Source organism: Haliaeetus leucocephalus, unplaced genomic scaffold (genome assembly GCF_000737465.1).
Source record: "Haliaeetus leucocephalus isolate CR32 unplaced genomic scaffold, Haliaeetus_leucocephalus-4.0 Scaffold184, whole genome shotgun sequence".
NCBI classification, from domain to species: Eukaryota; Metazoa; Chordata; class Aves; order Accipitriformes; family Accipitridae; genus Haliaeetus; species Haliaeetus leucocephalus.
Window position 1 is genome coordinate 6,451,661 of NW_010972620.1, and position 71,646 is coordinate 6,523,306.

The following is a 71,646-nucleotide window of genomic DNA, read 5'->3' on the forward strand; positions in this document are numbered from 1 at the left end:
CTTCTTAAATATTTTTAAGTAACTGTGAAAATATTGCCATACCATTTTCCAGAGATCAATAACAATTGTAGATCAAATCTGCAAAGGATATGTAATTGATATGATGAACGTAGTAAAAAATTGTTATTTGAGTCCTCACACCAGCGTGGACTTAAACTGGAAAATTACAGCTAAGTATCCTGGAAAATTTAATTCAAAATTGACTGCTTTAAAACATTTCAATTTCTTACAAAAGCCAGCTATCACCACTCTTTACACATAATCTGACCGAAAGATGAGACAAGCTGAAGGATCAGCTCTTGCAGCAGAGTGAACCCACCATTACAAAGGTCTTTGGAAATGGGTATGTTTTAGCGGTCTCTCACCTAACTTGTAGTTAGGTCTTTCATTTCTGAATAAGCATCTGAAGAATTGTCTTTTTCACTTCTGTTCTAAAAAAAAGGTTGTGTTTTTCCTAAATCCCAAGTCTGCACAGAGAAAACTCAAAATGAATAGAGGTATTTTCAAGGTCTTATAAAAAGAAGCATGAAAAATAGCTATTTTTCCAACTCTTTGTTAGGAGAGGATTGTTATTTACATATCTCATCTGAATGGTTTAAGTAAGATTATTTATTTTAACTTAAGAATTCATTTAATTCATTGTAACAGTACTACTATTAAAAAAAAAAATTCAAAATCAAACTCCTGCACTTTTGAGCCCTTAACACATGTAGTACAGACAGAAGAATTAACTGTTTGGGTATCCCAGAAAGTTCAATTTATGTCTCTATCACAGTTCACAGTTCCAGCTTTTATACCCTTATCCAGGCATAATGCCACTCTCTTTTGCAGTAAAGTGACACGAAAGCAGCTGTTAGCATTACAACCACATGTGACAATTTCCAATAAATTTCAAAATCAAATAAGCCTCCTTCCAGTGATTCTTTGATGTCATCTAATTTTCTGCCAGTTGGTAAAGTCAGAGAGACAGAAGTCTCAAAGTAATCCAAATTTTATGGTTCCAAACTTTTCTTCCTTATAAGGAACAAACCGTTTTCTGCTTCAGTCTTTGAGGGATTATTAAGACAGAGGAACTATTATAACAACAATGAAGGGAATGTTTGATTTTCATATCAAGTCATAAGCCCATCTCTGTTCTTGAAACTGAGATTCCTTATGCTGTGGTATATACTGAGAACTGATCAAAAGTTGCCCAATCTCAAAGGCTCATTATCACTTCAAGACTAATAAAAGCATCAGGAAAGCAGTCGCATTAAACTTTTTATTAGTCACCCCACTACCAAGTCCCATTTTCCTCAGACTGAGTTTAGATGCAGTCTATTCATTTTCTCTTCCTTTAGGTCACTCCATAATAAGTCAACCCAGTAAAGTCACAAAGAGAGAGGCTTAAGGGTTTTTTAAGCTAAATCCCAGCAGGAAAAATGGAGGCTATGTCTGTGCTGCCTCCGATGGGAGGGCCAAGGCTCCCTCACAGCAGATCTACTCATTCTCTACACTGTGGTCCTGCAAGTGCCTGTTAATGTACACCCTGGACCACAGGTGGAAGGGGGTAGCACAGCATTCAACTCGGTGTAGCCGCTTTGTATGCCAAGGTGGGCAAGCATGGAGACTCACATACCTGTGACCACTCTAAGACCTACTTTTTGGTGCAGGATAGCAGGACCTAATCTCAGAGCAGCAATCTCATCTGTTAATAGACAACCACAGTTGAGGCTAGGCAGGCTCTGATCTTTAAAAGAGGGTGGACTTTTCTCAAGGGATAGAGCAGCTATTTGTATTGCAGTTATCATCCTTCAGCATCAACCTCTTCAGCTGCTTCATGTCCAGACAGGACTGCTTGGACCCACAAGACAAACCTCTGAACACTGCAGCCAAAACAGGTGCAAAAACATGTACTTGAAATTAGCCAAGTGAAAAAAAAAGTGCTGAAGACTAACAGCCCCTTGGAGTTGTTGGGCTAAATAATATTGTGCATAGAATTTGCATAGCACTACTCATAATTTTTCCTTGTCAGAGGTAATACTGATTTAGAATCACAAAAGAGTTACTCTTTTCCAGGTATCCTACATCTGCTCTGTCATCAGAAGTTGTGTTTTGACTACTTTCCATGTGTAGGAATTTCCCCTTCTTTCTCATTGTGGGTCAACTCCATTAAATCTCATTCCATCATTCCCTCCACTAGCTCAGTATCACATCTTCCAAAGACATTAATGCAAATATCATGATACTCTCTACCATCTTTTAGCCCTATGTGATTGTCCTGGTTTTGGCTCCGATAGAGTTAATTTTCTTCATAGCAGCTAGTATGGGGCTATGTTTTAGATTTGTGCTGAAAACAGTGTCAATAATTCAGGGATGTTTCAGTTATTGCTGAGCGGTGCTTACACAGCATCAAGGCCTTTTCTGCTCCTCACCCCACCAGTGAGGAGTCTGGGGGTGCCCAAAAAGTTGGGAGGGGACACAGCTGGGACAGCTGACCCCAACTGACCAAAGGGATATCCCAGACCATATGATGTCATGCTCAGCATATAAAGCTCAGGGAAGAAGGAAGGCAGGGATGTCTGGAGTGGTGGTGTTTGTCTTCCCAAGTCACCGTTATGCATGATGGAGCCCTGCTTTCCTGGAGATGGCTGAACACCTGCCTGCCGATGGGAAGTGGTGAATGAATTCCTTGTTTTGCTTTGCTTGTGCACGCGGCTTTTGCTTTACCTATTAAACTGTCTTTATCTCAACCCACAAGTTTTCTCACTTTTACTGTTCTGATTCTCTCCCCCATTCCACCCAGGGGGAGTGAGCAAGCAGCTGTGTGGGGCTTAGTTGCTGGCTGGGGTTAAACCACAACAGTGATGGAGTCATATCACTGCATGGAAATTTCAGGTTTCAATTAAAAAGAAATTCTTGGCCTTCCTGGGGACACACAAGTGCTTTGAAGTATTGTTTGCATGCACGTTTAACAGCCAAAAGGAAAGCATCAAACAAAAAGAACCTACTGCCTTCTATTTAAAAACAAACAAATCTCCATGATTTCCATGCCCCCCCCCCCCCCTTTTTTTTTTTTATAGTCGACTCATAATTTTGTAACACCACTGGCAATACTGCAAAAGTCCCTTCCCTGCATTGCTGCACAGGCACTCATATATCCCTATGATGACTGCCAACAGAAGTAAATAAGCCTTCCAGTCTTACACTCATGCTAAAGATCTAGCTGTTTACAGAAAAGCTTCCCAAAGATTCCCTAAGTGCTTGCAGAGATCTTTACCACTGCAAGCTGTTACGTAAAGTCTTTTGTACCTACGCACTTAATCCAAAGCCCAACAAACTCAGTAGAAAAATTCCCATTAATCTCAGAAATCTTTGGACCTTCTACAGTTACTAATACTACCTTGGTTTATAGGGGTAAACCTTCATATCTGTTTGGCTGCTGATACTTATGTCACTATCATATATTTTTCTTTCAGGCAAGGAGCAAAATGGAATGAGCCAAGACAAATTTACCTGACTTACTATTTCTGTTTTGTCAAAGCTTCCATCTGTCTCAGTGATGTCTAAGTGTGTCTACATTTAACATTTTTAGACCTATGTTCAATTGATTTGATTTCAAGTGTCCTCTGCCATTTTTGGTGCCAATCAGGAAGTGTTCCATTTGTGTTTTGAAAAACTAGCCCACTTGTTAACTTTAGGCTAAATAAAAGTACTCTTCGAGTATTAGCTACATGCATGAAGGAAGTTCCTATTATCGCATTCTTAATGTTACTGTAAACAAATCCCTCCTCCTTGCATGGCATCTCAGACCTGTGGGTGCATAACATACTGGAGAATTACCCTAGGAAACTGAGGACTGAGACATTGTGGTCTCAGCAGTGAAGGTCACAGACCCAGGCTCCAGACCTTGACCTTGGCTGACTGTGTGACAGTGCCAACATACCAGGAAAGAAGAGAGCGGGGGAAGGGTCAGCAGACATGGGAGACAGATGGCCTAATTCATCATCCACCAGAAATAAAATAAAAAAAAAAAGCTGTTCCAAGCATTACACACACAGCGATGATTGTAAATTCCACAACTGTGGAGACCTGCCAAGCCATTATACACACACCCATACTGCAGTCACTGTGCACAGCTCCTGAAAGGTGAAGCCAGGAGAAACTACAAAGCATAAAGGGTGCTCAGCTCTCAGGAAATTGGTTCATAAAATGATTATCCAAGCCCTGGTGGAATGAAAAGTATGTAGAAGTTAGGGACTGATGGGATATTACAGTTTATTCATAAACAATGCATTTATGCAATGCATAACTAAGTTATCCATGGATGTGATTCTAGATATGTACCTAATTAGCTTCTTTCAACACTTTTTTTTTTATTTTGCTCTTAATAGTTTCCCAATTGGAGCTGCTTAATTGCGTGTCCTGCTAAATAAAGTTCTCTAGTCACCAAGCAGAGTACCTTATAGGAGCTGGCAATGCTGGTGACGCTGCTCAGGAGGGATGGCATGCAGACCAAATGGAGTTTTCCCCAGACCATGTTCTTTGGTTTCTCTGCAAAGAGAATGAAGGAGCATCTTGGACCCTGCCTTGGATTTTTTGGCACCTAGATATTCACAGAGAGCAAGGAAACAGAGTGGCATTAGTAATGCTGTTTGTAGCACAGGCTGAGTGTTCCAAGTGGTTTTGTGAGCACAGCTTCCCTACAGACAAAGACAACAGCAGCCATTGAGTTGCTGAATGTCACAAAGCAAGTGCCAGAGAGCTTGATCACAGCCTTTGCCCAGCCCTTTAGCTCTCTTTCTACACAGGCCAACATCTATGTGCTTACACAACAAAGAGTTATTAACACAACCTCCACAATCAGCCAGTGTAAAAACCCACACGTAGATCCCAGGGCTCCATTCAGGGATTCCTTAGGAGCGCATGGTATGAATAACTCTGCAAATTCTTGTCACCAATCTGAAACTGCAACCCACTGAGCAGTCCCTCCTTTTATTGCCAGGTGACCTCGGAAGGATCAGATGGGAGTAGGGACTTGTTCTGTACAAGCAGGTTCAATAAGCAAACACACTTACAATCCAAAAGTCCTTATCTGACTGCCAGTCTCCAAGTTTGTGATTCTGGGTTGCTCTCCTAGAAGCTGGTGGTATGCCAGAGAACCAGAACAACACGCCCTTCTGCTACCTTAGAGCCCCCATGGGCTCCCATAGTGAAGCCACTTCTCTTGAACTCTTATATAGTCACGATAAAAACAAGACCGAGAGCCTGTCCTGGGAACCTCCTCTCCAGTTTTATCGTGCCAGCTGTATCCATCCATGCCTTCCCCTCGTCTCGCTGCACATTCCAGAAATCAGCCCAAGCTGCCTCACTCAGCAACTCAAAAACAAGGAGGAATTAGACAACAAAGCAGAAGTGTACTGTGCTGAATATTGTTAGCTGATCCCCATTCTGACAGAGAACATTTTACTCACTGTTTGAAGAAATACTCTACGTCCAGAGAGTGCCCCAGCCTCCTGAGGAAGGGGGAGAAGAGGAGGAACTAAAAAGCAGAAAGCAAACAAGCATTCTCCAGTTTCTCCTACTTACTCCAGCTACCCACCAGACTATTCATGAAAACAAAGTCCTCCTCCATCCAGTTTGTGGTCTCCCTGCTTTACCTTCGTGCTGGACACTGAGGCAATATTTATATGACCTACCTTGAACATCTAATCTAGGTGTGATTCTCTTACAGCTTGGACTCTTGATGTCTTATATAGCAGATGGAGATGTCTACCCCAGGAGACAACTCCAAATGGTCATTAGGGATTCAGGCGACTCACACTAGTACAACGCCAGTTACTTTACTTCCCCACCTCTTTTGAAGGAGCACAACTGTGGGTTCCCTTCTCTTATTTACCTTGAAATTTGCAAGAGACCTTTTACAGACTTTATCTAGATACACAGACCACCGCGCACAAAGCTTTTACATATATTCTATAAATACAGTTGTGAACACACCTTTTAGAGTGTCCCTTATTAAAGAAGGGATTTTAATGTTGCCATGCTTCCAAGTTGTGCATCCATCTACCTACCTAGGTATTCATCTGAATCTTGTTCTTTAGCATCAGAGCCATCTTACACACTTCAGCGAAATTATCTTTGTAGGGTAAGAAAGGATTCATGAAGGCAAAGAGAGGCTAAGTGATTTAAAACCTGGGCTCAGGAGCACTGCCTGCTCCATCAAAACATTTTTCTGTTGGAAATCTGTTCCCTGAATGAACCAGAGAACAAACCCAATAATGCCCAGGATCTGGCACCAATCAAGGAAGATCAGCTTGAACCTTACCTTCAAGTCTGTGTCACCTCCAGTAAGGCCCATGGAAAATCCTGGGGACCGAAAATATGGGGCACTGACTGAAAAGTGGTCAAAAAATTGTCATGCATAAAACAGATGCGTGGCAAAAGACTGGTTTTCTGAAAGTGGTTGTAACCATAATAGTGATGGGTGACTTGGTATCTTTTCAAGCTAAATAATCAACACCGTAACCCATCAAATACCCCAAACCTCTTATCTACTGGCAAATCTACATGGTAGTATTGTAGGCAAGCGCAACTGCGGAAAAAAATGTTAGGACTCCAAAAGTGCCCTGGACCATGTTTTTTGAGCCTTTTTAAAAAATTAAAAAAACGTAAAATGGTGTTTTTTAAAACGGGTGTTAGATACCACCACCGTGCATTCTAAGAACTGTGTGCAAATACCTCAACTACATTACAGTGCTTTTATCATCTAAGCAAGCAAAACCCAGACAAAATATTGAATATAGTGCTAGGCTAACGTAGAAAAGAGTATTTCCTTAATATATGTCTTTATATATTCTAAACAAATATAAAAATATGTAAATAAAATATATATAAAATTTTATATATAAAACTTCTAGATAAATATATTTATATAAATTATGTATTGTATATTATAATAATATATTTTAATGTATAACATTATATATAATATACATATATATTCTAAAATTTATAAATTCCTCCCAGCTGTTATGGCAGCTACATAGAGGAACCCTAGCACAGTGTTGGTTTCTGCAGTATCTGTCAGTCTGTAGGTAGTCACAAAACAGTGGGAATGCAATTTATTCCCAAGTAGCCAGTGTTGTGAACTACAGCTGTACTTGAGAGATTCCAGCTACTCAGTATTTACAATTCTGAATTCTAAAACTGACCAGAAGTTAATTTACAAGCTCAGACTTCCCCCCAGTTTAAGCAAGGGGGTGAAGTGTTTTCCCCCTGCACTATGAGGGCCTGCATCCAGCTGGCTAGATGCTGTTTGGGTGATCTGAATACTCAAGGTCATGGATGCATTTTTATCCTTAAACTTTTAAGTAGAAAAACTTGAGCTCTTCTGGAAAGAGACAGATTTTCATTATGCTCAAAGCTCCAGCAGCATCTGCCTACAAGCTTTAGTGATATCAACAGCAATTAGATGTTGTACTTCTGACTCAAATACATGCCCTGTCTGGAATGCCTCCTATTTAAAGCATAGTATATGCAGATGCTATGTCATTGAGGTCCTGTAACCCAACAAATATCTTACCGATACATCCTCTCGGGCATGGCTGCAGAATTGGATTCTAAATGCTGATCCTACCCGATGTAAATCTCATTTCTAGAATGGTGGGAACTGTCAGGCATCAGAACCTGAGAACGTGCATGTCATTTCTCATCTTTACATTGCCACACAGAAGAATAAAGCTATTCCAAATCCAAGCCATGAATACAGTAAGAAACTGCAAGTTCTTCTTTGCCTTAGCAAATGTAAGTTTGGAGGTATTTCAGAAGAATAATGCAATTCTAGAAGTTAAGTGCAACATGAAGTGGCTGCTGATTCAGTAGCACTGAAAACTGACACTGGGCTCAGCGTTGTTACAAAAATCTTAGGCTAAATGTATCCTCTTTGAACACAGTTAACACTTGGCTCAAACTGCAGCAACAGAGAAATCCAAGGACTACTGAACAATGATTTTGTCCATCATCATTGCTGCATTATATAAGAAACATTTGTTCGAAAAAAAAATATATCGGCAGAAAACCCAAATTAAGCAGCTGAACTTGAGGCAATCAAGGTTAACGAAAACAAGAGATGCCCCCTCGTGGTTACAGTCAAAGGTAGCGAATGAAAGACGAACGGAGATGGAAAGAGTAAAAAAAACTACACTAAAGCAAGAGCAAGGCAAGACTAACTAAAAATAAGGATCTCAGCCTAACTGGTTTCTCTCTGCACTTCAGCTGACTGTAAGAGGGAGAAGAGACACATCATGCCAGGACCGAGGTGAAAAATGCCTCCAATTAAAATAATCCCCAAGTATGCTTATAATCACACTAAAAGGAAATGTTATGCATTTGCTTTTCTGTAAAACCAAATCCACTCTTTTATAACCTTCTTTGAAAAATAAGACAGTATCACTAGTGAATGAACTTAAGTGCACATGTGAAAAGATTTAGCTTTTGTTACTGGGAATGCTTTTATTGTCTATTAGGGAGATAGTAAAAGCATCCATTATGTCAAATGAGGAATGAAAGCAGATGCTAGAAATAAAGACCTTCCAGGGTCTAAGGTTACCTTTCCCTAGGAAAATACTTTATCACAGAATGATACAATCATTTAGGTTGGAAAGAACTTTTAAGATCATTGAGTCCAACTGTTAAAAAAATCCTTAAAAACATTACTGTTTTGAAACAATATCTGAAGACTCTCAGCTTGTAAATCAGCAGGGCTCCACTAAGAGTCAGTATAAAAGTGCCATTCCTCCCCCAGGTGAAGAGCTGTTACCTATTAGAACCTGGTGCTCCAAAAGCAGAGCAGCTGTTCTTCCGAAGTACTCTTGTGTGCCTGCGGGTAAATACACTCAGATGGGAGCAGCCAGGAGGATCCCAGCCGTTGCCAACTTCAGCAGTCAGGGTCACTCACATCATACCTCCAATTTGAGGGATGAAATTTAACAGCAGAAGCTCATCCCCTCTGTTCATCCCTGCCTTTGGAATCATCACCTCCCACACCCACAGATTCAGCTGCAAGGTGAGAACGATGAGTTCATTCACTAGACAGAATTATTAGTCGTTTCTCATAGAGGAACCAGATTTGTGATAATTTTTCAGTTTTTTTTGTTGTTGTTGTTTGTGGTTTTTTTTTTTACTTTACCTGTACAATGCTTGTTTTTACAAATTTATGCATACATTTTTCTGGAATGGCACAGTTCTACTCAATAAGAACATTTTAGCAAATTATTAAAATCTTAAAGGCTTTTATAATTTTTTTAAGCAAAAAAGTGTAATTTATTCCCAGTTACTTACATTCTTGTCCATGTAAAACTATTTATAATTTGTATTTCTCTATTTGTTCAGGACCCTCGTGACCAGTGTAACAGTCTCTGGAGTTCCAAAAACCTCATAGAAAAGCTTTGATTTTACCCTCAACAATAAAGCAAATTTCCTTTTTGCATTTAGTCCAGTTTGGCTCCATCTCCTGCCCAAAGTTACAAACTACATCTTGTAACATTTACGTAAGACTAAAAATACAAAACTCGAAGGTGTTAATCTTACGAAGTACTTGAAGAATGTTTGCGAGAGATTAAAACTATCTTAAGGTATCAGAAATGATCAGCAATTCAGCTGATAAGTTTCACATATTAATAATTAAGAAAATGAACAGTTGAACACCTATACTGGAGACTTTCAGCAGTTACATTACATTGGTATTTCCCAGGTGACCTTCAAGCTTGCAGTAGGAAACACAGCCCCAGGTGAACATCCAGAAAACAACAGTTGTTTTTACTGGAAGTACAAGTATAACCAGAAAAAAGACAATAAAATGGTAACATTCTCAAAGTTTCATGCGTCTGGATCATACCACCAGTGATTTTTTTTCTAGGGCAACAGAAGCTGTACTCCCGATACCGACCCAGAATACAAACCACCAACCCCATGTTGCCATGTTTCCGAGAAGCACAAAAAGTAGGCGCACCATGGGGCACCCAGGATTTCTACTATTTCTGGGATGTCCTACAGTTCAGAGCAAGCATGTAGTTTCACTGAATTCTGCCTTAAACTTCCAGGTGGAAAAAACAGGACACCCGTGAAGAAACTCAAGGGCACAGCAACTCTCAAAGCAGCTTATTTTTAAGACTTTAGGAAGAATTTAAAGCACTGGCAGACAGAAAAGGCAACTTGTAAACTACAAAACTACCAGATATGAACCATCACAAACAGAACACATCAAAACACATACTCCTTGGAAACCTATCACACCCATCACTGCCTTTTGCAATACCTGTGTCACATCTTCAGATTTGCAGTGATCTGAAGGAAATCACTAGGGGGCAGACAGAGTTCCGCCACTCCTGAGCTTAACCACAGCCAAAACCAGGCTGGGAAACCCCAAATCCTCCTTTAGGTTGTATGTGCCGGCATTTTTTCAAGACAGTTCTTCCTCCTTTGTACAAGGACTTTCCTTAAAACACACAGCAAGGGATGACATTCTGATTTTCCTACTTCCATACAGTTCTCTCTCATGCAACTTATTTTCCAATATAGTGAGCTAGTATGGATTTTGCTAGATAACTTGCCTTACTCCATCCCTATTTGAGGCCCTCTTCAATTCTAACTATAGCTTCTAACTCAGCAACCCAAGCTTGCTGTAGGGCATCCGCAACACCACACAACATGTGGAAGAGATGCTGTGTAAGTTATTTCAGCCTTTCCCATTCCAGTCCCATGCATGCCAGCATTACTGGCCACGCACTCACACAGTGAACCAGATGAAGAAACTGATGCCAGTTAAGTTTTTTCACTCTTGCAGTGTGTGGCTGCACAGCAAAGGCATCGCAGCATTGACAATGAGCATGTGGGAAGGGGTGTATGCTCACAGGAAAACAAGGTGTCAGCTTAGAAGGTAGCCTCTCTAGAAATGCCACTTTTAAAGGACAGAATAAAGTTTAGCAGTCATCTAGGTTTAAACAAAAAAATAACCACCAATCCCCAAACTTACATTGAAAAGGGATTCTGAATGTCTTGATAAATCTCCCAACTTTTGTGCAAGTAGTTCTAATTCTAAACCTTGGTCTTTAGTGGACAAGTAACTCAAGTGATAGCTAAAGGCTTCTTTATTCTTACCCTGCGTAGTATCAACCCAGCATTCAGTTGTTTCCACCAGCGTGCTAGTTACCCATTTTCCTACTGTCCTTGATAACAAACTTAATGCCAGACTCAACCCAGAGGACAATTCCTAACACAGCTGAAATTATGCAAGTTATTCAGCTGCATTTAGGCTCTATTATGCTAAGCACTGTACAAAAAAACCCCCACAGACCACCACTCTGCTCTACTAATCTACTCCCACTTTAATGAGATTTGATAAAATTCACCATCAGTCTTAAGATGGATTTAGTATGACACGTCTTAACAAGCACAGTAATTAGCTTCATGGCCTATAAACTGCTTCTCTCTTCCAAAATTCAAACTAACTGTCAAGGTGACACCCTAGCACTCACAAGCCTAACGAATTAGCAGAGAGCACAGTCTGCTATTACCACAGGCAAGTTATGTATCTGATGGCCATAGATTACAGACACTTCAAGTCTGTCCTTACATGTGCTGAATGAAACTGCATATCAGTAACCTTAGATATGAATCTGTGGCTAGGTTCTTGGGTCCTTCTCTGGACTTTGAACTCACTCCTTTCACCTGTGAGTAACTGGGGAATGCTTTGCTCTGTAGCCACCCTCAATATGTACTTCAGAGCTCTGTAAGCAGAGGACAAACCTCAAATTCTTAAGGGTTCTCAAATACCAAGTCTACTCATGTGCTAAAAATTTCAGGGGCGCTGGGGTTACTTTGGCTTCAAGAGTTTGTTTTCATGTTTTGTACCCTACCCTCTCTTCACTCAGAGAAGTCTACTACACAGGTAGTTGACGCCCTAGGAACTTTGACTCCCCAGGAACTATAGAAAGCTTTGTAATGTCAGGTACAACATTCTCTTCCTTCAGGCTTAAGACTTACTGCAGGTAGTCATTACCTACATGATTATCATTCCCTGGGGGAAGGTACTCCATACCAACTTTAGTATTCTTCTCTTACCCTGCCTTGTACAGCAAGTATATACATTCCTCAGCTCAGGAGACCTGCAATCAGTTCACGCTCTCCTTTCCTGCACTTCCTGAAGTTCTCAGCAGGAAGCAAGGGTGCTTGCAGATGAAAACCAGACAGCTTTATTTTTCTGCTTCGTTGAAAGTGCCCTACAGAGTAAACGTAGTAAACAAGTTCACTGTTTCTCACTGTACTATTTAAAGTTACATAAGGTGCTGTTTAAGGTTGGTTTATTTTTTTACATATATACTATTGCAACACCAGCTGATTTTGGTTTTACAACTGCTTTGCTATCTAAGAAATATATGGCTCATGGTAAAACCTTAAGTATTCCAGAGTAACACATCAAATTATTCAACGCTCCTTTGCCAAAACCCTAGACAATAGGAAGTAGGAAGAGATTTGCATTTTGACTGGTGACTGTCACTTTGTTCAAGTTCTAGTGGTCTCTCAGGCTGAAGGGATATGATGGAGGAATTGTTACATGGACCAGGGGGCCAGGAAAAAGAGGGGGCTGTGATTTTTCTTGATTGTCTCGATTCTAGCATCTCTTCAGACTTCTCAGTGTCTTCTGATACTTACATTTTTTTCAGTTCAATAACCAGAACACAGTGAATGTGGACAAGCACAGATTTGGGACAGTTTTCTGATGGCATTGGCAATGTGCAAAGAAGGGGAAAAAAGAGAATTAAGCATGGCTTGAAAGAATTGCTTTGTCTCATACTTCTGAACTATGCAGCTCCAGTATGACCGAACAGTATTTACTCCATCTCCGTGGAATCCTCTAAATAAAGACAATATAAACCAAAAACTTAATGTATACAAGTTACAGCGATAAAACCAATCATTTTAATTGAAGCCATTAAAAAAAACCATGTGAGGCAATATAAATGATAAAATTATACTTAAGAAGTAATAGCTACCACTTTCTGAAAAGCTTTAAAACAGCAACAGACACTTTACAAAAGATTTGAGGGAAGAGAATAAAATTTCCAGACTACAGGTACTGTATAAAGGTAACATTAACAATTATCTTATAAAATACAGCAACAGAGACAAAATGGATACTCAAGCTCCTTTGAAACTAAGCCTTCTGGGGTCTTGGTTAAAATGTATGTTCAAAAACTATTTTAAACAAGGACTAAATACTTCATATTTTAAATTTACAGGTCCCTGGCATAAACATAGCACTATACACATCTTCCAAACACGCAGTAAGTACAATTTCGTTCAACCATGGGTGGTGTCATCTTCTACAAAGTCTTTGGCCATTTCTGCTGTGATCACATCAATATGACTAACCTGGTGGAACAAAAAGAAGTATACATTTATTACAGTTATCTCCTGCAGAATAAGACAGACTTATTTCTGAAGGCTCCAGGACTCATCAACAGGCCTATAATCAATTTCTGATTTCCTTTAAAGAACATGACAAGGGACATCTGTAGATATTTAAATTCTTTTTCAGGAAGGAGAGAACTTGTACACAAGACTACGACATAACTAGAAATCCATCACTGAAATAAGACTAATTCACTTTGAACTCTTGTTAAGTCAAGTCTCAAATGCACAGCTTGATAAGGTTCTCAGTAAACACCATAAAACATGATTTACCTTGTTTCTGAATTTTACACCATAGAACTTGTCAGCTGACTCAAGCAGTTCAGGCCTAAAAGTTGTTGTAATGAACTGAGCATGTTCAGCTAGTTCCATAATCATATCTAAAAAAAGAACACAAAAATTCTTTATGAGTGTCATCTTTTCAGTAAAGTGGGACAGATCCTAATATGAGACTGGCACAGAGTTTGCTATTCCTTACTCAAAATGAGGTTTTGGTTAATAGAACAAAACAAAACATAAAAACAGACAAAAAAAAAGAAAAACCCACAAATCAAGAACAGATCCATACCAGGTTTTTAAGTATCATTAATTCCACTATCAAGTCTGACAAATCCAGCCACTCAACAAGATCAGTGGGGTATTAAACTTCTATGATGAAAAACTGAGTAAGGACTTTCCCAACAATGCAATGAGCTAAAAGTTCATTTTTAAAAATCAAGCTACACCTCAGAACACAACTACTTCCATCACACTGGAGCGTGGTAAGGAGACCGTTTAGACCCAGTAGACAACACAGAATTTCTACATAAAACCAAGTTCATGAAAGCTTCAGAAGGCACAAAGTTAAATTCTAACACACGTGTTGGGATATTAAAAAATGTGCCTTTATGATTACAAGTTTTTATCTTAAACATCAGGGATGAAAAGACAGACTATCACCTTCAACCACAATGAAGATGAATAAAGATCGACAGTTACCTGAAACAGCTTTTCTGTGCTGAGCATCCAAGGCTTGGTCAATTTCATCAAACAAGTAAAATGGAGCTGGATCACACTTCTGGATAGCAAATATCAGGGCTAGGGCCACTAAGGATTTCTGTCCACCTGAAAGTTGCTGCATTTCTCTCATTTCACCCTGCTTCCCTGTGAATGATACCTAAGAAAACAATGCAACAGCAAGATGATTTCGAAATATTAAACCTCAACATCACTTGTTATTATAGTAAATAAACAGGACCAATTAAACATTGCCTTTTAAAAATATAGTTAAAAGGCAATCTAAACAAATATTCAGAGTACTGAAACACAAATATTTTTCTTTACCCTTATGCCAACTCCAGTGAACTGGTCTACAGATGGAACACTGCTCTGAGATCCGGATCCCCTTTCACTCTCAGTGCTGCCTTCACCTTCATCCTGGGACTGACTGCCCTCCACATCTCCTTTCTTCATCACTAATGTGGCCTTGCCACCAGGGACTAGCTTCTGGAACACTTCACTGAAATTTTTTGACACCTGAAAAAGAAACAGTCAATACACCAGCTCATTTTTACATAGTGAAACCAAATGCAGGCAACAGCTGTTTTTACATGATCACACCAAATATCTTCTTCAAAGCAGAGATCCACATTCATTCTTAAGCAGAAGTGAGAAACATAGGCTATACAGAGCTTGGTTTAAAAACATCTAAGCCAACTGTTCCTATAGTATGAGAATTTTCTCAAATTTTTTTCAAGAAAATGGTAGAATTAAAACCTAAAAACAGCAGCAAAACTAAGTATGATTTATTTCAGTAAACTTCAGATGACATCTCAGTTAAGCAAATGACATTTTAAGGGAAGACTTCACACACTTTGTAGTTAATATCCTTTGTTAACATTAGGAATTACTTTCACTAAATTTGGAGAATGGATTTGGTGCAGAGTTTTTTACCAGACATTCCCCAGAAAGGGTCATACATAGTACAAAGATCCACCAGAAAGGAAGCATTTAAGAGATTTAAAGCAGAGCTAGAGTTGTAATACAACCAAGATGAGCACCTATTTAAAATGCTATTCTGTTTCTTTTTCAGTATTTACAAAGAACAAAACAAAACACAAACCTCAAGTTACATGATACTGGCCACTATTATTATAGAAGTACTTAATATCTGCTTCTTCCCATATAGCTGCTACATAATGGGACAATTTGATTTCAGCACCAGCATCTTTACAACTGTTGCCATTTTGTTACCTGTTTGAAAGTCAGCTGAATAGCCTCGTACTTCCTGAGCTCAAGGACATTCATCAGCTCCATGATGGATTTGTAGCCCCTGTCCAGTTCTTCTTGTCTTTTTATCAATTTTTCCTTCTGCTCTGAAAAATTCACAAACTGATCTAAAGCTTTTTTATTAACGTGACTGTATTTCTTCAGTTCCGTATTGCACTGCTCCAGCTTGCGGAATAACTGTAAATGGAAAATATTAATAATCAAAGTGACTTGCAATTCTAGCCACGTTTGACACTCAAGATGTACATGACTAGTATTTCAGGTCATGAAATATGAAACCAAGCATACTTATTACCTGCTTTAAACTTAGAGTCTGATACTTTTCAAAAGCCTCCTGTGGAAGTGAACCCAACTCTCGGATTTTCTTCATGCATTCCTCTTTCTTCTTGAGGAGCATGCCTTGCCTGTTAGTCATTTTTTCAAGTTCTTTTGTATCGTGGTTAATGGCGTCCATATGCTCCTTTTCCATGTTCTTCCAGCGTTCCATGCTCTTTTGAAGCTCTTTAATTCCTGCTTCTGTTTTGTCAATAGAATTATCCAGATCTGGGATATTGGGTGAGAGCACAAAACCCAAAGTGGTAAGTCTTACATCCCTGCATAAAATCAGCAATTATCCAGTCAAGTATTTATGAAATAAAAAGCTAATCTAAAGAAAAAGATCTATTAAGGACTAGAAAATTGATTTTAAGATGAAAAGCTGAAAATACCTTTCTTTTCTTCCCTCATATTGTTATATTGTCATATTGTTAAAGTACAGAACAAGAAGTAAGAAAAGTTCAAGCCATACAGATGCTATTTCCTCTTTGACAACAACTTAGTTTTAGATAGCTTAGACAAAATTCAAGAACTATACAAGATCATGCTTGTATTAAGGTTGCTTCAGAAGTACTATGCCCTGAAGCCAGAAGTCTGTTATCACCAACACATACTTATTGGCATTATGGTGTGCAACTGTGGACACTTGCACAAAATCTTGTTTCACTTATCTTTTGGGCTAAGTTTGAAAAAAATCTGTTACACACTATGTAACTACTACAGCGTATTTGAAATTAATGAATTAATGATTACATCTCATATTATGGTCTATTTCTAAACCAAAATATGGTATGTGTGAACTTTCAAAACCCTGGAGAATTTTCTTTCAAAAAAATGATGCTACCAACCATCTGACCGTGCCAGTGTATCTTTCACTCGTTTGTTGATAGCCTCAAGTTCTGATGTTGTGGCAGTAAGAACTGTGCCACCTTCTGTTTCTCGAAGCTCATTCAGTTCCTATGGGACAAAGTAAATGCCACCAGGCTTCAGCACAGAGGGAAACAAAGTTTAAGCCAGACAAACAAGTTATCTTCTGCTACTCTACATGTAAGTATATTAACTATTTTAGAAAGTTTTAGAGAACAGTTAGATATTCAAATAAACCTGTCATTATGATGGTCCTATTTATACACAGGCTGTGTATTTACAGTAGGATTTCTGTCAAAAATTCACATACCTAAAATACTGTGCTGAAATGTAAGTAAAACACTTCACTCAGCTTGTATATAGGGAAGCAAACCCCATCACAGATAAATACTCATTCATTACCTTGCATTATCAAATAATTAATACATTAAAGGCCTGGAAATAAACGACAAACAGATCGCAAAAGTACATTTAAGAGAAAATCCTTACTTGTTCCACTTGGTCTAAGCGTTTTCTCAGATTCTCATTGAGGTATGTTTCAACTCTTGTGATAATGCCTTCTAGTTTAATCCTCTCATTCAAAAGCTGTCTGTTTTCCTGAAAAAAGTATATTAATTGCCTTAACTGACTCCTAAACAACTATCTTTTCCTTGTTAAAAAAAAAAAAAGACAAACAAACAAAACACTCTTTACACAACTCTGTACTAAAACATTGCACAATTCTTTGGACTGTTGCTCTAATTTTAACAGGTAGAAAGAACCAAATAGCAAGTATTTTTGCAACTTAAGTGTAAAAGTCAACCATACAAATCAGTAAGTTTCTTAAACTGTATTAGCATCTGAATCCAATTCTTAAACCCAGAAGAGCTTTAGAGAGTATACTTAAGCAGTAGTATTTTTTCAACAACATGGGTGTCAGACAAAACCTTAGTTTTTGTCTCATCTACTATGTGCTTAAAGGCATTATTTTTCCACACTGTATATCATTCCTTACAACAATAAATACAAATAGATACAATCTGAAAAGTCCAAAAGTAGGAGCAAGGAAACTGTGATGATTCCAACACAAATAGCCATAATTCTCATACAATACAGCTAGTAACATTCACCCAGCAATTGAGAAAAACATGCAAATATACTCTGCAAATGAGAGAACTCCAAACATGCCTACCTATTACTGATGAAACAATGCTGTCATTACACTATATTTATAAGTGACTTTTCACACAAAAGGACAAAAATAAGTTTATTGTGAAGAGAGGTACCACATTTAATGGCAAGACATTTTAATTTCCTTACTTGCTGTAGTTGTCGAATTTCATCATTGAGAGCATCCACACGTTTCTGATCTTCAAGACTGAGCTGAGACAACAAATCAGTCCCCAGTTCTGCTTTTAACGATTCTCTAGTTGACTCCATAGCATGTAAACTTGCCTCCAAGCTCTGCAAACTGCGTTGCTATGGAACAGATATTAGACAAAAATAATTCCTCAAAGCAATCTGTAGATTTATATAATTTTCACTTTTCTGTTTACATAAACATATTTTTTGTGATGTTCTCTAGTCATCTCTTCATATTTCATATTATGATGTTAACCATCACAAGAAAGGAATGCAAGCTTACCAGTGATATTAATGAAGCAATTAATATAAAACCAGTACAGATTTCAATATTCCCATACTATACCTTAGGCATAAATGTCTTTTCAGACTGCTGCCTTTTCTCCTTTAGCATTTTCATCTCTGACAAAATACTGTCTCGGGAGGCTTTGAACTTTCTCTGCTGTGTCTCAATTTGCTGCATTTGGTTCATTAGCTGGTCAATCTCATTATTAATCCATACCGTGGGCTAAGGAAAACTCCAACCTTGTTTCAAAAGGCATTTTATACCTACTAGTACCTTCAATTTTTATTCCATTTGGCATATTCAGCTGCCATCAAAATACAAACCAAACAAAAACCCCACAAAACCAAAACATTCAGTTGTACAGGAGAAATCAAGAACCATCAAGAAAATTGAATTGAGCACCCTTATCAACTCCAAGAACAAACAAGCAAGCTTCATTTAGCTGTTATTTTTACAACATGGCACTGAGAAGAATACAGGGACACATTTCAACTTGTAAAGAAAACTCAAATCCTACAAAATACAGAAGAGCAGATGCTTACATTTAAACAGAAATAATAGAACAATACAATTATCCCTTAATTCTGAGGCAAAAAGTGTAATTTAATTTCTTCATGCAAATTTTGATATAATGGCTTAAGTTATTATGATGCAAAGCTTGCAGAATATTCCGTTTTAATTTATGTTGAATCGCTAACATCACATTACTCCTACTACAATGTATATTTTAACACATCAACTTAAATGCCCTAAAAATTAAATAATACCCCTAAGCAGAGGTTACAGTAAAACACTTCACTACGTACTTAAACATTTTGAGAAAACTGAATGAGCTACAGAACAGTAGCAGGAATGGATAATTTACTTTCAAAACAACTGAGGTCTGTTTATGTTCTAAAAGTTACTGTCAGACTGCCGTAACAACTCTTATTACAGTCACTGATCTACCACAGCTGAAGGGTATGCCACAGAACACCCTACCTACATTCCCTATAGATCCCTCCTCGAAAAGAAACCCAAGCCTAAAGATTCTGACTTAAATGACAGCAAGAAAGATTTCTCAGTTCCAGAATAGTAGTCATGGTTAAAAGTTAGTTATACTGAAATCAAACGGTCTAACATGTAATTGGATAATTTAACTACAAGCAGCAGGAATTCAAACTCCCATTCCTAGCTACAAGAAGCAGGCTACCTGTACGACACACACTGGGATTAGTGTTAAAATTAGTTTCTGCACAAATACTTTTAAAACCATATGCCTACGTATCTGCAGTTTAAAAAAAAAGACCTAAGGAAGGAGAAAATGCCGTACTTGATAAATACTTAATTGTAGATACACAAATTGGGTCTGCACATTGCCTACAGATAACAGTAAGAAGAGTGAAAGACATTCCAATTATTGCTGGAGCATGTAAAGCCAGTTGGCAAATTCAGTCTATTTAAGTCACATTTAACAGATCATTTTGACATTCTTTCACTGACTTAACACGACATAGGTACATACTTCTGTAAGTTTTGCTAATCAGCTGTGGATCTAAGCATAGGCCTCAGTGTTCTGCTTATCTGCTGCCCCAAAAATGTCTCTAATGCACTGCTGCAGATCAAAAAACAAAAGGCATTCAGTTCAAAGGACAGAATGACCTGGATAATGGAGAAGAAAATTGTATAAACCTCCCTTGCTCCTGAATTCTAGATACTGGATCTCAAAAGGACACTGTAGCATTAAAGGGGCTAGAGAAAAATGTGACAGTTACTTGAAGTTTTGTACAAAGAGACTGAAAAGATCAATACTGTCAAGTAACTCAGAGCTTAATTATAATATAATGCTCTCCATCTCCTCCCCACAGCATAAGTGGACTATGTAACACACCAATTCAGGACAGAAGTACTAAAAATACAGCATGAGTCAGAAGAAGCAGTGAAGATTAACACAGATAACAAGAATGTCTGGTTATAGCAGTTACTACAACAAACTCTAGAAGGAATAGAAAGCCTTGTAATTTAGGGTTTAACCTCATCTCTAAGCTTTAAAGGTCAAGATCAAATTTTAACGGGGACAGATTACTAATGCTACTTTTTCCTGAAGTCTACAGCACCAGCCACTCTCTGAAGCAAACTATTGGACAAGATGTGCTTCAATTACTATTTTTCAGTCAAGTTTCCCCACTATGGAATTTTTACCAAAAAATTAACAGCAGTGGTATAAAAACAATTTCTTAAGTAGCTGCATTGATCTAAAAATGATTAAAAAAAAATGCAATTCAGGCACACAAACAATGGATATGTTTTAAGATCTGTTATTTTCAATGGTTGTACACCAATTTTCACATGCAGGGTTTTTGTTTGTTTCTGTTTTACCATTGATTTCTTTGTTTCTAAAATCTCTACAGTAACATACAGAACCAGGTTGCACAAGCAACAGTCAAAACAAATGCCACAGCTAATATGTACCATTAACAAAAGTTAGTCTCCTGTTTTTTCATCTATTAGTGTAACTGCAAAACAAAAGCTTAGTTATCACAGAACCTTTCCCCAAGAACAACAAAAGGATATTTTCAATGTTTCTGCGTAAGTTTTCATTGAGTTTTGCTTCAAGTTCACCAAGTTCTTCTTCTGCCTTTCTAACATCTTTTTGCAATTCAAGCCGAGACTTCCTTGTGTCATAATAACCCCCAGTCAAAGCACCACGATGGCTGACTTGATCACCTAAGAGCGTAACAGAATGAGACTATAAACTGCACACTACATGCTCTCCATAATGTTCAGAGCATTTTCTACAATACAACTTAGCAGATTAACTAGAACATTTCAACTAACCTACAGAAGCACTGCATCAGTATCAGTAACCATGTATGTATGTTTACAGTAATTAGGGAAATGCTTATTTCTGTATTCAATTTAAAGTGCATTTCCTTTCTCAAGACCAACAGACTGCTATGATCTCCTTTAAGCATTAGCTAATTATTTTTTTAAATGAACTTCTGAAACCATGCAGCTTGAAGGAAAAAAAATACTTGTATTAAGGGAAAAATGCAAATGCCTGGTACTACCAGTTTAAAAAAAAAAACAACAAAACCTCAGATCTTCTGTGAGGGAGAAAACAAAAGAGAGGGTGAGTAATTAGCAGCATCTGTGGCTGGTAGAGTACACTGTTACTGAAAAACTAATCATTTCCTCCTCAGACATTCTTAGGAATTTTTTCAGATTGACTTTAAGAGACAAAAAGACAATAAGCCTGTAGGGAATATGCCCTCCAAGAACAGGCAATTAACAAGAGACACAGATTATTTCAGAGAACACAACATCTAAATGCATTTGGTAGGCAAAGGAATTCACCTTGCACTTATCAGTAATTAAGGCCATCCATTCACACCCTAAACACTGGTTTAAGTTTGTGGAGAACACCATAAATACACCAGGAAAACAAATGCCTGTTGAATTGGATAAAACATAATACAAAATAATACAAAGCTTATATGCTTTACAATTCTCAGGATGGAGATACATAGCTACTAATTTTTAGATAAGAAAATTCCATGGTTTGTGAAGAAATTCTGTGGTTTTAAGCACTGTACTTAACCAAGTGCAACCTTGTACATCTCAGTCAAGTATACTATTATTTAAAATAACCTTATGTTGACAACAGTAACAGACCACGTTTAATGAGCCTTATATTCCAGGGATCCCATTTTGACAATAAATAATTTATAAAATTGCAATATTTACCTTCCAGAGTAATACAATCCATAGTGAAAGCTCTGGCCAGCTGGGTAGACACTTCCATGCTACGACAAATCAGAGTCTTTCCAAAAACATGTTTGAAAGCTTTGTCAAATCTTGGATTGTATCTCAGTTTACTGATCATAGGAATAGCATCCTAAAGTGACAGTGATTTTAATGAGAAGAACATACTGATACAAATATGACAATACATTGCAACCAATTCATACACAGAATTCAAGAGCACCCTGGAAAAAAACCCTACCATCAAGAGTAAAAACAGAATACATTCTAACCTTATAACAAGAATTTCTAAAAGTTTAGCATATCTCAAATTCACTGAATATTAACATTGGCTTCACAATCAATAAAATCCATCTAGAATGAAGATTTCTGGAACTGTGTATATCATTATTTACAAACAGGATGTCAAACCCTAAAATCAAAACACAATATTGTGAATGATACTTTGGAAATAAACAGCTGTCAGTTGGTAGAAGGATGACACACTGACTGAACGTTCCCAAGACAAACACATAAACACTCTATGGAAATCAAGTGCAAGATTTTGCAATTTTAGCTTTTAACAGCTAGGCTTGAGCCTTAAGTCAACTAAGAGTCTGCCAGGAATCTCATCAGAGCATTAAATTGCTACTGAAACAAGTTGAGGAAGTATCATAAATCGGCAGTAAAATTTTTTTCCTCCAAAACATTTTTCTGTAGAGAGCAGGACACAAACATTAACATAATTTTACTAGTAAAACCCTCCAAAATAAGCACACTAGAAGTCATGATGGTTTCCTTTTTTTTCCCCTATGTTTATCTGAGGAAAAAAGAAAAAAAAATATCTATTTTTAAAGAACTTATTCTACCATGATTATTGTAGGAAGCAGTTAACATTTACACAATTAATTCACTACTAAAATTTCAAGTAAGAGCAGATACTTCTTGAAATATATTTCAGAGCTACTTTTTAAATGGTTGCCACTTAAGGTTTATTTATGCATTTTTAAAAACACAACTCATTTCCAATGACCTTGAGAAATTGTCCATGGCTATAACATGTAACACAGCTCTTCAGCTTTCATCCATGGCAGCATTTCAGCTTAAAGAATTACAATTCAGTAATTCAGGCAATTATTGATTATGAGGTTACAATAAAATTCTACTTTTTAGTATCACCTATTTACTTGTAAGGTGAAGTTAAACTTTAAAGAGCAAATACCTGGTAAGAAAGTAAGTCTTTTCCTATAAGAGGGTTTTTTTATGTTGAGAAGCATATATTAGAAGTATTATTTAATTGCAGACATTCAGTAGCAAAGCAAGTGGTGGGCAATATACAATATACACAAACAATTCAAAATATGAGGCTTTGTAATTATGAAGTAGAGGAAGGTTCAAGAAGAATTCTAACTCACATTAGTCTCAGGATAAGCAGTATCTCTAACATCCAGCTTGTTCAGAGGGAGGAAAGTAACTTCTCCAGGAAGGTTCATTTTGTTAAATTCCATTAGGATCTTTGTACTGACCTCATCAGAATCCACAATGTGATAAAACAACCTAATTAACAAGGCCAACAAATAAAACTTTACTGTGCTAAAAGCACTAACATACTCATACGGGAACAGTAAGCATAGAAGTACCATTAAATAACATATCAATACAAAGGTGCATTGCATTTTTTTCTTCAAGTCTGTGCCTTAGAATAAGCAAGTGGATACACTCTATTCACTTTCATTAAAATGGTATCAGCCAGAAATTTTACATTCCACCCTTGAGTCACAAGAGCAGCTCAACATGCGTACCGTGTCACTGTATACACAGCCTTTTTTGGTTCAGCTGCAAACCTCTGTCCTCCATACCATTTCAATATACAATATTCAGCCCTCTTTGCATGGATTTATATAGTTTGCATCTTATGTCTCTGTACACAACAGAAACAGAAACCACATCTATCTCTCTCTGCATGACAGGACTAGCATCAGAGGGATTGAAATAATTGATCTCTTTTGCAAGTTGAACTACAGTTTGCTTGTTACTGCTTTTTCCAAACTATGGGGGGCTGTCCTGGTTTCAGCTGGAATAGTTAATTTTCTTCCTAGTAGCTGGTATAGTGCTGTGTTTTGGCTTTAGTATGAGAAGAATGTTGATAACACACTGATGTTCTAGTTGTTGCTAAGCAGTGTTTATACTAAGTCGAGGACTTTTCAGCTTCTCATACTGCCCTGCCAGCAGAGGCTGGGAGTGCACAAGAAGCTGGGATGGAACACAGCGCAGACAGCTGACCCAAACAAGCCAAAGTGGTTTTCCCATACAGTATGACATCATGTGCAGGGGACACCACAGCTCAGGGACTGGCTGGGCATCAGTCAGCAGGTGGTGAGCAATTGTATTGTGCATCAATTGTATATTATCTTATTTTCCCTTCCTTTTCTGTCCCATTAAACTGTCCTTATTTCAACCCACAAGTTTTACCGGTTCACACAGACACGGATGCTTCAGATGAGAGACTGCATTTCAAGTTGTGGTAGCATCCACATTTCTACGTGATAGTTTGCAAGATCATGTCACCTCTGTCCTCCTTCCTGCCCTTATGCCACTATCTACATTTCATTAGAACAAGAATTTGTATTCAATACAATATTCATGTATTGGAATGGGGGACTGATCACACCAAAAGACTATTTAAATTAATTTGAAGTGTCAGATGCTGCAGGAAGTGGTGAATCACCCAACAGGCACTTACTTCTTCTAGAACACACATTAGACGCAGATTCATTAACATTCAATGGCTTTTCAAGTATCTTATAAATAGCAGGTTTTGACAGTTTGGAGACCATCCTCACCCATGACATTTTCTAGTGTAAGTGAAATAATTCTTATTGATTGTTATCAATCAATCAGCATTGCTTACTGTAGAAATCTTCACACTGGAAGATGCCATCCACTTTATTCAATATAGCTCAGCCTCACCACCAATCCTTCTGGTAAAGAGTGTGGGTCTGGAGCCTTTTTTGGGGGTCTTTCTGTGGTTTTGTTTTAGGTGGTTTTTTTTTTTAGACAAGATCAAGAGCAGCTAGGATTAATTTTTAAATAGGCAGAATTCTTCTTAGTTCCTTCTTGAAGAAGTAGCAGTTTGATCATGCTATATAGAAGGCACTTTGACAAAAAAAGCACAAGAGCTCAAGTTCACAAGAGTAACACTTTCATTAGCAACTGGCACCAATAACTAAATTGTTAAGACTGCAGCTGCTTTAACTTAACTCTGAAAAGCACGTAATTACCTGTTCCCTGCAGTAACTTCAACACAGGTGTAGAAAGCTGGTTCACATTCAAAGTTATTCATCACAATGCCATGATAGCCATTTAACACATGCTGGTTTATGCCTTTTCGACGGAAGTGCTCCAACACTTTGTTTATGCTGTCTATACCATTCAAAATGGCCTGTTAAAATATAACTCATTATTGTACTGCAATAAGAACACGTAGAAGTAATATCCATTTTACCTTTAACTTTGTGAAAGTCGTAATCTTTTTCTGCCAAGCTTCTGCTAACTAACCTACAGCTGTAACGGAAGATACCTAAATATTTGAGTCTGCCACTTGTCAGGGTCTTTTTTTTTTTTTTTTTTTAAAGGTAAAAAGATATAAGAAGTTTTAAAAGTATTCCATTTCTACCTGGTCTCCTTACCTCTCCTCAATTACCTTGAGCTAACAAAACAAATTTCCAAGTAGTTCTAGAGCTATAAACATTTGAACAATTCAGCTAACAAATATAATTTGTCCATCTTAATTATGACAGTAAGACCATAACCAGAAGAAATAACTGTCATACCTTTCAGATATGGCTATGACTTGTCCTTTAAGAATAAGAAGAAAAGCTTCCACAAGGAATTCTCAAATACAAGGTATCTTACCTTTCCTGTTGCTGCTCTGAGAAGCTGCTGTTTCTTTTCTAAATCCTCCCGCTTTGCAGCAAGAGCTTGTTGTTCTGCATTCTCTTCCCTCCATAGATAACTACAAACCAAAAATAATTAAAATATTTTAAGTGTGAATGAAGTCTGAAGATTTTTTCATTATTATTGTCCTCGAAGGCTGCTAATTTAACAGGAAGGCAAAGTGCAGGAGTTCATACATGGTTACATTTAAAAAAAAATCTACATGCCATGTTAACAACTACACAGTTGGGGTCCTTCACATTTAGATTCAGACATACTTCCATTAATTACTAACTTTCTTTCGCTCTGTAGTTCATCCTTTTTATTCTTCACTTCGTAGTATTTTCTGTCGAGTTCTTCAACACGAGCCTTCACTTCATTAAGATCCTGGTCCAGTTTCTAACACAAAGAAAAGAACAGTATGAAACCACAGCTCTCCATGTTAAAAAGATCTTTTATTCAATACTAAATTACTACTTAAAATTCAGAAACAATTCCTACAAACGCCTTAACCAATTTACAACAAACTGCAAAAGCACTAAGAATAAATACATCTTTGTAAGGGAGCAGTTATCAAGGTGAAGTTATTAAGTAGACTGCAAGGCAGGTACTGAGTTAACCCGTGCATCCGGGTATTACAGTGAAATGGCTAAGTCACAGTAAGAAACTGAATAAAAACAGTAACTATGATACACATAACTATAGGTAATCATGCTCTGAAATAACATTTGTGGTAAGAACTTACATACTAGTCTTGTGTACCATGCCATACTGCTATTAGTCAAGAATCCTAGCCTGCTCTCCAGCAGTACTAGTACTTTACCACAGCTGCTGTCAACAGCATGCTGTTTAAGCCAATGCACAGACACCCTCTCCTTGCTCATTTAAAACTTGCCATTTTCAAAGCAGCTCAAGGCTAGCACTCAGATAATGTTTTCATAGTTACAAGTGTACAGGACTAGCTGTGTTCTCAAAACATAGCCAAGTTTTTCCAACCTAACTTTGCAAGCTCTCCATCACGTTCACCCAAGACACCCCCCGCTCTGAACAACAAAAAGCTATAAAACTCTTAGCATAAGCATAAATCAACCTTCCTTAAGGAGCAAAAGAAAACAAAGACATGTTTATAAAAGGAATCAAAGCCCACTGCAAATTTAACCTCTTCAATTCTGTAGAATTCCTATTGAGCAGTACAATACAATTATAGTCAGTGGTAAATTCCATTTCTTTCGTTCACCAACTCAGAGAATCATTACTCTGCAAATGTGGGCCCCACCCAAACAGTATTTTAGCAGAACACCATTGGCTTCATACAACTACATTCCTAGATTTTGTCAGACTGATCCTCGATTTTGGTAGATATATTACACAAAGACCAAGAACACTGTCTATCAGCACATGCAGGGTAGCAGCACTGGCACTGGATGCTCTCCCACTGCAAGCACAGGGGTTTTCACTCCCGTAGCTCCTAGCAAGAGTCATATTTTTGGATCGTACTGCTGTATTTGCAGTGTAAGAGCTGTTTCTAAATGGAAATTAAAATCTAAAAGTTATGCAGATAATACTGAGCCAGATTCGTCTTCTAACATGCATAGGGATGCAAATTCTAACCAGCTGCAATCGTGGTGCAAAGGTGCGGCGCTTGCAGCACAGTTTAAAAGATCCTCTGTTTAGGGAAAATAAGAGAAAAATGAAAACAACCAACGTAGACCTCTATAAAAACATAACAAATTGTTATCTATATGAAAGGGCCATGTTCAACATAGACAAGAGCAAGGCTGATCTAAGTCTGTCGTGGTTTAACCCCAGCCAACAACTAAGCACCATGTAGCTGCTCACTCACTCCCCCCTCCCCCCCAGTGGGACGGGGGAGGAAAATTGGGAGAAGTAAACCTCGTGGGTTGAGATAAGAACAGTTTAATAGAACAGAAAAAAAGAAACTAATAATGATAATGACAATTACCATAATTGTCTCTAATAAAGTGACAATAGTAATAATAAAAGGATTAGAATATACAAGTGATGCACAATGCAATTGTTCACCGGTTGATGCCCCGTTAGTCTCCAAGCGGTGATCCCCCCTGCCTCCACTCCCTCCAGTTTATACACTAGATGTGACATCACACAGTATGGAATACCCCTTTGGCCACTTTGGGTCAGCTGTCCTGGCTGTGTCCCCTCCCAACTTCTTGTGTCCCTCCAGCTTTCTGGCTGACTGGGCATCAGAAGCTGAAAAATCCTTGACTTTAGACTAAACATTACTTAGCAACAACTGAAAACATCAGTGTTATCAACATTCTTCACATACTGAACTAAACATAGCACTGTACCAGCTACTAGGAAGACAATTAACTCTATCCCAGCTGAAACCAGGACAAAGTGTCTTCCTGAAAACTCAGGCCAAACACTTTGGGGGAAGTACCAGAAAGTCAACATACAGAGTTAAGTTAGATGCAGTGCTAAAGGCAATTTTGGGTTTATCTACAGATGTTTTCAAGAATACATTTTTGAAAGACCACACCCAACCAGAAAGTCTCATCTTCCTTATAAATAGGCACTAAAGTCTTATTGTCCAAGATTAGATTAATCCTTCTCTCAAAAATACTGAGAAGTAGTAAGATGAACACTTACACTGTACTGTTCCAAATTTTTCTCCTTGTTTGCCTCTGTATCCTCTAAATCCTTGTGTATAGCTGCAATCTGCCGCTTCTTGTCATTGATGGCTTGATCTAAAGACTTCAGTTCTTTCTTTATCCACTTATCCCTTTCTTCTTTGGAAGTAAACTGGCTTCCTCGACCTTGTTTTGCATAAAGATCTGTTCTTTCCTGCGTAGCCTGTGCAAGTCTATTTTGAGAAGGGAAAGACACACTGTATTATAAAGAAATCTTGAATTTAAGAGCAAGCATGAAAAATTACCATAAGAATTTTCAAATGTGTGTCAAACCAGGCTCTAAAATTTAAGCACCAAATCAGTAACAAAAAGAAAAGGATCATGTTATAACCACAAAATCACCCAGAGGACTTCACAAAACAAAAAGTTGACAATAGCCCATAAAAGAGGTTAAGCTTAAAAATTAATTTCACTAGATACTGTTCCCCTCCCCAACAATAAAGGAAGCTTTTTATAGACCGTCTGTAAGTACATATATAGCTTACTCATTCTCAAGCAAGAAATACAACTCTGAGTTAATTGCACATATGGATAGTATTGATAGTATCTTGGGGTTTTTTTAAAATGCTTTGACTCCCCATTATAAAATGCCACAGACCTAGCAATTCCCCTCTCTTCTTTTTCTTTTACACTGTTGAATTTCGGCTCCGTTTCTGCTAATTCTTTCTGCTTCTCCTCAATTTTCTCAAGAAGCTTTTGCCTCTCTTTTAACAGTCTTTTCTGAAAGTCAAACAAAGCAGTATTTAAAGTTAGGTAATATCAGGAACTGTATTACTAGATAACTACACCCTTCTAAAGAATAATTTAGTTGTAACATTGCAAGTTGCCATTGCTTATCTGATACTATGCTGTTTCAACACTTAACAGAAGTTAATTCAGTTCCAGTTGGGACAGCAAAGAGGGATGAAATGAAGAATTGTCAAAAAGCTAAACTATGCAAGCAAGGAAGGTCTGTATGGGCCAAACAACAAAGTTCGAATTAGTGCTACAAACAAAACCCTCCTTCCCAATACTTGCAGCAATTAAGATCAAGAGAATTATAGGTGTTTGATTTTGCAACATGCAGGATGACAAATAAAGGGTAACACAGCAGTCTATACTTACATCCCCTAGAAGCACACTAAAGACATCAAAAAAACCTAAGATATCTGTCTGGCAAACCTCAGAAAACAACGAAAGGCCACAGTCTAAACCCAAAACTTCAATGTACAGGTATACTATCTTGTGCCAATGCCATTGTAAGTCTTCACCACTGTTACATACCCTTTGTTCACTGTTGCCAGCTAATTCATCCTGCAGGTCTTTAGCCTTCAGCTCTAATTTAGTCCTCTGTTTAATCTGCTCCTGTCTTTCAGCGCTAAGTTGTTCTTTCTCTTCTTTCATTGCCGAAATCTTTGTCTTCAGTTCTCGAACTTGCCGTTCTATTTCCTATGCAAATTTAAGTATGTAGTATCTTAAACACTGCATGCACATTTCAGTGTCTGTCAAAACTCCTAAGATCGTTATTATGTAATCACAATACACTAAAAGTGTGAACAACTTCTCCCATTTCCAAACAGGATGAAAACATAAAATAGAATTTAATACTGTTTTACAACATCCCCCTCCTCCACCCCCCAAAAAAACCCCAACCCATAAAGCAAAACACACGTCCAGAGAGCCCTTGTTAAAAGTATCACCTCCATTTTATCTCTAGCATCTTGCTGTGCATCTCTCAGCTGCCTGGATTTCTCTCCACTTGTCTCCCGTTTGGCAGAAAGCTGTACGGAAATATCATGAATAGCTTAAGTAGCAAGATTCTGTTGTAGTAGTAGCTCCAGAAAGAAAACAATTTGTTATATTAGTGAAGAACATTGACAGGATTCTATCAAGGAATGCAAGGAGATGTTGTCAAAAAGCAAATCAACAGCTCATGTTACATTTTGCATTAGCCAAGATATTTTACCTCATCAAGCTTAGCTCGGGTTTCATTAAGCTCCTGATTATAAATGGTGTATTCTAACGCTCTCCTCATTTTATCCCATTTCTGGTACTGAGCCAGCTCTTCTTTCTCCTCTTCTAGAGTATGCAGTCGCTCCTCAATGTATTTCAACAACTCATTGATCTTCTCTCGCTTGCCCTCTTTAGAAAAGATGCAAGACTGAAGTTCAGTTAAACGCCAATACATTCCCACACCTTTAAAGCTACCGAATCTCCTCCAGTGATTAACTATTTGTCAATAGTTATGAAATGTTAAAAGAACCCATGTCCAGAAGTTCCCCCCCAAAACATCCTAACAGCAGAACTGCTGATATTAGTTATGTAATGCAACACAAGCATGTACTCTTTTGACTCACACACTTAAAATAATTACAGACTATACTACCACTTTAGTGTTTGCATAGCAGTAGGTATCCCGATTTTTTGATCACTGCCAGCTGACATTACTCGTGTTTTGAACAGTACAAATATCCCTATTAACCTAGGTAAAAAGTTTTATTACTAAAAGCACACATGAAATGACTTATTAAAACTTTTGAGAAATTTAAAATTCAAGGAGGAGATATGACATGCTCTGTACTATTTAACATACCACAAATAAAATCTATCTAGCGATTAGCTCTACTGAAAAAGCCATAAACCTTTAGGGTTAACAGAATTATTGTGGTGTAAAACATTCATTTCTTAAAACTATTTTTACCTGTTTCTTTCATTAGTGAAATACTCTCTTCTTTACGTTCATCGTACACTCTGGTACCAGCTACTTCTCTTAGTAACTTCAGTCTTTGAGAGTCAGGAGCTGTGGCCATCTGGTTGATCTGAAAATTCAAGATCTGATTTCAATAGCCTGCTCTGGAAGTATGGCTAACCACAACAGATCAAAGATTGCACTTTTTTTGCTTGCATGAGGTTTTGGCAGGAAGATTCAGATACCTAGTATATACCATACTGCTTTCCTTTTGAGACAATTACTTTAGGATGGCAAGTATTCTGCCTGTAATGAATTTTATTGGTTTTCAAATGCTACCAGTTATTGCCAAAACTCAAGATACTAGTATTACATAAACTGAAGAAATCATTACCCGCTCAAAATTATGTTTAGAGAAACTCAAGCTTGGGCTTTTAAGTCCTGGTGCTAAACCAAATAATTTAAACGCCTCCATAAAACCACACCAAAATGTAGGGGTTATAAATCTTAGAATAATTCAGGTGATGAGACACTCATTAATCCAACATTAAATCAGTCATACAATTAAACCCAATGTAAAACTCACTCTCCTTCAATAGAATTTCAGTGGTTGCATCCTTTTGTAAGAAGTAACTGTTTCTAATTTGTATTATATTAAAACCAGTATGTGTATTTTGGCTGTGTCATGTGCACCAATCCCCACTGTAAAACACAACTGACTTTCCAGCTGAAGTTGTTTCTTCCAAATAGACACCTTCAGCTGGATAGGAAAATTTATCTTGAGAAACATTTGAGAGACTGCACTGCTGGGTCATTACTTCTGTCATCAAGTGCTCCTCAAGTCTCCTGCATTCCTCTTTCAGGTATGCCTTTCAGTAATCTTTCAGAGCTGACTGTTCCCAGTATCCCCACACTGTGAGCCATTACAAGTAATCTGTCCTTTGACTCCAGATCTGAGTGTTCTTTGAAAGCTCTGGTATGCATGCTTGGGTCTTGAAGATGAGTTAATACAGGCCATTCTGTGTGAGCCCCTTCCCGGCTCTGTGTTCACTTTTGGTGCTTCCACGTTTCCATTCATCCTCCATTGACAGTGTTTTTAGCCTCTTAAAATCCTCTACAATTACTTTACTGCCTCATCTTAAGGCCCTGAAATCTATAAATTTACACTGAAATAGTCACAGGAATCAAGTTTGCTTTGTATTTAAGTATACAGAAAAGTACGTGATTGCAAAGATTACCATGAAAATTCAGAAAACTTCTGAATATCAACATTACAGATATTAAAACTTTTTTCCTAACATCAACATATACTACTAAAACAGTAGTATTTGCAAAGCAGCATCTACAAGAACTGATTAAAAGTAAAAGGGATTTAGGTTTTGGTTTACTTCTGCAATAATTGAACTAAGTTTGGCATCCAGGAAACACAATACTCTTGATAGTGATTTCTTCCGCTCTGTGAAAAAGAACCTTACCTTTCCTTGTTTGACGATATAGTAGGGATTACTGCGAGAAAATCCAGCACTTTCAAGAAGATTCATTACATCATTTTTCCTGAAATGTTATTGTGACTCTATTAAAAACACTTACAGTAAAAATGTCAGCTGTAAAAATTCAGCAAAGTATCACAACTATGCAACACATACTATAGTCACTGTGTGCAATGCATGCTTTTTAAAGAAGCTTCTTTATTTAATAATAGCTAATTCTAAAATGAAATAAGAGAATAAAAATGGAAAATAAATAAAATACTATAATGTTGGAAAGAGGTTAAGAAAGAAGCACCTTGAAGTGAAGAGGAGGCAAATACAGGTAAAGATATCACAAGGAAGGATATGAAACAACCTAAAGTCTGGTAACTCTTCTATTTAAAAAAGCCCTGAAAGAAATACTATATAAGCAGTTAATCATCACATTAATGAATGGGTTAAGCTGTAAATTCAAAGTCTACTGCCTATTGCACAAGGACTGATGTTCTTGCTGTCAAACTACTGGTACTCAGTATTACAGACCTGAATTTATTTCAGGCTAGAGATGCAAGTGTTTGGTTTGACTAGAGAATTTTACAGAAATACTACTAGTCTCATTCAGCTAAGGAAAAGAAGTACCTACGTCACCATTTTCTTGTCTAAGAAATACTGGTCCTTCTTGGCTCCAATGACTCTGCGAAGTGAGACTTCCTCCTTATCAATCTTAAGAAAACAAAACCCAGTAAATTTAACTGTTTGCAGTAGGTATGTATAACTAATCCAGAATTATTATGGCACTTTTTACCAGAACTGACTCAAAAGCAGTTACTGTACTGAAGACTTCTACAATACTGAGATTACTAGAGTCTGAAATGATCATCTATTTCTGAAGTAGTATATTCAACTTACCGGTAACCTATTGTCCGAATTGTCAAAAATAATTTCCACAAATGCTGAAATAACACGAGGACCTGTACCTTCCTAAGAAAGGAGATATTTTGGTTAGATAATTCCCACCTTAGAAGGATTTTGAGCTCATTCATCTCCCCTTTTCCCTGACAATCCCACTTCCCATTTCCTTCCAAGGATTTGAGAGTCAAGAGCATCTATGTAAGATCCACTACATATATTTTTATTTCTGAAAATCTTGGATACACATTCACCGGTGTGCATTATCAGCATAATATACTACTTTGTAATAAATTCCATTTTGCCAAAGGGAAACAAAAAATGTTTAAGGATGCTTTCAAAATAATTGGCTTAAAATATCCACAGTCCAGCAGTTTAGCATTTTTTTAGTAACATTCAAATGCATTAGCTTATTCTTTAGTCTTGTTATACACCTTTACTTACATGCAACAAAGCCAGCCTCTGCTCTGGGCGAAGATGACTAAACTCATCACTGAGTACAAACTGAATTGCTGTAATAAAATAATAAAGAAACAGAAGATTTATTCTTTCCTTTACAGAGATATGCAGCAGTTTCTTTAACTCAAAACATACTGTTTTACGGTTGTATAGTACAGTCACACCATTGCTAGTATCTTACAATGTTTCCTCATTAAAAATCTTAATCTGCTGGATCTTTATCACTCAGGCTGCTGTACACTACAATTTCTCTGAAGAAGTCTCACTGTCACGACCTTACTAGTTCACTGCATAAGCATTAACAATGCTGCACAAGCAGGGATTCACGAGCTTTCCTCTACAAATAGTTAGCACACAGGCTAGGTTAAAAATATTGCTAAAATACTTAACGCTTGACAACTTATTAAATCCACCATCACAAAGGCCACTAACACCTCTGACTAGCATCTTTGCTCCTCCATTGATGCTCCCACCCCACAAAATCCCCCTCATAACCAACCATACCTTAAAAGGCTGTATAAGCTGTGCCATACTGCTATGGAACCAGCTTAGAATTCAGCCACTAAGAACGTGTTGTGGTTTAACCCCAGCCAGCAAGTAAGCACCACGCAGCTGCTCGCTCGCTCTCTTTCCCCCCACCCAGTGGAATGAGGGAAGAGAACCAGGGGGTGGAAAAGTAAAACTTGTGGGTTGAGGTAAGAACAGTTTAATAGAACAAAAAGGAAGACAATAACAATAATAGAAAGACAATAATAATAATGGAAGAATTGGGATATACAAAACAAGTGATGCACAATGCAATTGCTCACCACCTGCTGACTGATGTCCAGTTAGTTCCCAAGCAGCAATTCCCCCCAGCCCCAGTCCCCCCCGTTTATATACTAGAGATGTCATCACATGGTATGGGATACTCCGTTGGCCAGTTTGGGCCAGCTGTCCTGGCTGTGTCCCCTCCCAACTTCTTGTGTCTCTCCAGCCTTCTTGCTGGCTGGGCATGAGAAGCTGAAAAATCCTTGACTTAATCTAAACACTTCTTAGCAACAACTGAAAACATCAGTGTTACAACACTCTTCTCATACTAAATCCAAAACATAACACTATATCAGCTACTAGAAAGAAAACTAACTCTATCCCAGCCAAAACCAGGACAGAACGTCTAAAGCAACTGCAAATATCACAAGCAGCTTTCGAGGTGGGTGACTTTTAGAATTGGTTTCCTCCTGTAAATACTTTTTTTGCCATTTAAAAAGTCTTAGAAGGCCCTCAGTAAGAGAAGTGGAACACTAGGGAAAAAGCTGAAGGTAAGTACTGAACAAGTGCACCGAGATCTGCCTTTCATCATTGTCAAGTAATTACCAATCTCCACTCCTTGCTGAGGAGGAACATTTGATAAACCAACTTCTGGCAAAAACAAAGAAACCTGGTATCATCAGCATCCTCATGCTACTATATTAAGAAATCCAAGCTTACCATAAAAAAAGTTGCTTTTTCCAGATCCGTTTCTTCCCACTGAAAATTAAAACACAAAGTTTTAATTCAAGTTCCCATAGGTTAACATTGCAATGTACATTAAATGTTGCATATAAACATTTAAGACCAGAACCCAAATTTAACACAGCCAAACAAAATCTCAAGGGAATGAGGCAAACTTAGTAGATGGATCACTCAGTCATTGTCCTGAGAACAACAGAGCAGTCCCTTCCCCACTCAAATACATTACAATGACTTACAAACTCAAACACTATTCCACAATGATAATAATGGTTAAACCAATCCTATTTATTCCCATCCTTTTCTTTTTAATACTGATCTCCTGGTGGGATAAGAACAGTAGACCTAAATCCAATTCTTCTGCTCCCAGCATCTATTTTTTATATTTAACCAAAGGAAATCACCTGCCTGTACATTCAGGTTGACCAGGTAGACTATGAACTTCTTAATACTCCACTTGCTAATTCAGCAATGTTTTGTTTTAAAAAGACTGGAAGAAGTACTATTTCTATTTAAAAAATAAAGGTATAAGAACACTACACTATGCTGACACGCAGTAATCTCAAGTGTTTATTCCGACGTGTTTCAGCAAGGCTCAGTGTCTTACCTTTAAGATCAGCACCTACTGTATTAATTTTGAAACTGCTTGTCTTCCAGCAGCAGCGAGCATCCCAGGCTTTTCATCCCTTCCTGCCTACATACACTCCAGATTCACCTCATTCCCAAAACTACTTGGGATTGCTATGCGGTCTTTAAGCAAGTCAAAAAATACTGAAGCCGGACTTTTTTTTCCCTTTAAAAACACTAATAGCTGGATAAAGTTTTAGCTCCCACTGAAGTAACATTACATAATAAGACATGTTATTTAAGTCATATGCACTGTTTTTCCAGTCTCAGAGTAAATCCTGCCTACTAAGTTTTTATGTCCAAAACTGACTGTTTTCTGTTGGGTCAGCAGTCTCAAAGTTGCTGCACAATCACCAAAATCAATGCAAATGAAAAAGCATGACCAGGCATCCATGGGGAAAAAATAGGAAGAGGCGTGGCAATGGTGGACAACAACATGTTGCTAGATTAGGTTAGGTTGTTACTTATGAAACTACACTTTTAAACTTATATTATACTTTCCACATTCCAGAAATTCATTCCTCCAAAGCAGGAAGAAAGAGGATCTTCTCTGCAGCAGTTTATAGTAGCTAGCGTGCTTACTTATCAAAAATGATCACAGCTGCACACACACACACAAAAAAAATCCAAATTCTCTGCTACTGCTCCTGCAAGGACAGCCTTTAAAGGGGGTCTAGTTGATACAGAGATCTGCACATATGAAGGAGTTTACAGACCTCAGTTTCTGAGGACTCAGACATACTATTGTCACAGTAAAATTGAACGTTAGTATTACTTTGCTGTAAGTGGAATACGCCTCGTGATATGTTACAGACAACTGTAAAGAAGTTTCCAAAACAGAAAATATAGTCAAACGTAGGCAGAATATAAAGGACTCTAACGTGAGCATCATCCGAAATAACAGTGCAACTCCAGTTAGCGTTAGAAGACAAATATCAGAACTTACCAATGACGTTGTGTTTTGAGCTGAATGGGTCCACAATAGTTTGGTCCCTGTAACTTCGAAAGCCCTGAATGATTACCTAATGAGAAGAGCGAGTTATTTTAATAAAGTTCTCTCTGTTCTTAAGCACTTTTTGAACTATAAGTTTTTACAGAATATTTACATCAATTATAACATACTCGATTTCCCCCGCCCTTCCCACACACACTTCAACCTTCCAGCTCAAGATCAGCAACTTACATCATAAAACTTGCGCCTCACCTAAGCATCACTTTAGGGATAGATTTTTCTCCCCACAGCACAAGAGATGCTGGTACTTATCTAAGCCAAAGCACAGTCAACAAGAGAGTTTGAGAGTCTTTTTGTAACAAATTACGCAAAAATATGTATTTGCATCAAATATTACATACAGAAAACCTCAATATAACAAGCACTTACCCTAGTAGGGCCAAATTTATATTTAATTTTTATAATGCAATCCACATACAGCATAAGAACTCTATTTGCAAATTTTCCAAGTAGAGCAATGGCAGACTGCAAAAACTCTACTAGACTCTACTTATTTTACATGGAATACAGTCTTATTTTGTTTTACTGGGCAACCTAATGGAAAAGTAAAAGCAGCAAGCTCTCTTGGTTCTAGTGAATTCACTTCCTAAATAGACAAATACAAACCTACACAATTAACTTCAGGAGCTACACAGCAAACAGTCATCTAGAAGCAGCATGTCAAACTTCAACCATTCAATTTTAGTAGTGATTTTAGGTTTGCCAGGCCAAGTAACATACAAGCTACACAGTGACAATATCCTAATACTTCAGTTCTGCATAGCAGCAAAATTGATCCAACTTGCAGGACGCACATTACAGCATTAAGCAACCTTTTCCAAAGATTAAAGCTGTACTGAAAGACTATACAGCAACTTTGCTCTGCTCAGTAAGATATCAGAAAGACAGCAGACACCTGAAAAGTTTTGATGTTTGCAGATCTTTCAACAAGAACACTTACAGAAGAACTAAAGTTGACGTTTAATCATTACATCCTTCCCACAGTTCTTCCCCAACAAAAGCAAGGTATTGTTAAAATAATGCCAATGTTTCACCATGATAGCTATCATAAACTAAGAATCACTTGTTAGGAAGACAGCAAAACATCTTACAAGATATTTCTCAATATTATTACTGTGTAAGTTTAGAATGTGAAATTATTTAGACTTTGGTTTGTTTGTCAGGTCCATGGTCCCATCACCATTTTCTATTTTTCTGAACATGTCATCCCTTCTCTCACATCTTCAAGTATTAAAATAGCCCACATTCCAGAAGACTGGCATAATACTTGGTATCCAAGAAGCACATACAAAACTTCAGTGAAAAGCCTAGAAGTAGTACTGTAAACATCAAAGCAAGCCTTTCCCCTACTACAAAAGCCTACATTAACTGTACACCTGAGCAACTCAAGAAACAATTACTTTCAGAACCACATCCATGTTCTTTAATGTTCTGGTAGGGCGTTACACAAACGGTGTAACTTACTTTGGCAGTAATAACAAGCTCTGCCTCAGTACCAAATCAGCTTTCAAAGGAAAAAGAGGAACAGCAGATCTTACTCGGGTCTTGCCACCAACTCTAGGCCACAGCAACTACATTCACTCACTCTGATTTTGAAAAATAAATAATTAAAAAAAAAAAACCCCAACTTTTGGCAAACAATGCTGCTTCCCAATTCACCAGATTTCAAGAAAAAAGTGGGAAAAAAATTTGATCTCCAGTATTTTCAGTTTACCTATAATATTCTAAAAACATCCAGATTTTATGGCTGGAATAAATCATCTGCTTTATTCTCGTAAAAACCTGAAAGCCTCTACAAAAAGATAAAAACAACCAATCATTATTTCTTGGATATTATTACAGAAGCACAAACTTTTACCACCCACATACTCAGGCACCACAAGAGTATGATACAGGCAGACTCTAAACACCATTTTCCACCCCTCTCAAAGTTTTTTTCTAGATTGCTTCTCACTTCATCCATCCTACATATTCTGAAACCTCATAACTTCTTTATTGCCTTGTATAGCCTCGGATGAAGACTTAAATAATTTCAATCTTCGAACTCCAGGAATGATTTCTGGGAAGCAACAAAATAAGAGATATTGATGGAACTAAATTCAGTCTGATCTGTTTTCTTCTCATGTTCACACCTTGTTATCCTCTATTCTATAGCTCCTAGAACAGTATTGGTTATTGACCACCTAAGTTTCTTTTTTTCCAGATGAAACTCATTTCCCCTGTTCTGACTTAATTTGGACTTCTTACTCTCTGATTCTATACATCTTCACTACTGTTTACTTCTGTGCAATTCAAATCTGGAAAACAAGAATTCTTGTGCAAAGACTTTAAAAGCAATGTGTGCACCTGCAAAGATAAGAGTAATTTACTAAAACATGATCCAAAGGCATATGAAACACTCCCTAGTCAGCCAGTGGATGAAAACCCGATTTCTATGTAGAACATGCACTTTCAAACATGAAGAAGTGAATAAAGATACCCATAGGGTGTCAGAAAGCCAAGTCAATTTTGAGTCCACCGAGAAATGAGAATCCTAGTAGGCTTTGTATGAACATGCGTTGGCAGTGGTACGAAAGCAGCCATAAAAATTCAGCCATACTACGCAATATACTGTGCAATACGACTGCAGGGATATACTACATAAGTAACACTGATGATCGCCTCAATCTTAAAAGCTGTTTGGAAAAAGTCCATACAAGGAACTTCTTTTTAACTGAACGTTAGCTGTAGAATGTTTGTCAGGGATGAAGTATAACAGGTTAAATGGTCCATGCCCCGGAGCCTAAAGCATCATCCCAATACAAACAGTAGGTGTTGTTTCTCCCGGGGGAAGGGGGACACAGAACCAGTTTCAATTGAAACCCCAAATACAATCACATTTCCTCGCTAAAACCACATACAGTTTGAAAAAAAAAAAAAAGTAAAAAAGAAGGGAACCCACAACTTCAACAGCTGAAAGATGCCGCCTGACAGCTGAGGAGAGCCCTTTGTTTGTGTACGAGCCCCGCGTGGGTACGAGCCTCTAGGCCTTGGGTCGCCCGCCGCCTGGAGGGCCGGGACACCAGGGCTGCCCCGTCCAAAGGGTCCCCACAGAGCCCGCGAGCAAGTCCTAGCTCCAAGAGGGCCTCCCCTCAACGCCACTTCACACCTGCAATGAATGAAACCAGCCACAGGAACAGGGGGAGGAAAGACACCCGCCACCCTACACGGCGGACTTGCTCCGTGGCTGAACCGGGGACGCTCCCCCTCAGCAAGGACGGCCGTCTCCCCCGCGGAACAGCAGCGAACCAAGCAAAGGCCTTTGGATCTGCCACCAGCCAGCGGGCCTCTTGCTGCGCGCCGGGACCTGGCTCTGCCGCTCGCCCACAGATTGAAGACCCCGTCGGCGCCGGGGTGGGGCAGGGCAGAGCAGGCCGGGCCAAACCGACCCAGCGAGGCCCAGGCCGCACCGCACAAGGCGGGCGGCTTGGACCCCGCCGGCTTACCTGCTTGATGTACATGTCTGCGAAGGATGGGGGAGGCGCCCCTCTCGGTGCCTCCTGCCGTCTCTCAGCCCGCCCTCACTGACTCTTCGCGGTACGAGCGCTCGGCGCGACCCCGGGTCTCCGTAACCGCCGCCGCCTCCTCCCGCCCCTTCAGCCACCACAGACCTCCCAGCACAGCGCCCCGCTCACCCCTCACGCAAACAAAATGGCGGCGGAGCCTCCCCATCCCTACCCGGCGCGAACCACTCAGCACCCGATAGAGGGGGAGGTGAGGAGCACGGAACGCGCCACTGTTCCGCCGGAGAAGGGACGCCGCAAGGGACAAGAGGGAGTCCCCTTTCTTCCGGCTTCTAAAGTGCCTGCCTGCCCTTTTTAAAGGTGCTCTGAAGCGGAGAAGGCGTGAGACACTGCATCCCCTCGCAGTAAGGGTCCCCCCAGAGAGTTGGGAAAAGTGGTTTCTCCCCCTGAGGGGCGGGTTGGGCGCCAAAGGCAAGTGTGAGCCGAGCGGGGGACAGTGGCGGGGCGGGAGGGGGCGCGGCGCGGCGCGCCTGCAGGGGGCGCTGCCGGGCCGGGGGCCGGGACAGGGGACACGGGACAGGGGACACGGGACACGGGACACGGCGGAGGTTTGACCCCAGGGAGAAGAGCGCTGTACACCTTCCCCAGTCCTCTCCCGAGGTGGAAGGGCAGTAAAAGTGTGCACCCCGAATGTAAAATAAAACCTTCATCTTAAATCCTGTCTTCTTTTGGAGGATCTCAAAAAAAAAAAAAAAAAAAAAAAAAAAATCTTTTAAAAAAAAAAGATGAATTAGAGGCGTTAGGGCCTGCGGCTGGGCCTCAGCGTGCCCCCTCACCCCCAGTGCACTGCTTTGCCTAGCCATCCCACCAGGCTGGAGGCTCCCAGCGTAGGGCCGTGCGGCGTGGATTACAGTCCCTTCTCCAATTTTTGCTTATTTACATCTGGTTTTGCTCTTTGTTCCCACTATGCTGACTCCAGTCCTTCCAGTGAGACAACACGAAGCCGCGTGGGACAGGGCCGAGCAGCCTCCAGGTGCGAGGTGCCGCGACGCAGGGCCTGGGCACCCTGGCAGGCCTCAGCGCCTCAGAGCCCAGCTCTGCGTCCACCGCGAAAAGCCAAATGCGTGCCCGGGGCGAGCTAAGTAACAGGAATGGTGCAAAATGTTCCCAGGAAAACAGAAAGATTAGCTTGAGTCTGTACCCACTCCTTCATCTCCCAGAGAGCCACTATTCAGCTCCCCGAAGGAGATGTCAAGCTGTCAAACACACAAAATGAGCAAAATTTTCTTCTAATCTCTTTCAGTTACAGAAATTTCAGGTGTTATTGTGACAACGGTAGAGCCACGACGCCTCAGAGAGAGCGCAATTTTCCATTTGACAGTGCTCCTTCAAAAATGCAGCCGTAGCCAAGATTTCTACACACGCAATAGAATTCTTGTACTGATCCTCTTAACACTAATAAAAATAGATTTAAACAGAACGGTCTAGTCTCCTAGAATAATAGATGGATGAATTACGTTCCTTGCTTAAAGGGAAAATCTCCCTAGTCCCAACCATTCTTAACTGCCATGTAAGGAAATTATTTTACTACAGGCCCATCAGGAGGCTATTGTAACAGCTATCACCTGCACCTTTAAAGAAATAGTTCATTGTTTCTTCAGAAAGCACAGTGCTTAAGAAACTAAAGCATATAAAGATTGTGCCAAAACCAAATTCAGAATGAAAATTTCCTGCCTGACTGTTCTGCATTTACTTTTAAATAGCTCAGTTCAGTGGAACTTGGGGGAAAAAGTATTTCCTCCATTTGCATTTTCGGAATCCCTTTCATTTTAGGATTTCAGGAAGTTTTAAACCCTTAAATGAGTCTCACAACATCTTTCTGGGACTGGCTTGTATAATGGAATTTACTCTTCACTTTTTCTGGGGCAAAGTGAATTACAGATGCCAGTACTTCAGATCCCAGCTACCTGGCCTGTCCAAGGGGAGTCACTGGCATGGGGGAGAAGAGAGTTTAGAAAAGAAAGGGAAGTCGAATTCCCCACTTTTCCTTACAATACACTTAACCAATCCTATACCTGGTTAAAAGAGTTATTTACATCTATTTTTGTGTTAATATTTGCATGTAAATAAATTGCACAGATTTACACATTCTAAATAAACTTATAATTTGCAAAATCACCCCATGATGCACTCAGGCAGGAGAAAACAGCAATATGTTTTATGCATTTGAGACTGTTGACTGGCACCACACAGCAGGCAGTGCAGTCTGACCTCTGCTGAAACACGTCAGTGAAGGTTTTGTCCCAGCAAATGGCTGGGATATCTCCTCACTAACAGCCTTCTCTTGCTAAAATCCACCGGTGGAAAGACCACCCTCTGTTATTCATCCCTCTTTCTCAGGGCAGTAACAGGCCTAGAAATGTTTTTAAATTGACAGGGTTTAAAGTTTGTTCCTCTTTGTCTTCCGCTTTTAGTGGTACAGGATGCCTTGTATCATGTTTTTGAGCTTTCCTTTGTAGTTCAGAAACTTATTTTCACTTAATCATAGACTCCCAGAGAAAGGATTTAATCTTCCTCCCCTAAAGAAGGGGTTCAGAGTCACCAGGGTTGCCATCAGCTTAGGAGAATTTTGCCTTTTCTCTTGACGGCTGCACTGACGTTATTGTGCCTGGATGCACCAGGTCCTCTTGAAAACCCTGCCTTAAGTCAAAGCTCTAAGAGCAGAGATCCCACAACCTGCTGGTCCACATCTGGTGCCCCAGACAGCTTGCTGTTGTTGAGGTGTACCAAGAAGTGCATCACCCTCTGTATTATGAACAGGCACAAATAAGGACCTAGGATCTTTTTTTAACCCCAGGTGTTCATTCCCTCTTGAGGACTTTGGATATACAGCACACTCCTGCAGTTTGGAGATGACTTACGTGTGTGTACAGATGTGCACAGACACCAGGTTATATTTATTCATAGGAATAAAATCTCACTGATATTTCATCAACAAACGCTCCCACCAGTGTGACGTGCTTGCAAAAATAGCAACTGTATTCATTAAGGATTAAGTGGCAAATGATTGTCTAGTTCAAAGAGTGTTTCAAATACATTTGTAGGCCCCTGCATACAGGTTTTGTCACATAGCTTTTGGAGATTTGTATTTGAAGGAGTGGAGGGGTGAGTCGGGGTAGGTATTATATTTTTTGTTATTCTTTTGGGTTTGTAGTCCATGCTGAAAATATGCACCCAACCCAAGGGCGATGCGTGTCATTTTTATTCTGTCAAGCTGCCATGGCTGTAGGAGTGCACAAAGCTGGCAGCTAGTAAAACAGCACACTTTATTCAGAACCTGCAAACATATAATCAGTGCTTGCTATGCGTGGAGTTCACCTCGCTTCAGTAGGTGCTGCAGAGCTTTTTTCTATGGCCTTGTTTTATAAGTAGTGTTTTTCTATAAATATGCTAGAATTAAACATTAGCATTAGAAAGGAGAAAGTGGGAACACTGCTTTAATTCATCTAGGCTTCATCGGCATAAAAATACATCAGGCATTTCTTTCATGATGCTTAATGGGAACGTATACATGGGATTTCAAGTCTGTAGTATTTTTTTTTCTCTTCTCAAATAGTAAAATTACTCTTAGGAAAAAACATGTTAAATATGTTGGGGGAAAAAGAAGCATTTTAAGTGTATTATTAACCTCTTCTATTACCACTTTCAGTTGTGAACCAATACGTGTATAGACTGCTTTCATTCATGAATGGCTGCAATCACTGAGGTATTTACTGCCATTTTTAAATGACTGTAGAAATCAGTAGGCTCATCACAACATCAGTCACATGTGCATCATCACTTGCAGTCAGCAGCAAGTGGCAGGGGCACTTCGCCTTTGTGTTGGGGTTGCAGCGGAATCTCAGGAGCAAACTGGGGAACTGGGCTTTGGTTGACACTTTAGTTAGACCATGCAGAACCTGGTGTTTAATGGCACTCGGAACACATAACCAGATATTCTGATATTCTAATTTCAGTTTGCCAAAAAAGGGCAGTGAGAAAGTATCTTGCCCAAGGTCAAGCCGGATAACTGTGGGACAGCCAAGAATACCTCTCCTCCTGAACTACCCACGTCAAGCGCAAATCCTAAGGCTGCAAGGCCATAGCGCATCTTTCTCTCGCCTTTGAGTTCAGTGGAGGTTCTAGCAGGTGAAGTGAGAGAAACCAGCCCTTTCTCAACAGATCTGGGCACAGGCATTGATCTTAGTGCACTCAACCCACCAGGCTTTCGAGGAACAAAGAGCACTTATTCTGAAAAACATGCAAGCCAGCCACACATAGGTTTCCTTTCCAAGAATTTTTTTTTCTTGAGCAAAGTTACCAAGCTCTTTTGCCCTCAAGCCCTATAGTCGCGCAAGAGTCTGACCCCTCACCAAAACCTGCAGAAATGCCTGTAACTTGCCAGTGAGCAACTGCCTGTCAAAAAACTTTAGCCTGCAAGACCCTTAAAAAGCTCTGTTTGATAAGGGGTGGATGTAATTACAGGTTCAGATGCTGGCTGCACAGCATTAGTCAGTAATACCTGTGTTGCAATGGTGGGCACCCATTTAAGCACCCCCAGACCATTTTCTTGCTCTTTTTTGTCTCTGATGCCGACGTTGCGGCAGGCAGCGGACACTCCTGCTCCCTGCCTGCAACCGCAGCGGGTCCTGGGGGTGCCAGGGGGGATACGCTGTAAGGGGTAATAGGTCAGAAGGCATCTATATACCTACATACAAAGTGCAAACGTGCAATCAGTGTTGATAACAGCACTCGTTCCTGTAATTTGGGAGGAGAGCAGAGCAGTAGCTGCTCAGCCGTTCCTGCCAGCCCAGCTCCAGGAGGCAGGCGGGCAGTGGGTAGCCCTGTGCCTCCACTGCCCAGCACCTTGCGCGGATCATTAGCTTTTCTCTGTGAGGCATCTGCTCTGTGTTTTATAAGCTGCTGGGAGGGGAAGGGCAGCCGTCCCGCCAGGCCCCGGGAGACCTGCCAAGCTCTCCTGTTATTTCCTCACGGTGGGTGCTCTGCTGACCATGAAAAGCACCGGAGTCTTTTTTTTTGCTTTTTCTTTTCTGACTCTGTTTCTATTCACTTTAAACAACTCAAAACAGTCAGGCAGTTTCTTTTTAAAAATTAAGAAAAAAGTTTCTCTCGGTGTTTATGATCCTTTGAATGTGTAAAGGTAAATAATTACTGTTGACTGTTAAGTATTCATCCATAAACCCATTCATACAACAACATTTTAAGAAAGCTAACACGCTTGTCAAGAAGAGAGTGGCAGGGTGAAACAACGGCGTAAAATGAACAATAGAAAAAGGTTCCTTTTAAACACGGTGTGTTTTATTATGAATGAATCTGCTGCATGTTTATTAAGGGAAAGCAGTTGTTATGCTCATCGTCTTTCAGCCGAGCCTCTCTATGAATAAAATGTGGTTGTGGTTGAATTAATTTCATTTTGTTCGCTAATTTCATAAAGCAAGCCATTGCGTACACACAAAACGAATGACACAGCCGGGTGCCGCGGCCGTGCGGTGCCAGGAGCTCTGCCGGCAGGCGGCGTGGGCTGAGCCGGCTCCCGCCGTGGGGCGAGAGGGGCCTCATCCTGCTGAAGGGTGGAAACCATCTATGTTTTTCTTTTCTCTGATGCAACAAAGAAAGATCGTTGTTGCATTTGGAAATTCAGTGAAAGAAACTATTGCTCTGCCTTTTTTGTTTTTTAGCCCCCAGATGAGGGAAAGGCCCCGCAGTGGGCTGTTTATGGGGTCAGCTCTGCTGGAGGGCACCCCCAGATGCACCCCCAGACCTGTTTTTGGGAGGGCCGGGCGTGAAGGAGAAGCGAGTCAGGGACCCTGGACCCTACAGAGCTGTTGCACCCAGTGGCTGCCCCAGCACTGAGGATGGTAGCCCACGGCACCCCTTGGCTTCAGTGGGGGCTGCCCCAGAGCGGGGCTGGGTCGGCACCAGCTCACCAGCGTCAGGGCAGGCAGGTGGTCGCTTTCGGGGGGCTGCATGATGCTCCTGGGGTCGGGACACACACCTGCTCATCCGCCAGCAGGGCTTGGGGACAGCCCTGGGAGGACAGGATCAACGGGTTCTCGTCAAAATAAATAATAAGCGAGGGTGACCTCTGAAGACCTGCCTAATCCCAAACTCCAGGTGAAAGATCACCCGCTCTGACAGCAGCACGAGCCTGGGAGATCAGGAGGTAAATTAACAACAGTCAATTTTACTTCCAATGAATCTCTTCGTGTTCGAGAGAGCAGTAAATGTGATCTTGGCAGTAAGAGAGCCACGCAGACATAAATATATGCACCCCATCTGTGGGACTGACTGCTTGCTCTGAAGCTGCGTCTGCAGAAAGACTGATTATTTGCTGTTACGAAAGAGTGGGTGAAGGACCGAGGGGAAGCAGCGGTGCCTGTCCCATCCCCAGAGGTGTTGCTGGTTGGATGATATCACTGACCAAAGAGATATTTTGCAACCCGTTCCCAGCAGTGCCAGGACACAGACTAACCAAGGGCCACAGAGACTCCCTGGGGGAACTGGCGGGTGGATGCAGAGAAGCGGCTGAACGCCTGCGCTCAGCATGTGTGGTGAGCCAGGCTGTGGGGCAAGGGGCAGAGAGAGCCCGCGTGGGTCTGCGACCTGTGCCGCCTTGTTTCGGGGCAGCTTTTTCAGTCTTTGTGACCAGTACAAACAAAATAATGTCTGACAGAGATGTCAGACTGGACGTTTGACTTCTACAGAGCACCCTGAAATACCAGAAAATCCCTTTCCTCCTGCCCCTGCTCCTCATTAGCACCCTGGAAGGAGGTGGCTGCAGTAAATTTGTAATCAGATTAGAACAAAAATCATTATTTTGGCTGACCACATCCATCCAACAAAGTAATACACATCCAAACTGACGAATCACGTTGCCTGGATTTTACTCCCTCTTTGAGCCATCCATCTGCAGCCTCCAGATCCACAAACAAATGTGATTTTCTAACCGGGGCACCAAAACCAGCCCCAGGAAAAGGCAGACTCCTTTCTGCGAGGCATTTTCACACTAAGGCAGGTGAACTGCCTTATGGCCTTATGGCATCTGACCGACTTTCACAAGCTGCAGCAACTTCACCTGACACTGGGTGGCCTCCCATAAGTGTGAAATTTCCTCCTGTCCTTTGAAGATCAAAGGACAGCAAAGATAACTTCCAGCTTTATCATGGAAACTAAAACCACTACCCCAGGGATTATCTTGGACCTCCCTCCCTGTTAGCACTCAGCATTTCTCAGGCTCTTCCCAGGCTGAGCCCAGAGGCAGCAGGACATCCTTCTCTTATCACACCCAAGCTGGCAGGCTTCACCGGTGCAGGTTTTCACAGTTCGGTCCAGATAATGGGCATCTTTTTATCTTTCCCAGCCCTCCAAGGAAGCGTCTTGCTGTTTGTTCTACATGATTTCCCCTTGCCTTGGCCCACTGTGCCCACTGCCTCCCCTGGCATCCCCAGCTCCCTCCCGGAGGGGGGCTGAAGAGAAGGAAATGGGAAGAGAAACTGAGAAACCGGGATGACAACATTGTCTGAAGCCTCTTGGCAGCCTCCCCTGCTGTCTGCAGACATCCCCCACTTGTCCCAGTGACCTTTCCCCAGGATCCCACAAACCAGAGCATCAAGCAGGGCAGTAGCAGGTTATGTAGAAGCCTTCTGCATCCACCTTCTTCCCCATGCACACGGCTGAGGCGTATCCCCATCAGATGTTACATTCAAGTCCAGAAAAGCTTCTCGCAGCTGGGTTTAGTAATCAGAACTGCCAGGAGCCACTTTAGCACTTAGTAGCACAGGGAACAACATACCCTCGCCTTCTCACTTCGCCCCACTGGTGGCCCCTGATCAATTCTCTTGAGCATATCCGCCTGCGTATGCCATGCTGACTGCCAGAAAACCAGCTGCTCTTCACAGCTGGATTTAGTAAACTGAACCATGTCAATGCTTTAGCACTCGGTAGCACACAGATTTCTTGCCACCCACCCAGGGCTCCCATCGCCTGCTTCCTGGCGGAGCGGCTGCTCTACACTGCGGTGGTTGTCTGAAAGCGCTGTCCGATTGGTTTTGTTTTTAACTAAGTAAAACATTATATCCTGGGGGAAAAAAAAAAACCCCGACAAACTCTCTCTTGTAATATGGAACATATGGCCTCACAAGCACAGTACAATAAATACATCATGGTAACAAGATTTTGCGCTTAGGATAGCTTTTGTCCGTGGGTCTAATGTGCATTGCAAACATATGAAAAAAGCTTTATGTCTTTCTCAAAATGAGATCGATATCATTATCCCTGATGCAAGGCAGAACACAGAGACGTACGGATAAGCCTGCGAGAAACATTTAGAGAAATTCAGGTCCACTCTAGCAGCAAAATGCTTCTTGCATGAGCAAAACCACATCAGCAAAGCTCTGCTTTTTACCAACAGAGCAGAAACATTCTCTGCAGGAGAAATGAGCTGTGCTGCAGAAAAGAGTTTTGCTGGTATAATCCTTTTCTATATACTCAAGGGATCCGTCTGGTCAGCTCGGTCAGTCCAGGTCTCACTCACTTCCTTTACGCTTTTGACAAATGTGACTGTGCCAGCAGGAGTGTACAGAGCAGCTGCATCGCTTGCCCTGGAAAGCCAAGGGCAGAGCCCACAATCAATCCCAGACTGCCTGACCCCCCAGGCTCTCCGTTAGCCACAGTAATTACTCGGGGCAACGTGGGCAATCCTAGGAAGACCTCGGGTTGAAAGCATCTCTAAGAGATGAACACGCATGGTTCTGCTCCATCCCTGCTAGAAATCTGCTTCATCTTGGCCAGCGTCTCAGGCCCTGCCGGATGGCAGTTAATAGTCATGCTGGAATTCATGTCAATTGATTTTCCAGTTAACTTGACTTAACATGGTTGGAGGCATTAGAGCAGAGAGGATATAGCTGTTGTTCCAGCCTGAGTCCTGTAGACCTCATATTCCATTTCAATGCAGCAGCAAGTTTAGTTCCAATTAGAACAAACGGTTCCTTAAAATAAAGATTTAATGTAAAGATTCATCCAGGGCCTGATCTGAGGCCCATTGTGTTCAGGAGCTGTCCTCCCCACTGAAGGCAATAGGCTTTGGATCAGGGCCTGGAGGCAGCTTGCAATGTATGGGCAATTTAATAACGAGAGATGACTCACTATCAAACGCCGTCTGCTTTACAAAGGAGTCTCAGAAATGGAGTATTTGTGTGACAGAAATAAACCACTAGTCACACACATACACAAAAAGAGACCCCATGAAAAACTACATTATCGCTTCACTTGGGAGACTTAAGCCTCATCCAATGAATGCTTACTCAATGTGAGTAACTTTACTAACAGAGTAGCTCAGTAAAACCAAATCTGGAAAAATGGTTATGCCAAAGGGGTTTGAGGTCTTTTTGCCTGTCATTTCTGAGTGCTAGCAGTCCCAGCAGATCAGACACCTTTATGGGCTGCCTGTCCTGAAATCCTAGTTGTGACCGCAGTGAGCATGGGCTGAGGCTGGGGCAGGAACCTCTGTGTCATGTAGCTGCAGGATTTATACTACAAGTGTTTCCCACCTCTGCTCGCATACAGCATGTCTAATGGGTCCCATGGATCCCATGCATGCTTCTCTTCTAGAGGTGCTTTCCACCCATGGTGTCCCTAGCATGGCTCGTCTTCTAGCATACGCAAAAAATCCCCGAGAGAAATATGACAGTCCTAGGGCAATGCTGTCCCTAAGGGGCTTTGAGCTTCTTTCTCCCTTTCTATCTACCACAGTCATTCCTGGTCTTGAGCTGCTGGCTTTCTGGGTTTGTTTGGTGTTGGTACAGCTCCTAGCACAACAGGTCCTGCTAGGCTTCCCAGGAGCTACAAATAACAGTCAGTGACTTCCATGGGATAGGCAAGTACTTGAAAGGGATATCTAGGGGCCATAAATCCTCTTTAATAACTAGAGAAAGCTGGAAGAAGTGCTGAGCACTTCAGCTATAATCACAGGAGCCATTTCTCTTGGTAACCTTTATGTTCCCTGCAAGTGTTCATAGGCGGGATGCATAGGGATACAGCAGTGCTGCTAATAGAAAAATGAACCCATTTGGTAAGCCTTACTTAGATGTCAGAGTACTTTGAATTCTGAAGCTGAAATAAACAGATTGAAATGACCCCATAGTTTATAATGCAATGGTAAAACAAAGTAGGACTTTACAACTGAGGCCCCAGTGTCAGAACTTCGTTTGATTTTCTCTGATGACTCAACCTATTTCACAAGCTATTTTCATATTCCTTATTTAGCGAACTTACTCATGTCTCGGTAAAAGCCTACAATGTGATAAAGCCAAGGAACCGTAATGTGTGGCACTGGTAACACCTCCCACGCCAAAAAAAATCCTACTTCCATATTTATGTGGCTCTGCAAATTGGTTCCTGCCTTTTTCTCCCCAGAGAATGAGCTGGCAGCGTGTCTCGTCTCCAATTAGCATGAAGCCGTGAAAAGTGGAGATGGAGGGTCAAATTCACCATGCCTGGAGCCTCACTTATTTTTGCCATATTACAGGCACATTTGGACCTCTGACTTCCCAGCAAGGCAACTATTGTTTTTAGCATACAAATAACAACGCCTGCAGAATACCTTGTTCATTCATGCTTTGTCTCCTGAAAAAAGAAGCTCGCCACTAGAAGGCAAGAAGCTCAGAAGAGCTACCTACCTTGTGTTGCTCAAGGACTGGAGATGGGCAACTCAGTATAAACTCCCCATGGAGCAGGTGAATTTTACCTGGGTTTTACTGGTCAGGATGTAATTTCTGCCTTTTAGAAAGTCCTTTAATAGACAAGCAGGAGAAGCCTTTGTAATCAGCGTAGGTACAAATCACACCAGCAAGTGTAAGAACACGTAGGGACACTTGAGGACAACACCCACCCATCCGCCCCCACCCCAGATCTCTTCAAACTCTGATTTGCAACGATGTAAAGACATGCATTTTTGTGGCAGTTTTTTGAAGAGTTTGTCTTGGAGACAGAAAGCAAAGGCAGCATGTGCAAAGCAGAGACAGGGGCTGAGCAACAGCACTCATGCTCGCAACATGACTGCTCTTTGCAAGCCTAAAAGCAATGGACTAAAAGCTGTGTAGCACAAGCCCTCTTCAGTCCCACACCAGAATCTGAAACAGCTCCCAAATGACACCGAGGGGTCCAGGACATAAGGGTACACCATCAGGCGTGTCAATGGAGAGAGGTGCTCGTGTCCCAGGCCAGCCCTGAACCAGCACTTCCATGGGCAGCAGAATCTGCAAAATCCCCCTTTCTGTGACATTTCCTCTCATCTTTGGATTCAGGTATCATAAGGAATAGGCTCTAATCAAAGTTTTGCCTAAGGGTACAGCATTCCTGGCATCTTTCCCTTACTTGCATTTTCTGATGTCTAAAAGCATCCTGCTATAGCCTTCCCCTTGCTGTTACAGCTACGTAGGTCTCTACTTTCCATCAGGACTTTGGTTTTGAGATCCCCAGTCCTTCGCCAAGCTTAGCTGCCAGATGGACACAGGCACATTGAACTAGCCAGTTCAGCCCCCATCACTGTCAGCCCCCACCCTTCACCTCTGACATTACCCACTCACCTGCCTGATCTGAACTTCCATCCCTAGGAGTAAGCTACCCAAAACCAAGCCCATCTGGGCTATAAAAGCCCCCTAAATGTTCCATCCTACCCAATCTGGTGAATTTGCTCAGCACGCAAGCTGCAAAACACTGTCAGAGTTTTCCTTTCCCTAAGGATGGTGGTAGCTGTTGTGTGCTGGTGTCTGGAAGCAGAGACCTAGGGTTACTGCCCTGCCCATGCAGGTTCAAACTCACACATCCCATCTCCCAGGTAGGTGCCATCCTGATTTGTCACGCTTACCTTCACACATTAGTGCTTGGGTCCTCAGCTCCTCCCTGTCCATGGGAGCAGCGTGGCCAGGGAGGGAAGAGAGCACCTACTCTCTCCCCAGAGCCCTGCAGTCAGATGGCTGGGGTGTCCCCTCAGAAAGGTGGGATCTGCCAAGCTGGCCAAGGGAGGAGCTGAGCTGGAGGCAGAGGTCTTACTTTAGCACTGCAACAGCAAAGCAGGTGCCAGCACAAGCATGGCAGCACATACCTTTGGGAGGTACATCCCACTCTGCCCTGGATGCTGGGGCTTCCTTCAGCCTGCAGGGAGGAGACATGGATTGCGACCAGCCAGAGGGGAACGGTGCCCTGGGCAGGAACACAAACCTCAAGCTCCTGTGCCCAGGCATAACAACAGCCCCTTTTCAGGGTCCTGCAGGGCTCTGGCCCTCCATCCTTGCTGAATCCAGCCCAGCACTTCCCCCTGCCAACACTATCCACCAATGCACTGTGCTAAAGCCCAGGATCAGAGCCCCTCTCCAAAACCAGAGCAGCTGCCTTCCCTCTCTGCTAAATACCTGGCTCCTCTGCCAGCTGCTGTGGTCAAATCTGCCAAAGCCAGCAGTCCCTCTGTTAACCCCTTCAGCCTGCTGCCTTGTCCTCTGCAGGTTCCCATGGCAAACATCATCAGCTCTGCAAAGGGTTTCAGCTTCTTCATCCTTGAGAAATAAAGCTGGTCATTCCCCCCAAAGGGGTTTTATGCTGTTTTAATGAGAGCTGTTGGCTGCTCTGTTTCTGTCAAGGTGGTAGGTATCTGTGGTCAGGATGTGGCCCCTCTCGCTAAGCCTGCCAGCCTTTCTGCTTGGGGGAGCTTGTGAGGGCTGAGAGGCCTTTTCACTGCAACTGGCCACGAGTTTCCAGAGAGCACTTTCCAGAGCAATCAGATCTCTTAGAAAATTAATTGATCTGCTCTTATTAGATCACCTGCCTCACCTCCCCAGCTGCTGGTTCCCATGTTTGGGTTTCACAGAGCCCAGGCAGGGCAGCTGCCATGTCCCCCTGACACAGGGAAGAAATCCAAGGCTCATCTCCAGTGACAGCTTCTCACCCGTCAGATTTGCTTCCCTTGGGGTAAGAAGTTACAAACAGATGAAGCCCACAGGGCATAGATGCTTCGTAACCCAGACATCTACCATAAATTTTCCAACTAAATAACTTGGAAATGCAGATTATAAATGTGTGGCAGTGATGAGCCAGAAAGAACCTAAAACCTTCCAGCTGAAAAGGGGTATGAAATGGCTCAGAGATGCTGGCACTTCAAATTAACTTTTTTCATTAAAAAAAGTGAGCATTACCCACATGCCCTGGTCCCTGGCGTGACGCTCGTGGGTGGCCAAGGCCACCCACGAGCGTCACGCCAGGGACCAGGGCATGCAGCATCCCATGGCATATGCTTGGGAAGGAAGTGGAGGCTGTGCTTAGTTCAGTTTTTCATCTTCAGCAAGATGGCAAATCTTATATAAAACATGCGTGAATCAAAACAGAAGTGCCTGCCTGGCTGCTGGGAAGTGACGCCACTGTGACTCATGTCATTCTGTTTAAAACAATCCTCCCCCTCACCTTCTCCCGTCTGTAGAGCTGCACCTTGGAGGCTTTCAGTACAGAGCCCAGTGATGCTTACCCTTCTCTTCTACCTCCTTACACCTCTTTCGGGCCATGGCGTTTTTCTCAGGTGACCTCTCCTGCCACGGAGCTCTGCCAGAGCACTTTTGCAGCTCACTCCAAGTACAACAAACAGCTTTCTTTTCCTGGCTTTTTTTTTTTCCTTTATTATTTTTTACACTCCATAAAAAACATTGCAGGTTTTCTTTCACATTCACGAGATCTCCTGGAAATTATTGCCATTTCCCATACATATTACATATTTAAAAAAGTAAAAAGGTCAACAGACAAAGAGAGCGGCTCGTTCAGGACTCCTTGCAGACACAGAAGCCAATACCAGCGAGAGAGAAACTGGTTTTTGGGGACAAAGGCTGACTAGAGGTGACCACACTCGCTAAGCAAGCCACTTAACACTGAACAAGACCACTTGACCACACACGGTACACATTGGGAACACTTGGGAAGGGATAAAGGAAGAGTTGGCTTGGAGCCAAGCTTGTCAGGTTATTTGGTGTAAAATCCAGCAGTTACAGTGTTATCTGATGGGAAGTAACTTGGATGAGGATTGTGGAGACATTCAAGTATTCTAGGGCTGTTCTTAAATAACAGATGGGAGGATAATAGCTCAGCAGGGTAGCCTGATAGCTTTGGTTAAGTCCCCTGCTTTAGTTAAAAGCACATCCAGTACAAAGGCAAATGCAGAAGTACAGGAAATGTCACACCTGAATGGATCCACGGTCTGGTTTGGTATCCAGTTACACTGTGGTCAATACCTGACACTTCTGAGGCTGGAGCAGGAGAGGATTTTCACCTGGTTGTGCAACAGTGTCCTGGGAAAGGAGCTCCCTCCCGCCACCCCAGCCCTTTGCTGCCTGAAACATGACACAGGAGAGGGGAGGAGGAAAGCCGGAGAAAAAGCAGAATGAATATTCACTCCCACCACCTCTGTAGTTGCAGAGTGGTGCTTTTCATTTTGCTTTCTTCCCCACTGCTGCTGTTTATTGCTTGAAACTTTAAATAAGGGTCTTTTAAAAAATAAGAAGGGAAGGAGATGGGAACCGAGAACATACTAAATGGATTTCTCATTGCTCCCCAGGAATCTGGAAATACAGTAGTGGGTGCACGCTCTGTGGATAAAAACCTAAAAAAGCACTTTTTCTTTTTTTAAAAAAGGACAATAGAAGTTCAGAAAACCTGCCACACTTAGAGCATTTGCGTCTTACAGTCACAGCATACAGGAAGTATGACCCACGACAACCACTCCATCCCACACTAAGTCAATGAGGTTTCTCTATTGCACGTTCATGAAATGTTCTTGTTGGGGTCACAGTTAGGATCAGAGGACCACACCAGCTCCAGTCTCCCCAGGGCATTCAGCAGGACGAAGATGCCGTCATCGGGCTGAGTTTCAGCTGGTGGACGGGAGAGTGGATGGGCACAGAACTCAACACTGAGGTAGGAAAGGCGAAACATGAGCCTTCAAAGCTTTTGCCTAATGTCAGTTCTTCTGCAAAGAATGATGCAGCTTCTCTTTTGCACGAGGCAACGGCGGGGTTGGGAGTGGAAGACAAGATCTCTGACTCATATTGTAGCAACTGGCCCATGAAGCCAAAGTTTGGTGAGATCAGGCTTCGGCGCTGCTTGATGTAATCGAAGGCTTCCTCTAGGCGGAGCTTCTTCGTCTTCATGAGATACGCCATGCAGATGGTGGGAGAGCGTGAAATCCCCGCTTCACAGTGCACCAGAATCTTGCCCCCCGTTCGTCTGACATAATCTAGGGAAAAAAAGTCATTACAGATGTCAGTTGTCATTGGGGATGGGGAGGACACTGCGACATGCACCCAGTGCTGGAGGTGGAGCATGGCACACAGCCAGTCCACCAGCAAAGAGAGGCTTGCTCTTCTGTTGGGTACTAAGGGTAACATGGAGGTTAAAAGAGAAGGGGGACAAAACCTAGCCGGAGATGGAGCTGAGCTGCAGATGACACTTGGTTTCAGAATTTGTGGATCTTGATTTGGTTCTTTCTGCATTTTTTCAGAGATTCCTTCCCTGTCTCCTTCCCACATGCCTATTTCTCTTTTGGAACAACTGACTTTGCAGAGCATTGCGAGACAGAGATCAGGTATCTGGGCAATGCTTGTGTTTGCTGTACCTGCATTTCTCTGCTGTACCTGCATTTCTCTGCCTGCGGCTCGAAGTGCTGACCCAAGCACAGCCTGGCCAGCCCTCCCACCATCAGGTCTTTCAAAAGGTGCAGGGCTGCCTTCCTCTCATCAGCTTTGCTGGAAAAACAGGACTTTTCTTTAAAGTCCGAACCTAGCTCCCTGTTTGGCCAGTTAGCAGCAAACAGCGGCACCAGGAGCTGAGCTGTGGTGGGTACCCTTGGGTGGAGAGGCTGAGCTTGCTCCCTGCAGCCTCACCACAAAGCACACAAGGACTGGTAGGCAGTTGCTAATTACAGCCTGGTTAAAGGATGCTTGGACTTAAGTCAGGATATAAAAGGCTTATGCAAAGCACCCATTTTACACAACAGGAGCCACTGTGGTTACTCACACAACACAATGTTTGTTATTAGATTAAAGAGAATGTGCTTAAAATAAGCCTTTCCACACAAAAATACAGTTCAAAAATAGATGTTCTCTGCTCTATTGCCTTGAGCAATATGTTCAAGCTCCAATTTATGGATAACTGCACTGAGTGTAGTGCTTAGTGAAACAACGCAGAGTTGAGCAAGTTATCATTTGCCTGTCTTCTATTGTCTGCCCGGGGACTGGTGCCACCACGACCGGTTATATTTAACTATGGCACAAAATAAGGAAGACATGGATTTGAGTCATCCCCAGCATCTATACCACACGCCCAATTTTAAAAGAAAGTGAAAACTAAAGTCATCCTCAAAATCTGCAGAATTTCCAAGTGACTCAACAACTGTCAGAAGGGGTTGGGGATGGGACAGAATAGTGCCCTGCATTAGCATTTCCCTGAAAGGTGCGAGAAGTCCCTTACCAGGGAGGGGAAGGGCTCAGAGGGCACCCTCAGATCACGTTTTTGTAATTCTGCCTGCATTGTCGAAGGACTTGAACTCAGCTGAGCAATGAGTCCAGCGAGTCTGCAACTGGGTTTTTATTCTGTTTCTCTCTTGAATGTTCCTGGAGAGCAACAGCACCGATTTCAACACCATCTCCACCCAGGCTCAGGCTGCTCCACCCCACTAAACCACCCTGTGCCTCTCAGGGAGGCGAGTCTCTCCCTTGTGCTACCTGGCATGGCTGGTGTGCTGCTCACCTACCCAGCTTGAAGCAGGAAGATTTGGGAGAGGATGGCCCAAAGTATTCTAAAGGCCTCCCTATTTTGCATTGGGCTATTTGATTAAAGGGCGAGATACCGACATGAGCAAAAGGAGAAATGGAAAAAGGTCTATGGTAAAGGGAGACACTGGACTTCTAAGGCCCCAGCTTTGGGATATCTCAGCACAGCGAGGCAGTAATCGGACTCTGCTTCACCTGGCTTTTACAGGGTCTGGCATGCAAGTCCACGGAACCAATATGTTTCTTTCATTTACAAAAATCAATAGATTTTGGTGTTATTCAACCATACTTCCTTGCTCCCTGCCATGCTGAAGTTACACCTACGCTTGCTTTGAAAAGAAAATAAAGCTAACCAGCTCACCCGCCTCGTCTGCCTGACGGCAGTCGAGGAGGCATTTTCCTTCCTCAGCCTCCCAGCCTGGAGAGAAGGACAGAGACCTTGTTCTGAATGTCCCTCTTCCTCCCTTCCTCACGGAAATCCCTCTACCAGGAGGGATGCTGGGGAAGGGAGGGAGCTTAAACTTTTGCTGTGACATCTGGGAACATACAGAAAATAACGTGTCCTTCCCACTAATATGTATTTTAAAATAAATGAATTTAAAATACATGAAGATCTGGAAATTTGTTAATTTGGACTTACCGATGAAGTCAATGGCTTCCTGGAAGTGTGAGCTGATGTCCGCTGTGTGACTGTCCTCCACTGGGATCCACTTGTAGCAATACTGGTCTTTGAAGGACTCTGAGCTTTTCCTGGAGACGTTGAGCAGGGCCGTGATGTGCAGGTTGGCAAGAAACTCACACTTGGAAGCGTGATAGGCACTACCAAGGTAGAGAAAAGGCAGGATTTCGACTGGACCGCCCTGGAAGAGAAGGAGCAGAAACATGTAATTCCTTTTCAAGGGTATTTGAGTCCCGATACCCAAGAGAGCCACAGGAGCCTGCATGGGTGCCCATTCCCTCCCTCCCTGGCATTTTTGGACCCCAGCACTGCTGTCCAGTGAATCACTGTGCTGGCAAAGCCCACGCAGGAAAAAGGTTTTAATTTTCTTATCCACATCTGTGAGGTACAAAGTCAGATCTAGCCCACTTGCGTGCAGGACATTCCTGGCTTTCTTTCAAGTGCTGCCCCTCGGGACGCACACGAAGCACTTTCATATGTGAGGCCCGTTCCCTCTGAGGCTTTACCAAAATACGGACAAGGCGGGGAGCCACGTCCGAGCAGGAAGGAAGAGGAGGACAGAGGAAGAGGCTCAGCTCCTCCGCTCACACCTCCAAAGGTGAAGCAAAGCAAAAAAGCAGGAGCAAGGCTCCCCGTCCTCCTGCACCTCCCTGGGGTGCAGCACCTGCCACGTCACCTGCTCCGAGATGTCATCTCGGTTCCTCCTTCCTCAGCACAAGCGAAGGCTGGGTGATGAGACCGCGAAAGAAAAAAAAGCCACCGCCTGACACAAGGGTTTCGGAGATCACAGGTAACTTTCCATGATGCGCAAGAGCTGCCGCCAGCCCCCGGCTGTGAGAAACAGGGCTTTCCACCCCCCACCCCGAGCTGCCCACCTGGCGGGTCCCACACATACCGGGACAGCCAGGAGCTGCCTGGGGCGGTGGGATGGAGCCTGGGGCAGGAGGTGCTCCCGGGGGAGCAGAGGGGCATCGCCTGGGGGCTCCCCCCAGCCCCAGGAAACACACGCCCCGGCGGAAGCACCCGACCGCAGGGTGACATCTCGGAGCACGCGTGTTCCCCGAGCCGGGCAGGCGTGAGGCGACTTCCCCCGTGGAAACCCCGCTCCCCCTGCCCGAGGGCGGCTCTCGAGAGCCACTGCCTCTTCGCAGAAGCGGCCCCGTGGCCCCCGGCCCCCTCTGCCAGCCTCAGATCGCTCCCAGGGTCTCAGAGGAGGCATGTTCCCAGATGTCACAGCAAAAGTTTAAGCTCCCTCCCTTCCCCAGCATCTCTCCTGGTAGAGGGATTTCCGTGAGGAAGGAAGGAAGAGGGACATTCAGATCACATGCTCCCTGGCTGTGTGATAAAGATGGGTCACAAATACAGGTTTGGGGGCTCGACAGGGTGTTTCTCCTCCTGCAGTCGCCTAATTTTGAAGCTGGACAGAGGCGATGTTGAGCAGCAGCACACACAGGGCATCTTATTCCACGCACAGGCTGCCAGCCTGGACCGTGACAACTTATTGACAGCCCACGCCGGCGCGAGGGCCACCGGCACCCTGCCAGCCTCCAACAGAGCCCGGTGGCAGGAGGGAGAAGACCCAAGGAAAGGTCATGACACACACCTGGTCGTAAGCGGGTTTGTGGTTGGCACTCTGCTTCTCACAGTGGCTGGCGAGGTTTCTCTCCGCCTCAGTCCTCTCCGGGGAAATGAGTTTTCCATCCACACAGCACTCAGGATATTGCGAGTTAAAGGTTTCGTATCCCCCTAGGGGGAAAAAAAAGAAAAAAGAAAAAAAAAGGATATGAACATTTGCGCTTCCAAAAATTGGCTTAATTAAAGTGGAGGAGAAATGAAGCTCCGGCACTTGTGGTGCAGTGGGATAGTGCTGCACAGCGATGGGCCCCGGGGGGTTAATGAGGGTTAGCGTTCCCCTGGGGAAATGGGTTTGTTTAAAAGGCTTCGGGCACCCGAAGAAAAAACTCTGATACCGCTGACAATTATTAACTTGCCAAAAGCCAGTGGATCCACATTAAAACTGTTAGCAAATGTAATTCTGTTGAGTCTAGCAACCATTAACTCCAGTACAGCAGGGACTAAACTCCCTCCCCCAGGTTTTATATATGAGCACTATTTCCAGCATTAGAGACCGAGATTTGTATACTCAGGAGTCATCCTCTCTAAATCTGTCATTACTATATACACTGTGACAACAAGAAATATGTTATTTGCATTTTTGAATGGACATAAGCACAAGAGGGAGATGCTTGCAACTGTGCCATTAACCGCCACAATGCACGAGACAGCAAGGTAACGAAGACAGTCCCACTGAAACCAATCTATTAAATAACAGCTATAAAACTTAATGAAATCCTGTGACAGCATTTGACAACTGAATAGCCCCACATGAGCTATTCTGCATGGCTAAGTACTGTATTCGTTTCATTCAGTGCACTGCTAATGAAAAGGAATTAATCCTATTATTACATTGTTACTCAAAGTTTGTCGTCAGCTAAATTGTTGCCCTGTTTCCAGGCTTGGAATACGCTGCACGGAAGCACACAATCTCCAAAATGAACATGAGCAGGTCAGGTAGCAGAAGCAGCCTGGAAACATCAATGGCGTGCCACGTGTCTGCCAGCCGTGCTTTTTCAGAACAGAAATGAAAGGCGAAAGCTCTTGAACAGCTAGATTCAATAATCCTTCAGAACGTGGCCCTCAAGTAAACAAGGCTTGGAAAGCAAACCCTCCGACGCAATTCATTCAACTGCAACTGTTCCGCCCTGATAAGCGGTGTCGGTGTGGGTGCCCCGGTACAAGGAAGGGTTTCGAAACAAAGGAAGCACTGAATATCTGAGCAGCCGCAGGGCCCCTGCCGCCCTCGCTGCCAGGGCTGCCCAGTACAGCTACCTCTGACATTTCAGCCCCGTAACGCCGGTGTCTCATTTGTTTGCAATGTTTGAGCAGATGTGTGCTCAAATTCATGACGTGCTACTGTCGCCCACTTAGTCCTGCCGTGGGGTCCTCGTGTTGCAAGAGGCCGGCACGATCCAAAGCCCGCTCAACGGGATGAAAGTCTGTTTTCCATGACGGAGGGCAGGAGAGTGACTTTGCAGTCAACTGGCACTCAGCACCTGCACCTTTCCTCCTACTCCCCAGCCACATTCAGCCAGCTCGCCCAGAGCTCACAGTGCAAGGCAGTGGGTCAAGCAGCCAAGTGACCGTGGAGACCATAAGGGGGGGGCTGATAAAATTATATCCACAACTGGGTTGATAAAATTATATCCCTAACAACTAGCAGTGTGAAAAGCAAACAAACACAAGAAGCTCTCCAGATGCATCTGCTCTTCTGATCTCCACCTGCCCTTCATGGGGTGGACTTTTAAAACCTCTTGTTTTGCATAGCTGACTTTATCTCCCTCCTGCCCCCCAACCACTGCCATCGCATAGAAAAAATACATCCAGTTTATATAAATAGACATTATCCCCATTTATGCCCTTCATTGTTGTTTTTACTCTTGAATGAACACAGAAATCTGCCCCAGCCAAATCAGCGTGTGTGTTCGAACAGACATCATGTCTCATGTCTCTGGGGCAGCTAACGCATGCAGCTGGTGAATGGTTAATTACAAGCCTTAGGGATCAGGATATTTGCAGGCCATTCTTAAAGTGAGTCATCTTGTCATCCCATCCTCCAGCAATCTCCTCTCTTCCCCTTCCCCACTCAACCTAGCTTCCCTGAGGTCATTTCTGCAAATACTAGATTGCTCATCACAGAAAGCTGGGCTGCACTTCGGTTTTAATCAATAAATAACAGAATCCTTGTCAGCACCAAGGGAGGATCCGTTATTTTATCTTTCTGCAAGCTCTTCCCCCCACCACACAACCACTCTCACCGTGCTGGACCTGAGCTCACCCAGGATGAAACTACACTTACACAGGCGAAAGATGTGACACTCTCAACCCACAGCTGCCAGAAAGCAAGGGAAGGAACAGAGCCAGCATGCAACTTGGCATGCAATTGCTCGGCACTTGCTGCCCTGCCTGGGGCCAGATCCCCAAGATGCTTGGTGACCTGCTCATATCTTCTCTCATCACTGTGACTTCCAGACCACCTTAGCCCTTAAGTAGCCAACATCTCCTCCCAGCTCCCTCCATACCTAGGGAGAACAGGACTATAAAGGGGGAACCTCAGGGAGGTTGGTTTTTTTTTTTTTTTCTGGTGGTTTTACAGCCCATTGTTTGCAAGGTCGGTGCTACAGACCCCTGAAGGACTCTTTCTTCTGATCAGTGCCCAGTGCTTCAGGATGATTTATAATCCCACTGTCCCAGAGATCTTTCCCCAGACCACAAGAGCTTCCTGGGGGTCCGTGGCCCCGGTGAATCAGCAGTGCTGCCCACTGAGTCACCAGCTCCTTGGACCACACGGGATCGGAAACGGAGCTGCAGACTTCATGGGCCTGATCCTGCGACTCAGAGCACTTCTAGCAAAGCAAAGGGGAACAGTAGCAGGAAAAGGAGGAAACTTTCTCATCCACTAAGGGGGAAACTTGTCAGCCTCAATTCGACAGGCTTTCAAGATAAGACACTTTGCAATACACAAAAGGCACAAAGCAGGGCCTACATCAGAACCCCACCCCAGATAAACTGCCCACAGCCACAGCCACCACTTCAAAGCATGGGGCTGGTCCACGAGGAGGGAAGGACGGTCTTGTGGCTAAACGAGCAGGCTGAGAGTCAGCAGAGCTTAATTCAGCCCCTGCTTTGCCACAGACTTCCCAGCATGACCCTGGAGATGTTTCTTCATCTCCAGTTTAATGAGGTCTCTAAGGATTTGGCTGGCCCAGCACAGTGCAAGTATCCCTGCCCTGCAGCAGCAGAATTGGTGCTTTTTGGGGAGACTGTCAGACCCCAGGGCACACTGGTGGTGCCCGGACAGAGCCATGGTGGTGCAAACTGCCCTGGGAGTCTCCCTCCCGCTTGGTATCAGGCAATACCCAGGCTGGAGATGCCTCTACCCTGGCGGGGATGTTCTCCAGGCACTGTTCGTTACAGGAGGCACAAACTGGGCACATCGGGACAAAAATTAGCGTGATAAAAGGCTTAATAAAAGTGAATTAACCCTGGCCGGTGAGGACACAGGGGCAGAGTTTATTCACGAAACATCGCCTGGTTTTCTCCTCCATTTATGGCCTCCCCATGGCCTCAGGGTATGGCAAAGGGTTCTTCAGGAACCCCTGCTTCAGCGTGGCCCCGCTCCGGGGAGCCCCGCGGTCCCGGCAGCCGGGTGTGCGGGGTACGGGTGGGAGCGTCCCCGGGTGGGCACTGCTCCCCTCCGCGGGGAGGCACCGGGGAGCGGGGGGGGGCTGAGAGAACAGAGAGGGCAAATGGACAAAGGCTCTGCCATGAGTAATGGAGGGGAGGCAGGGATGGGAGGACAGAGAAAGGGCGGCTGCTGGGTTTTTTTTTTTTTTTAATCGTTTTATTATCCCCGGGTTACACGGAAGGAAAACAAAGAACCGCAATCAAAGGGCTGTAACACACGTGTGGCGGGAGGGGGGAAGGTATTTCTGTCCCCCGACAAGCCCCGGAGTTTCGGCTATGGGTTTCCCCTGCCAGCCTCGATATGCCCGACGGCGAGATAAACCTCTCCTCCCCGGGTGGAGGAACGGGCACCGATCCCCGGGTTCGGGCGCCCAACACGGGCCGCCCCGTGTCACCGGGCTGAGAGCGGCGAGCGGTGGCCTCGGCTCTCCTCTTACCCGCGGGCCGATTTTATTTTCCAGCCGCGATCTCTCTCGCCCCCCCCCCCTTTGATAATCTGCAACTTTTTCCTCCCCTAATATTCTTTGCTTTCCATCAGCCTCTTAAACGCGCGGCGGGGGTGAGCGGAAAGGCATTTGGGCTCAGCCCGCAGAGTCTATCCGGGATTTATTTCCAGTGGGTGGAAAAGAAACGAAATCCCGGCGTTACCTCCCTGCCCTCCGCCAATAATCAGGTTAACTGCGGGGCGGTGGTGGCGGAGGAGAGGGGACGGGAGCACCGCGGGGCCGCCGCCAGTGCCGCCACCCGGGGAGCTTTGAGGGTCGATCCGCGCCGCTCTCCCCCCCGTTTCCCCGTCACCCCTCTCACCTTTCAGGAAGCAGACCCTGGCCCCGGCCTCCGGCAGGCTGGAGAGCAGGGCGTTGAGGACGATCTGGGCCGTGCTGTCCTTTTTCAGCTTCTGCCAGTGCCCCGTGCCCTGGTCCAGCACCACCACGGCTGCCAGGCGGGCGGTCCCCGCCGCCCCCTCGCCGCCCAGCAGCAGCCGGGCGCGGGCCGCCGCGTCGGGGACCACGAAGTGGAGCGGCACGGCCCCGCCGCGGGCCCGCCGCATCACCACCGAGTTGAGGTTGACGTTGAGCGAGCCGCGGAGGCAGGAGGCCGAGTAGGACAGGTAGGGCCGGCAGTCCAGCACCAGGCAGCGGGAGGGCTCCTTCCTCAGGAGCTTCCTCAGCTGGCGGCAGTCGAGGGACGTGACTTTCATGCCGGCCGTGGACTCACGCCCCGCCGCAGCCGGGGCAGGAGCGGAGAAGAGCGGCAGGAGGGTGCCCGCCGGGGAGCCCCGGTGCTAGTGCAGGAGCCGCGGGGGAGCGCGGGGCCGCAGGGGCTCGGCCGGCGCCAACGGGACGGGACGGGAGGGAAGGGAAGGGAAGGAAGGACGGAGGCACCGCGGCACCGCGCCGAGCCCGGGCAGGGAATCCCGGCCGCCGCCACCGGGCATTTATATGAATGGGAGGCCGGGCCCTGACGACACTGCCCATATAAGGGGAGTGACGCGCCCGCCTTCCAAACATGGGCATCCCCCGCCCCACGCCGCAGGGTGCCCCGCCCCCCTGGCGGGGATCCCCCCCGCCTCCCTCCATCCCTCCCCGGCGGCGGGCGGGGGCCGCGCAGGCAGGCAGCGTTAGTCAGGCTCGGAGGCAGAGGAAGCTGAAAAACGCCGCAAAAATTCTCTAGTCATCGGCCTGAGGCTCATCCCAGCATCACCGCTCCCCCTCCCCAGTCAGCGAGGAGAGCCGGGAAGCGAGTTGGGGGGAGGAGGAGGAGGAGGAAGGGCAGCGCTGGGTCGGGTTTCTCACACCAGCTTGCAAAAGGGGGTTTCAGTTCCCCTTATTCCCCCTAGCTGTGGATGTCCTCACCCCCAGCAAAGCCTGAGCACGGGCAGGCCTGCCTGCACCTGCCTGCGAGGGCACAGCTGCTGAGGGGATGGGAGCTGCCGGCTCCTACAGCTCCTCGGAAAGAGCTGGGTCCCCTGCCTGGGCCGCAGTTTGCATCAAGGTGGCTCCGGTAGCCGAACGATAAGCGTGGGCTGCTAGGGGAACACCCCTGAGGATGCGGTTACCTGGCCCAAGGTTTATAGCCTGGTGGCAAAGGAGAAAACAAGGAGTAACAGCTTGGGACAAAGCAAGATATGCCATTTCTGCAGAGTTAATGAGTGCTCTGGAGGAGGGGGTCAGCGATGGGAGGGCCACCTGCAACAGAAAAATTGCTGGCACATCTCGTTGGGGGGTGTCTTATGTCCCTTTCCTTGTGGCAAACTTCTAGGCTGCAAGACTGTGCCTCAAGGACCTGCAAGACTTACACTGTGGACCTCAGTCTGCGCCTGTGTCCAGAAGTCACGACACTAAGGTGCACAGAAATTGGGAAATTTGGCACTTGCCCTTTCCTTGTAGATAAGTTTTGCAAAGTGACTAAAAAGAGAACTGGAAATCCCTGGAAGAAGTTAAGCAAAAGGATGAGCTTCAGCCAAGCTCATTAGAGCCTGGGCAGATTACAGTGGAGCTGTCTAAGAGCAGGGTGTCATTTATTCTGATGGTGCCCTGAAAGTATGTTCACCTCAAAAGCAGGCAGGAAGTGCCATCCCTGCCTCAAATTGCCTGCAGCTGAAACAGAGAAGCATGAAAGAGACTGTGCGAGGAGGAAAATGTTCAAGCTGATTGAAGGAATAGCAACTACTGGTTTCGAAGCGCCTTCTCCTCCTCCTCTTCCTCTCTGAAACCCCCCGCAGCCCCTTGGCTGGCTCCTTCTAATCTGCCCCCCCTCGCTCCCCTCCTTTGAGTCAGTCAGGGTATGAGACGGAACAAAAATAGAAATAGCTTGTGGGTAGGGGCAGATGTTCACACAGCGTCTTAGCGTGGGGGTTGTCTTCACCTGGCCACTGCCGTCATGGCAGCCCGGCTCTGTCCCTTCTTCTGCGCCCACCCTGGAAGGCAGCTGGGCACTGCCGGAGCCGCGGGGCTGGGTTAGGCGTCCTCATGTGCCAACGCCGACTCTGCCAGAACAGGATCCCCACCATGAGAAGTATCGCCACAGCCGTGCCAAAACCCCTTCACATCATCCCTCGGGCAGGCCCGTTATTTTTCACTAGGTGGGAATCTGGCACGGGCAGGGGCGCAGGCACTTATTCCCGCTCACGCAGGAAACCTCCGCGCCGCCTGAACGCAACCTGCCTTTCCTGCCGCCCAGCCTCAGGACCCGCTTCTTCCTCCCCAAGAAGCAGCCTGGCTCCCTCGGGGCTCGCCCCCCAGTAACAGCCCAGCTGGCGAACTGGTCCCAGTTCAGCACAGGGAGGGGAAGAGGGGCTGCGGGCAGATGCTAGCGTGCTTCTCCCTCCTGGGAGGAAGAAGGGGGCCAGCGCAGTCACACGAGAGCATCATTTCCTCTCAGGAAACCCAAGTGAAATGTGGAGGGGTGGGAAAGAGAGCTTCCCCCGACTCCTCCTGGCGGAAATGCTAGTCTGAAGGAGGGGGCAAATCCCACCAGCTCAGAAAATAAACTCTCCGTCGAATACCTGAAGTTTGGCCTGGACTGGCGGGTGTATATCACCAGACCTGACCTGCAGCTGACCTTCCTCCATTTACACACCTAATGCTGAGCATCCGAACAACTGCCTTTCAGTAGATTACAGCTCTGCTTTTGTTTCTCAATGGAGTGAGTCATGACCACCTTTTTATTAGAAGAAAATAACAAGGCTGACAACAGCAGTACTAATGCTTCCTCCACTGCAGGGTCCTGGATGCAGAGTGTCCCTGACCCCTCTGCCCACCAGTGAAATGACTCGGTTGTGCTTGGAAATAGATGAACAATCGGGGCTGATGCTGTCGGGGCTGTGGGATGGACATGGATGCTTTTCCGCACTGGAGCAGCTCCTTCGCTTGTCAGGGGCTCCCAGCCAGAAGGGAGAAAGGGGCTCGATTCCTGTAAATGGAGGTGGTTGGGTAACTTAAACCACCCTCTGCTTTAGGTAGGAAACTCCCCTCCTCCCTGCAGCACTTTACATCATTCCCGTTTAGGTTCTGCTGCATCTTTCTGCTCCTCCTCCCGCTTCCCCTTGATAATCTCCCAGGCTCTTTAGTCCTTTGTCTCGGGCTTTTATCGGGGCTTTCAGGTCGGCTGGTCCTTTCCTTTTCTTCCAGGCTGTATTTCCCCGAACCTAGCTCATTCTTCCCTTCTCCCCTTCCCACCTCCTCCGGGCTCTTTGTTTCTGCCTGTTCTCAGTGCTGCGAGGGGAAATCTTCTCCCTGCAGCTGGGGAGGGCTGGCCCCAGCTCCTGGGGGGCACAGCTGGACCCCCACCCCAGGTAAAAACTCCCAGGGCACAGCATCCGTGGGGTAACATCCAGCGGGCACTGCTAAAGAGCACAATGCTGCCTTTTGGGGAGAACAAAATTCAAAAGGAGCATTAAAAAGGCACTTAGGTGAATAAATGAACGGCATTTCTTTGGAAGCAAAAGAGACAGGATCGGCCAAGTTTCTAGGGCTCGAGTTGCCTGAGCTGAGACAAGGGACGCCCTGTGCTGGGTGCTACGTGTGTGCTTGTCACCCCAAAGAGTTAACCCCAGACTTCAGCAAGACCAAATGTGGGAGAAAGCCAGCGGGCTCTGGCTGCTGGAGACTGAGGGGAAGGCGGATCAAGGGTCACACAGAAGATCGGTGGGGAAGGTGGTATAGAGAGTAACCTACATGCTGTGGAGTCCTAGTCTGGGGCTTGAGCCGCTTCATATCCCTGCTGGGGCACAATCCTGAACCCGCATCCTCCATCTGGTTGTGAAATGCAAGAAATTCCTCAGACGAACAACGCATAGCACAAGACAGCAAAGAAGATGGGTTGGCATTTCTTTAATGTTATTAAGTTTTACATAACATCAGTTTCTATTTTTGGAGCGGCTGATGTCAAAACACTTACAGCGCAAGCAGTGAGATAAGTTTGTGCTGGTAAATGGAGAGCTGGAAGACAGGTAAATTTATACCCAGGGCTAAGGGCAGCCGAGCAGTGGCAATAGGAGATTGTCAAGCTGAGACCTCATTGGTGTCATGACTTGGTGACTCTTGAGACAAAGTCTAACAGAAGAGATCAGATCATGAACATTAGCCTTGTTACGAATTTCTCTTCGTCCCAACAGAATAAGCCATTGCCAAAAGCTGATTCCAGAGGGCGAAAAGCACTCTCAGACACAGACTCTGCGGCAGGACAACCACCTCCCCTGCTTTATGGCCTCATAGATGTGATTTGAAGTTGAGCTGGAATCTCTTTTCTTCCCCCAGAAAGCTAATAAAAAGGTTAGTAATGGCGTGGGCATTTTCAATAAAAAAGAGTTCATACATTTTTTACTTTAAATCTACATTCTGTAACAAATCAATAATCATAAGTGACTATTCCTGAAAAATTAAAAAAAAAATGCATGCCACAACCTATACAATCAGGAAGAACCAACCAAATTTCGGTTTATGGTGGCCCCAGTGTCTCTCAGACCTGGTTGGTATTCCCAGCTCTGCTGCTGTAAAACAGAACTAAGCTCAACAGTGCGTTGGCTTGAATGGGAGCTGCCTGCGCTCACCACTTCTGAAAATCAGGCTGAAAGGGAATCTCAGACTTATGTCTGATTTTTACCTGACTCATGCCTACGTGACTCTACTGACTGCTGCAAGCTGCTGTCAACAGCCACTGTCAGGAATGAAAGAGGAATAAACCAAACCTCCTGTCTCCTTTTAGAAGCCACTGTTCTTTCTGTTCCACTAGCTGATTACTTATTCCTGCGTACAGATAGACAGGCAATTTTTAAAACAAGGATTCCAGCTATCTGCACAATCAAGTTTCAGTTTCTCCGCTTGCGTGACATGGCCCAGAGGATCACGAGCTGTATTGATGGAGCACTTGCCAGACCCAGTTATGAATGTAAAGAACCCGTCTTCCCATTTGCAACCATGTACTATCCCTGGGGTAGCTGCAGTAATTGCTTACATGGGAAAATGATTTGTGTAGTTAGCTGCCTTTAATGTGAGACAAAGCCCTTTTGTTCTTTTATCAACTTGCCAGTTCTCATTTGTTCTTTCCTCTTCCTGCTGCTGTTTCCCCGCACGCATTTCTTGCCTTCTCGTCCTGTCTCTTCCCTTTTCCCGGATGTATTTCCCAGGAACCTGCTCTTATTCCTCACCGGCAGATCTCCCCCCACTAACACAGCCATCGTCAGCCTGGCCAGGTTTTCACTCACATCTTCTGCTTATTCCTGCCCATTGGTACGCAACCAGCCTCGCACTCTGCGAATCCTAGTCCTTGTGTGCAGTTACCGCTTCTTTAGACTGTTGGGAGCCATCAAATGACATAAAATATTCTTACACATGCCGTTTAACTGACTATTAGGACAAGCAAATCTTGGAGAAACGCTGGTTACTTTGGTCCAGATCTTTTGGAAGCAAATCTTATCACCGCTGAATCTGATTCCCTCTGCCTTGGTCTTTCTGACTGACTCATTTCTTAAGCACCAGGTTGTTGCCTAGAGGGTATAATCACATAAATATAATCCACTGCACAGTGCATGTTAGTATGCCCACTCCACTGAGAATAAGTACAGCTCCTGGGTACAGAAATGACTTTTAAAGCTCAAAATGGAAAGCTTGTGCTTTTAGCTGAGAATGTTTTGGAGCCATTTCAGTGGGCTACACAGATATAAGCAAACAAAACAAACACATTCAGTAAAACCCATTATACCTCTGTTTTCTATAGCATTGCCAGTAGCAGGAAAAAACCCCCACCCCTCAGCCCCTGCTTGTTTTCAGGGGTCCCCAGGCATGGTACAGGCAGGGTGACCAGCGGGTCACGACGGAGACTACAAACTCCCTCTCTTACTCCGGCACAAGCTTGGCATTGCACATCCCGTGCCCGAAAAGCTTTTTATCCCACCTTTGCAAAGAGAACACAAACAAAAAGCAGGTCTAGGCTTTGGTCTACCCTCTGGATATCCCCCTGGATGGTATTTCTGGGTGGTGGTTGGGTCTGCTGCAGGGTATCTAGAAGGCAGCTGTGGGGAAAGAGGAAGCAGCTGGAGCCGGCGGGCTGGGGGAGGCTGCGGTGACAGCAGCTTGCAAACGTACCACCCAGAGCTGCGAAGAGGAAGGAGATAAACCAGACCTCCTCTCTCACCGGGGGTAACACAAGGGGTAATGGACTTAAAGTGAAGGAAGGAACATCTGCTGTAGGTGGAGGGAAGCTTCTCGGCGGCAGAGAGCACCGGAGCTGGCGTCGCTGGCTGTGCCAGGCTGTGGTTCTCCACCGCTGAGGGCTCCCAGAACAGGCTGAACAAAAGTCTGTCCGGAAAGATTTATGTAGAGGCGATCCTGCCCTGGGTGAGCTGGATGACCTTCCAAGGAATCTTCCTAGAAGTCCCTGTTTTACAGGCTTGTGTGGATCATGGTCAGGCACACAAGTCTGTGACTTGGTAACTATCCTAAAATCCTTTAAATGACAAAGTAACCTGATTTAATAACTCGATTAATTTCTTTCTTTTTACTGAGTGTCCTTTCTGCTGAAGTTGCTCTATGTTTACTTCAACTGTTGTCTCCCTCCCCTGACATCTGAATCACCCAGAGGAAAAAAAATAATTTTGAATTAAATATTTTTTTTCCCAAAATAAACCTAGTGAAATAACCTTGTAAAAGAGAGGAAATAATCTGCGTCTTTTATGTTCATTTCTCCTAGGCTCCTACTTACTTAACCCCATTTAAACTTTGTATCAGCTTATGACATCCGGTGAAAGTACACTACAGCTTATTAAAATTTAAAGCTGTTACTCCAAGGGAAAACACTGAA

At 43.4% G+C, this 71,646-nt stretch overlaps 2 protein-coding genes across 4 annotated transcripts; both read right to left on the reverse strand.

The window, feature by feature from the left end:
* Positions 1–12,937: 12,937 nt before the first annotated feature.
* Positions 12,938–41,163, reverse strand: SMC3 (structural maintenance of chromosomes 3). 3 transcript variants are annotated; one of them, XM_010564763.1, is made up of 29 exons: positions 40,981–41,163; positions 37,430–37,505; positions 35,836–35,874; positions 34,351–34,418; positions 33,907–33,978; positions 33,641–33,720; positions 33,004–33,082; positions 31,541–31,658; positions 30,806–30,981; positions 30,540–30,620; positions 30,124–30,288; positions 29,459–29,580; positions 28,820–29,033; positions 26,484–26,587; positions 26,168–26,267; positions 25,534–25,694; positions 23,668–23,809; positions 22,256–22,406; positions 21,083–21,235; positions 18,590–18,741; positions 18,202–18,360; positions 17,392–17,499; positions 16,884–16,992; positions 16,016–16,263; positions 15,685–15,897; positions 14,776–14,967; positions 14,431–14,608; positions 13,726–13,832; positions 12,938–13,413 (listed from the first exon to the last, which is right to left on the reverse strand). In XM_010564763.1, exons 1-29 carry the CDS (start codon positions 40,993–40,995, stop codon positions 13,342–13,344), a joined length of 3,654 nt encoding a protein of 1,217 aa, XP_010563065.1. In that variant the 5' UTR covers positions 40,996–41,163; the 3' UTR covers positions 12,938–13,341. The 3 variants fall into 3 exon arrangements, with proteins under 3 accessions (XP_010563065.1, XP_010563066.1, XP_010563064.1); XM_010564764.1 differs by having other exon boundaries at positions 15,685–15,801; positions 28,814–29,033; XM_010564762.1 differs by having other exon boundaries at positions 28,814–29,033.
* A 14,607-nt stretch (positions 41,164–55,770) lies between these two features.
* On the reverse strand, positions 55,771–65,051 carry DUSP5 (dual specificity phosphatase 5). Its single transcript, XM_010564765.1, has 4 exons — positions 64,651–65,051; positions 60,143–60,285; positions 58,501–58,720; positions 55,771–56,326 (listed from the first exon to the last, which is right to left on the reverse strand). Exons 1-4 carry the CDS (start codon positions 65,042–65,044, stop codon positions 55,926–55,928), a joined length of 1,158 nt encoding a protein of 385 aa, XP_010563067.1. The 5' UTR covers positions 65,045–65,051; the 3' UTR covers positions 55,771–55,925.
* Positions 65,052–71,646: the final 6,595 nt, after the last annotated feature.

What these genes read in the sequence shown, in the direction of transcription:
- SMC3 (XM_010564762.1), bottom strand. An exon ending in TTAGACAAGAAAATGGTGAC is followed by an intron (nt 33,083 to 33,640) that starts GTAGGTACTTCT and finishes ATAACATTTCAG; the next exon opens with GAAAAATGATGTAATGAATC. An exon ending in GCTTAGACCAAGTGGAACAA is followed by an intron (nt 16,993 to 17,391) that starts GTAAGGATTTTC and finishes TTTGTCCCATAG; the next exon opens with GAACTGAATGAGCTTCGAGA.
- DUSP5 (XM_010564765.1), bottom strand. Translation starts at nt 65,044, where the DNA reads ATGAAAGTCACGTCCCTCGACTGCCGCCAGCTGAGGAAGCTCCTGAGG. An exon ending in ACAAACCCGCTTACGACCAG is followed by an intron (nt 58,721 to 60,142) that starts GTGTGTGTCATG and finishes CTTCTCTTCCAG; the next exon opens with GGCGGTCCAGTCGAAATCCT. An exon ending in GGAAGCCATTGACTTCATCG is followed by an intron (nt 56,327 to 58,500) that starts GTAAGTCCAAAT and finishes TTTTTTCCCTAG; the next exon opens with ATTATGTCAGACGAACGGGG.